Source organism: Clinocottus analis, unplaced genomic scaffold (genome assembly GCF_023055335.1).
Source record: "Clinocottus analis isolate CAN_PGR_092001 unplaced genomic scaffold, fCliAna1.0.p SCAF_22, whole genome shotgun sequence".
Taxonomy (NCBI): domain Eukaryota; kingdom Metazoa; phylum Chordata; class Actinopteri; order Perciformes; family Cottidae; genus Clinocottus; species Clinocottus analis.
This window is the reverse complement of record NW_027175954.1, coordinates 2,437,485-2,507,003: the sequence shown is the minus strand read 5'-3', so window position 1 is coordinate 2,507,003 and position 69,519 is coordinate 2,437,485. Positions and strand designations below refer to the sequence as shown.

At 43.4% G+C, this 69,519-nt stretch overlaps 3 protein-coding genes across 6 annotated transcripts; all 3 read left to right on the top strand.

The window, feature by feature from the left end:
- The first annotated feature begins 10,409 nt into the window (after positions 1-10,409).
- fhdc1 (FH2 domain containing 1) lies at positions 10,410-23,900 on the top strand. Its single transcript, XM_068588498.1, has 11 exons — positions 10,410-10,889; positions 12,378-12,439; positions 14,382-14,484; positions 14,641-14,726; positions 15,556-15,656; positions 16,697-16,767; positions 17,306-17,413; positions 18,151-18,221; positions 18,722-18,839; positions 19,002-19,166; positions 20,104-23,900. The coding sequence occupies exons 1-11, from the start codon at positions 10,410-10,412 to the stop codon at positions 22,354-22,356; spliced, it is 3,618 nt and encodes a 1,205-aa protein (XP_068444599.1). The 3' UTR covers positions 22,357-23,900.
- Positions 23,901-30,393: 6,493 nt separating this feature from the next.
- trim2a (tripartite motif containing 2a) lies at positions 30,394-55,950 on the top strand. Of its 4 annotated transcripts, none has more exons than XM_068588907.1 (12): positions 30,394-30,508; positions 45,786-45,964; positions 47,330-47,567; positions 48,289-48,440; positions 48,591-48,771; positions 49,979-50,702; positions 51,212-51,315; positions 51,524-51,691; positions 52,503-52,683; positions 53,032-53,102; positions 53,226-53,366; positions 54,435-55,950. In XM_068588907.1, the coding sequence occupies exons 2-12, from the start codon at positions 45,831-45,833 to the stop codon at positions 54,585-54,587; spliced, it is 2,247 nt and encodes a 748-aa protein (XP_068445008.1). In that variant the 5' UTR covers positions 30,394-30,508; positions 45,786-45,830; the 3' UTR covers positions 54,588-55,950. The 4 variants fall into 4 exon arrangements, with proteins under 4 accessions (XP_068445008.1, XP_068445007.1, XP_068445006.1 ...); XM_068588906.1 differs by lacking the exon at positions 30,394-30,508 and adding an exon at positions 36,816-36,968; XM_068588905.1 differs by lacking the exon at positions 30,394-30,508 and adding an exon at positions 42,112-42,621.
- Positions 55,951-56,657: 707 nt separating this feature from the next.
- On the top strand, positions 56,658-68,789 carry mnd1 (meiotic nuclear divisions 1 homolog (S. cerevisiae)). The gene is made up of 8 exons (XM_068589444.1): positions 56,658-56,803; positions 57,428-57,493; positions 57,894-57,951; positions 60,150-60,298; positions 61,483-61,557; positions 61,662-61,776; positions 65,435-65,479; positions 68,014-68,789. Exons 1-8 carry the CDS (start codon positions 56,801-56,803, stop codon positions 68,118-68,120), a joined length of 618 nt encoding a protein of 205 aa, XP_068445545.1. The 5' UTR covers positions 56,658-56,800; the 3' UTR covers positions 68,121-68,789.
- Positions 68,790-69,519: the final 730 nt, after the last annotated feature.

Below are 69,519 nucleotides of genomic sequence, written 5' to 3'. Positions count from 1 at the left end.
CACCTGTTACCTCCCAGGTCTGATAAAGAAAGTCCAAAATAAAACTGAAGAAAAGTTTGAAAACAAGGGTGCTAAAGTAAAAAAAATCAAATGCAAAATTACAATATCTGTCTTGATACATATTGTTTTGGAGATTTCTGAACATTGCTCAGTGGCGTTGGTGTTTCAGGAGCGTCTGCAATGTGACCCGTGTGCCTGTAAGGAGGGTTTCGCAGGTATTACGCTGTATTCTAATGAAGCCTGCCGTGTCTCTGGGCCCTTGGGCAAACACTTTTCCCCACCGCCATGTAAACATGTTTGCATTCCCTCCGTGTTTCCCTGCCGTTGTCTCCATGGTGAGCTGAACACCTGCTTTTATTCGTCACGTATCTATCGTACTAACCTCACTCGGGATCTGTTGCTCTCACCCACATTCGAACCAAACCAATCGGCCACGCGTGTCATCCTGCTCCGAACGTAAACTCTGTAATCCTCCGTGGCCGACGTCGGTTTAGTGGCGCACGAGACTGTGAAAGCCAAGAGGTGTACGGAGAGATTTGCCTGAAGCTGATCTCGGCAGCGTGGCTCAGATTGCCGGAGCAACAATCGCAGAGCCAGAGGTGCAGCGGTGTGCTGCAGGCCGGACACCGATCACCTGTGAACAAAAGAACAAACGGAAGAAGAGTCAAAGCTCTGTTTTTGATCCGTGGCTTCGCAGATGGTGTACTTTGTCCCGTCTCTTCCCTCCTCCCCGCCATTTCCTCGCCTGAGTGGGTTTTGTTTCACCTGGTTTGGTTTTTCTGTGGGTGAGTAATGCCTTTTGTATTTTTTATTTGGAGGTTCAGTGTTTGTTTAACTAAGATCTGAAGCGTAACGTGTTCTGGAAAGCTTCTGTGTCATGTATGCGGCAGTGTTGAAGTGGGTCATATGGATTCATTCCTCTGTGTTATAAAGTATAAAGTAAAGTTCAGAAAACACAAAATTGTTGTAAACCTGACAAGTTTTAGTACTAAGGTACAAAACATAGAAGACATGCTCTCTCCTCAAAGCCACCAGACTCAAATCATAGAAACATTTTAACTCACTTCATTCATTCATTCATTCATTCATTCATTATGGTTAGTCTCACTCTTTGAGAGTTTGAAAGAGAGACTGAATATGTAAAAAAAAGAAGTTGCATTGTAACTGTTACAATGTTAATTGCTTCTTCGTCTGTCCATTAAACACCAGTAAACAATAAACAGATAGTAATGTAATATTCAGTAATAGTAATGTAATATTCAAATAAATTCAAATTCAAATAAATGAGTGGAGAATGTATTTTAACACCTGTCAGTATTACCCAGGTGTACCTAATAAAGTGGCAACTGAGTTTAGATACTACGGTGTCGAAAAAATGTCTGAAAATTGACACATTTTGGCTGTCCTGTGTTATATATCATCATGCCCAACAATAGTCATTCATTAGTTAACCTGCATATTATTGTTTTAATCTTGGATTGATTGTTTAGTTTATAAAGTCTGAGGAAGTTTACGGCAATGGGAAAAAAAAAAAGAGAAAAGCAGCAAATCCTCACATTTGAGAAAGCCGAAACCATTTTTGCCGAATAAATGATGAATCAATCGAAACATGTCAATCAACTACAGTGAAAGAGTCCACTCCTCACTCCAGCAGTGTTAGAAATGCTCTCCGAAGTAAGTTTAAAGATCGATGCGTGTCATTAAAACAAGTCATTACTTTGTATTGTGTGGGATATTATCATCCTGAGCCCGACATACACGCGCAAAGTTCTGAACTATCAGCGGTTCACCATCAAAACTGCAATGAGTGAGACGTGTTTCTGCCTGCTCAGTCGTTAAGAGGATAAGACTCCTTGTTTGTTTGTGTCGGGTTTAGAAAGGTTTAACCGCTGGGTTGTATGATTAGATGAATTCCCTCCTCAGTTACAGGTTAGCCGGCTGTAACCGGTGTTACGGGTGAGATAGTCCTTCATATTAGTCTTAGCAGAACCCGTCTGAAGCTGTTTAAACAGTCATTGCCGGCGCGGCATCGCGTGCTTCTGCAAACTCGCAGCTTTAATCTTCAAAATCTGAGAACCTCGTTTCAGACGCGGGCTGTTATTACCAGATTTGTGCTAAGCTCGGGGGATACGTTGCGTTGGGGGCGACAGCGTCTGCACACAGTCTTTACGAGAACCCTTCCTTCTCCGGCCCTGCAGGTGTTGGCGCAGCAGGACGAGGCAGAGGGACGGCACGCTTGTTTTTCGTTTTGCAGTGGAGGGTTTTCCTTTTGCCGCTATGCATCTCTGTTAGATTGTTCCTCAGCATGCAAGAACAGCATCGATTACGTGTTGCTATGCGGAGCTGATGTGATATAGGATATGATTTGTGACAGTGTTGGCCCTCTTTGTGTTTCGGCCGATCTCCAGCTTTTAATTCCAATAGATCTCATATTATTAATAAGATCTTCACTTGTTGAGGCTCCTATAAGACCTGCAGTCTACAGGCTGCACACTGTAACAAAGAGTTTGATGTGCTGGGAGTCTTCATGTGTTAATAATTATGGAGGGAAGTTCCTCCATTAACTGTTGGTAAAGTAAATAACTCAACTTGTTATCTTTTTTTTTTTTTTAGCACCTTTCATACAATCATGCAGCACAAAGTTCTTTACAGGCCAAGATTAAAACAGCATGAACAAATACAATAAATTAACGACAATTACAACAATAACATATTAAGATAGATTAAAAAAGTCACTAGAATAGGATCAAGAGATAGAAATACAATAAAATCAGTGATTAAGACTTAAACTAAGGCAGGAACTGACGAGGCACCTTAAGATTAATCTAAATAAACAAAACATTGGCGCATATCAAACTTTTATAGCTTGAAGTCTCAAATTGATGTCAGATAAACTTTTGAAACCTTTTTTTTGTGGTTTTTATTCTTTTATCACTTGCATTAAATCACATTGGAGGTTTTCTTAATCTGACAATCAAATCTTAAAACTAAACCGATGGTGCTGCTCCATCAAACACTACAGTAGCACCAGAGAAACGACCGTTAAATACATATTACGGTGCCAGTTTTATGACGTATCAGTTTATAGGTCACGGGCATTCTTCTAAAACTGAGATCTCCGTCATTCCTAATGAAGAGAAGCTCAGTCAGGAGATGATGCGGTCGCACTTCATGACTCATTAAACAGGACTCGGTGCAGCAGCAGAACTGGATGCCATAATAACCCGACGTGATCATTAATCAGAATATAAGAGCCCGAATAGCCCACGAAGTGTACTTTGCAGACCGCACTACGTAAGCCAGAAACCCACATCGCCGCCGTAACAACTCATGGATAAAACTCTGTTGTTGAAGTTTCAAACGACTCGACTAGAAGATATTCGCCGTCGTCCAATTGTCCTCAACGATGAAACTAAATACCCGCAGAGTCATTTGTTTCAATCCTCAAGCGTCAACAATTCCATAATTGACGTTCAGAGGTTCATAATCAAGCTGCGAACCAAACTTTATGAATTAAACCGGCAGCCCTGTCACATGCAGCTGACAGCCTTCCTCCCACTCTGAATGGGACTTTGACGCAGGGAGCGATGGAAGAGAGATTGAGGACTATTTATAGTACCGCTCGTGAATTGTGTGCCAATTTTGAGACGGGAGCAGAGGAACATCAAGGACAGTTTTAAGGCCATTTTAATTGAGCTGAATATCAAGCAGGACCTGTATTTTAAAAAAAAAAAAAAAAAAATGTAGAGGCCAGCGCGCCGCAGACGTTTAAAAGAAGCTGTTTGTAGAAGACGTCTCACTTTTTAAGGAGCATTGTTTTTTCCCCCATATCTCTTGCCTCTTCACGTCCTTCAGGTCGAATGATTATTGCTGACAGACAGAGATCTTCCTCTGCTGACATTTATCAGATGAAGCTGTGACGCAGAGGTCCACTTTCTTTTAATAAAGCAGGTTTAGTTTCACATGGCATGAAGTGCTAAGTACTGTACCTTGGCCTCCTCACTCGAGACACATAACAGCCATGTAATAATCCCCTTAACGCCAGTTTTTGCAGATTTGAGGGTGAAGAAACTGTTCAGTGTTGCTAATCCCCCCTGCAGAGCCGACTGTATCGTTGTTTTGGAGGTTGTTGGCCTTCAGCGAAGCAGTCAGCCTGAATTCTTGATGGAGCCCGACTCTTTCTGCTAAGTTATGTTGAAGTTTCACGTCACATGCTGCAGCTTTAATCAGAGTCCCCCCGCCCTCTTCACCTCTGGTACCACATAATGACTTCCGGCTTTTATCATGGATTAAATTAGGGATGGTTTAGGAAACAAAGAGCCGGGTAGCAGCCGGGACTTGAACTCTGAGGTTTGAACAAAAAGCTGAAAGCTAAGCAGACTGGTTGCAGTGAGTAGAGGAAATGAAGGAGACTCCCTTGATGGGGATTATCTGATCGGAGAGTTCGGAGACAGAGAACTGACACGTTCATTGATGTTTTCGCTCAAAAAGTACAAATCTGGATTGCTTCGTGCCAAGGGAGTCAGCGCTGGAAGTGTTTTAACTCAGTCGTCCCTTTAAAAGGTGACTTTGAGCTAATTTAGCCCTTAAATATTCACCCACGCACAGCATTTATAAGACTGATACAGCATTGATTTTCAGTCATGTTGGTGTTGAGATGTTTTTGTATGTAATCTGAGAAAAGATCTGTCGTATGTTGACCTTGGATTCATTAGTTATTTTTTCAACTGCATGGTTTATCCATTCATCTATTTTTCTGGTGCTAAAACAGGCCCCGGGCGATTTTATAATACTGGGAAGCACAGACACATAATGTGATATGAATATCAATGAATCCATGCACTTAGTAAATCACATCAAAAAGTCTTCAATTTCAGGTCTTGAACGGCGCAGAGACCCCGACACAGCCCCAAACGTGTCCATTTTCCTCGAGATAAGACCCAGAGGTTGAATGCATTTCACCCTTCAACAGCATGTTGCGTCCTGCTTCATGAATCTTACACCGAGCCATGAAAGCACACAGGTGACTCGCTCCTGGCTCAGCACCGCGGAGTGCGTCTCCGCTCAGGAGAGCAGCGGCCGGGTCTGAAGAGGATGGTCGCGTTATTCACGGTGACATGAATCATTTACTCCGTCAGCTTCTGCCAGGGTTCACTCAGGAAAACACCGGCACAACGGTACCAAGCGCTCAATCGCTCAAAATATTTGACAAATCCAGGATTTCCTGAATAAAAGGGCCCCCTTGTCCACAGCGCTGCCCGATTAGACGACTGGTTCTGCTGTGTTTTTGTTCTGGCGTCGTGGCGCATTACACAACCAGGGGCACGGGGTACTGCATGACCCGCAGGTCACCAGATGTCTGACGTTTGGTGCGCCACTTCGGTGCATTTTGTCCGATTGTGTGACGCGGAGGCAATGCACACTTTATTTAAACCGAGAGCTACATTGGGTCTGAGGCCGGGAGCCTTTTGGTACTTCATGGCAGACCAGATGTATTTGCTGTGAATACATTAGTCCGTCGCCTCTCTGCTGTTGCCTAGAACCGCTCTGCTGTAAACGTTTGGCTCTGTTTGCCGCACGCACCTAAAAGGTGTCATTTCATTTCCTCTGAGCGTTTTCGGCAACACGGTCCTTTTGTCTTTGGTATCCAGGCAGTCATGGCCGTTTGTGTGTGTGTGTGTGCGTGTGTGTGTGTGTGTGTGTGTGTGTGTGTGTGTTTTGTTGCTGATAATATGCTCCGCTCTCTCTCTCTCTATTGTGTCCTCTATTGTAAACACGACATGGAAATCAGAGATAAGCCGGCGCTGTGAAGAAGAGCCGCGACGATTCGTCGATTTGTTGTCAAGTCTTGAATTTATCGCCCGCTGTTTTGATAGTTGAGTAACTTTACCAAAGAAAAAGAAAATAATATTGTAGAGTATATTTTTAAACTTAATATCTTTTAATTGTGGACAAAAAAAGACATTTGATTTTTTTTTCACCATTTTATGAACAACCAATTTATTGAAAGACAAATAAAGTAGTGGACATGAAGTCCCAGAAAACATCTGCATGTGTATTTAGTTTTTTATAATTATAATTAACGTACCTATAGGTTCAGTCATATTAAAGTAAATTCAATGATTTAATCTGTTTATCTGACAAGAGAGACACAAAACAAACAAATCCCCAGTGTAATAGTAAAGTCAGAAGGATTGTTTCCGGCTAAAACTTGTGCTAAAAGTCAATGACAGTTGTGATAATTGTTCAACTATTTTTAAGCTACCAGACAAAGGGCGACTCTGTGATGATGTGTGTCCTTCCCCCCTCCCGCCTCCTCACCACCGTTTGGACAGGCGGAGATCAAAAACAAACATGTCCGACAGCGACGTCCCACTGAGCCGACACAAAGCGTCTCTCTGCTAACGAGCGTCGCCAAGGTAATGATGAAGGAGCACGGCTGGGCAAATTCCTCCTGAACGCACCTCTTTGCCCCGACGGTGTCAGTGAAAGACCTCCGCTCTGCGGGGCGTTCACTGACCCTCAGGAAGCTGAGGTGGAAGTTAGCAACGCGGGGATTATCATAGCGGCCGGTGGCGCCTTGACCTCCAGCATCGCAAAGTAGTGAGTGAGAGATTTTATTTGTTTTGGAGCCGGTGGCTCCCTGCAAGCTTGTTGACAGCTACCTCCGGTTCAAATCCCGCTTCAGTTTTTTTTCTTTTTTTTCCCAGAATGTTTGAAAAAAGGAAAATAATCCGTCAGCAGTCAGAGGTCTCTGTGCGTCACGTTTAGTTTATTATGAAACTAAACAAGTCTCTTCACGCTATTCTTCTAAAAGATGTTTGCTCCCCAAATCTCACATGAGTGGATCAATATCGTGACTGCAAACAATTCACCTCATTTCCATACTCACCGGCCTCTTCATGAGCTGACAGTCAGATTATTAAACTGAAACCAATTTTGAATTATTTGATAAGCCAGAATGAATTGGTTTCAACCTCTATTATGACTGTAAACTAGACATCCTTGGGTTTTAGACAATTACACAGTCACAATCGCAATTTGTTGGGACTTTTTAGACCATTAATTCATTGACTGCTCAAGAAAAACATCGACAGTTAAGGAGTTGCAGTCCTAACTGACGCACAAACGCAAGACAAACGACAATAAAGAAGGGCCACTACGCAGACACAATAAGTGTGAGTATTATTTTGGGTTTGGGGCTCAGTGAGTGTCCTCCGTCTGAACCTCCACCTCGGATGTGTCTTATATTCCCTTGAGACCGCTGCCGTACATACGTATATGCATTCATGTTAACGTTGCCCTGCTGATCTGGTCTGTGTTACCTGTCAAAGACTAATGAAGTGGGATACCTCCTGTCACGAATGGAGACCGATAGGGAACGCCTCGGGGGCGACTGCAGGTGGGCCTCCATCCCCACGACCCTGTGTTCATTCATGGCAGCAGGTGGAGGATGTGGGCAATCCGGACCCACCGACTGCGTTTCTGCCCCTCAGGGCTTCTCCGTGTCGGGTTACTGACAGGTGTGCTTCCTCTGGGAATCATTTCAGGCAAAGGAGCAGTTAGGCGTCGACGCCTCGTGGGCTGGCCGAAATATAATTAAATGAATGTGAAATACCAGAAATCAATCACTGTCACAGAGCTGATTTCTTTAGAGAGGCAGGATTAATGTACCTGGAGCCTAAAACCCGGGAAAATGAGCTCCCTCTGGTTCCCTTTCTCAACGGCGAGGGGTTTTCTGAATTAGTTTATTTGAAAGTGGCCTGAAATGAGGTCTGTGGTTAACTGGAGCTGAAGATAGTTTAACATTTTGCTCTACGACGTTAAAACACGCGTTTGAAAGGGTGGTTGCTAACAAGTAGCCAAGTGGGACTTCTAAACATCATCACAATGAACACTGTTCTGACTTAAACTTCATGGTGGTAACGTGAAGTCATGCGACTGTGGCTTATTACGTCTGCCGATCCCATTTACGCTTCAAAGATCACGAAAGTGGTGTTCATTTGTGATCCTCCCGTTAGCTAGCGTAGCGTAGCCTGAGGTAAAAAGTTTCATAAATCTGCGTTGCAGCACCGCTGAAGCTCATTAAATGACACATGACGTTGTGTTTTGTTTGTTTAATTCATAGAAAAACTGGAAATAGTTTAAGATTGAATTGGATACCACCCTCATGCATCAAAAATAAAGCTATGTTGCTAATTGGCAATCACGAGGCTATGCAGGCGATTAGCTTAGCACAGCATGAAACTCAGTGGGAGTTAGCGTTTGTGCTTTTTGAAGGACCTCAAAAAGGCTTTTTTGGACCCTGCAAGTTTAAAAATCACTATTTGTTGTTTAATGGTTTGGTGCTGGACTATTTATCGCCCAGGCGCAGTGACTTTGGCGTCTCAGGGCTTTAAATTATTGCACTGATCATTTTGAAGCATGCTTCATGAATTCAATATACATTGTTTAAACTGCTTCACATTGTTTCTAGTATGCTAAATTAAATTAATCTCAGGAAACCACCTGCTAGCCGTAGCTTACAGACATCAGAGCTCTCTGCAAAACCACCAAATACATGTAAATCTCAAAATAGCAAACTATTCCCTTTTTAAAGCAGCTGAGATGACCAGAGTAATGAGAGAAAAGGTAACGAGAGAGACGGACAGTTTAACTGTTTTGTTCCTTAGTTCTCCGTCGCGTCTGTTATGTGTAGCCACGTTTTTAACACCACAGAAGAAGATGACTCGGCGTGAGGTCAGCTGTTCTCACAGAGTCTTGTGAATTAGACATGAGCGACGGTGAGGTCCAGTATGAGGACGGCTCAATGCGCAGGCTGATGTTGGCAACATGAGGCCATCTGTGACGTCTGCTTCATTCATAATTCACACTCCCTGTGTATCAGGTGGAAAAGGCTGATAACTAATCGGAGGGGCTTAATAAGATATTAAGTTGTATAAGGCGAGCGTTGATTCGAGGAACCACAAAGTGGCCATTAATGCAGTATTTTGTCCCAATTTATTATTATTTATATCATAACGCATCCCAAAGATAGAAAATTAACAAATTGCTGACAACAATTATCTCTCCCACCCACCACTACACCTTTTAATTTATTTTATTTTTTTGTCAGAAGCGCCACTCGTCTCTTTGTTCAGGCCAAGAAGAGTATCAGATCACTGCAGCCACGTCCAGTGAGTGATGCGTTGTCCTGAAACAGAATCAGTTTCCCTCCAACAGAGAGAGAGAGAGAGAGAGAGAGAGAGAGAGAGAGAGGGAGAGGGAGAGGGAGAGGGAGAGAGAGAGGTTCTCCTGTCGTCATTTATCACTTTATCGATGACAATTAAATAAATTATCCTGTGGTGTTTTTTCTGGTGCCCAGTTGTTTGTTATTAGTGTTTTTTTAGCGGCTCCAACGGCAACTGATGACGTTGGAGCGACTACGTAAGAGACCGCTGGTTGTTCCCCATAAAACGACAGTCAGTCCTGGATGCTGATTGGCCAACAGGATCTTCTTTGATTTGAATCAGGAAATCTTGAGTTGAGTTTTTAGTCGTTGAATTTCACTTGGTTACACTTGTACTGAAATAAGTTAATTGAAATAATTAGATTAACATCAAAGAGTCAACAGCCATAAATGATTGAACCGACACATTTTATGGAGAATTTATTCACATTTTATTTGTTTGTTTTACAAATTCACTGATGTGGCGGTCTGATGCAAAATTTACATTTTAAAACGAGACTTCTTGTTTTTTAACCTGCAATAACTTTGCATCTCTCTTAGTGTTTCCGCTACAGGAGAACTCCTGAAGCAGGAAAATGATACCAAACTGTGTAACAGAAGCTAAGCTGTGGGTGTAATGTCTCTCGACCATCACACACTCCAGAGCCCGACTTCAAAGCCTTTCAACAATAGAAAAAAAATAGGATTTGCCATTTCCCTCGTCGTGAGCCCCTTTGACCGGGGACCCCTTCTCTTTTGATCTGTCGCACACCTTAATTTCTCCTAATTTCAGATTGTCCACTACAACCTCGCATGACTACCTCCTGTATAATCCTGTCCGATGCTGTTTCTTTTTCTCTTTTTTTCCCGCTCTCGTAGCCTCATGGCCGTCGCCGCCGCCCGCCCTCTCCCCCTGGGAGGTAACCTTCAAAGGCTCCGCTCAGCGCGATGGACGACCAGCCGAGTGATGGAGACGGACGCAATCAAAGGACGCGCTCCCTTCATTGTGACCAGATGAAGGGACGTCGACCTTCCTCCGGCAGCGAGGGGACGCACACTGCTGCATTTTGATGTTCTTCAGAGCAAATTGACGCACGCCCTTCGGAAATGATAAAAGAAAGGAGGGGAAATATATAGAGATACATCCATTGTGTGCACTACTTCAGCATAGCAGCTCACATGCTGACTGCTCGTCCCCGTGATGCTCGTCATGAGTTGTCCGTCCGCAACCGATGAGCCGGAGAGCTGCAGCAGCGAGGGAAGCAGCCGCACCGCTTCCTCCGTCACCACCTCCGACCCGTCCCCCATGTCCGGAGACACTCGCGCCGCCCTGCCTCCCGTCGGCGATGCCCCTCACGCCTCGAAGCACCAAGCCCCCCCGCCTCCTCCCCTGCCGCCCCCGCCCCCGGCGACCCCCTCCGCCAACCACAACGCGCGGAAGAAGCGCCGCGTCCGCAGCTTCTTCTGGAAGCCCATACCGGAGGAGAAGGTGCGCGGGAAGCCCAACATCTGGACGATGGCGGTGCGGCAGCAGCAGTATCAGATCGACGTCCGGTCGGTGGAGGAGCTGTTCGGGCAGCAGGAGGACGCGGCGGCGGGCGCACGCGGGGGGGCGCCGGCCTCCGGGACCTCAACCCGTCTCTCCAGGACTCGCTCCTTCAAGGAGAGCAGCAAGGATGAGGTGAGTCTGCTGACGCCAGCAACGCGGGGACATCTTTGACTCAAGCAGAGACGACAGGTGCCGATGGAGTTAAGAGCGCTGACACAGCGGTTATACGTCGATCCTCTTAGAATTGAAGTGGCCCACGTCTGGTAAATAATTCCCCGGGTTTACTTTCGACCAATAAGATTACGAGAAAAGTGCCCTTATTTGTGCTTAAGTTTTCTTTACTTGCTGAACTTTTCTTCTCATTTGAGGAAGAAAATGAAAATCTAAAATAAGTTTTGCACACCTGTAAGTGTTATTCTCTCTTGAAAACAGAAATCGGTCACAGTCTGACCTGAATCTTATCAAATGAAATGCTCTAAAGCTCGTAATGGACAATATTAGATTATTGCAATGATGTTTCAGTCCCTAACGCTGTCATTACATATCTCAGCTTCAGTAAACACACAAGCTTTATTCGTAAAAGCATGAAGTCCTAATGCCTCCAAACTCTTACGTCCACTGCCATTGTTTTTGCGAACATGTGCATAACGTGCCGGCTTACCTCTGGTCCTGAACGCACCGCTGACAGGATCAGGAAGGCCCAGATTCACAACCATACAATGCTGCAGTACACAACTCTGCCCTGCTCCCACTGTATTAAGACATCAGGGCCAAGTTGTTGGCTGCAGTGCTCAGTTACATCTTTCCTGTGAGTGTAAGAAATGATTTGTGTTCATAAACATAACAAAAGCATGCGTGCGCCATATTGGACTCCTGGACAGTAACACGTGAACTGTAACTCAATACGAGATTCATGTCACAGGATAACTGTGTCCTCACAATGAGCTGGCTGCAGCTGGTCAACCCTCAAAGTGAGCAGTCTGCAGGGATCAATTGTTCCTAAACACTCCTTTGGGAGTTTGAGATCATGCACAAAGAAGCATAGTGTGTCTCCAGTCGCTTTGTGTGTGAGACAGGAAGTATATTGTCCCAATCCTTACATTGCTGTGACGGTCACAGAGGGAAGAAGATCTGCAGAATATTCATCATATTAGGGCTGCAGTCAAAAAGTCCAGTTTATATTGTCGGCAATTGATACACTGTCAATCAACTGCTAATATATCATCTCTATATTACATATCTTCAGGTATGTTTGCAGGTAGTTCTTCTTCTTTACTTGTCTTCCTCCTGCTCACCTGTACTTAGCATCTCTCATTCAAACCGCAAAAGTGTGAAATTGCTATTTTTAAATCCCTAATTGGGTCTTGTGAGGGAGCCTTTTTTTTGAAGCATGTCCTGTACATAGTGTACCGTCGCCTGTTGCCATTGTTGTCGAAGGAGGCGACAACCACTTGGGGCCCGGTGGAGTTTCAGTGTCCCATAGTGACGATGGGAGCGGGAGATGTACTGCAGGCAGCCCGAGCAACAACAAGGAGGAGTGGTTATGCGATGGGAGGGGTGTGTGTGTGTGTGTGTGTTTCATTGTGTGTTTGACCAGAACTTTCTCTCATGTGTTTTCAGATCAGCATCCTTGACTCCAAGAGGGGGATGAATGTTGGCATTTTCCTGAAGCAGTTTAAGAAGTAAGTCTTCCACTTGCTTCACTGTAAATACTAAGTAGTGTTTACAGATTTTGGACCAAATAAAATAAAAACCAGCCTGAAACGTCTCAGAAAGCCTCCAGAACTTTGATGCTCCTTGTTATAGATTCTCTCTGGAGTCGAATAAGATAGTTATTTCCTGGCTGGTGTTTTAATGACGGTAGCAGCGATTGCTTTCCGTAGGCTGCTCGTGTGTGTGACGTCCCGCACGTCAGTTGATGACCATACCACACAGCGAATGCGTCACACACACACAGAAAACGTAGTCATGGTACAGTTGCCGGAAGAGCAAATATGATCCGATTGCTTTTGATCTTTATGAGTCAACGCATCGACGATTGGAAATAATGCTCCCGAAGTCGTACACGGGCAGACGTGTCGGATGACAAACTCTGACCGTGAAGGAGATAAAACATCCGGCACACCCTGTCGATCACTCGTCCGCATTTTATTCATTCATTCATTTTACCCGGTGAAGGTCTGAGCACTGGAATTTGAGTGCATTTTTATCAATTTGATGGGACATGCCACTGTTTTGTTTCCCCCGTAAGTCAAGTCAATGGTATTTGTACAGCCCAATATCTCAAATCTGAAATTGGCCTGCGTCGGCTTTACAATCTGTACCTCATACGACACCTTAACCTCGCTTAGGATAAGAAGAAACATTAAAGCTAACACTTTTTTTTGTCATCTTTGCTTAAATCTGTGACTAAATCCAGACAGCATTACATGAGACTGATAATCTGTGGAAAACTCGGGTTCGTCTGCCTCCTGTAGGTGCTTCAACGCCCCCGAAGAAAACCAACCAATCAGAGTGGTCGAGTCTCTAAAGCAGCTGTCAATCACTGTTTGTGAACTCCGACCAAACTGTCAAACAGCTTGGCTAACTGTCCTCACGAGTACTGAGGAGAGAGATGTTCGAGGAGGGCAGTGAGGTGATGGGAAACTCAGGAGGAATATTTCTATTTTTTTTTTGTTCATCCTATTCAACGAACCACATTATTATCTTCTCACTTCTCAATCGTTAACAGTTAAATGGTTCTTGACATCTCAAGATGTGTTGGGCATCCGTCTGTCGTGAGGAGAACAAAAAGTGTGTCGGGCGTCTTTGTTTGCATGCTGCTGTATTTGCATGGCTCCCCACTGTATTTAAATGACATTTGAATGTCAGCCATACTGCACAGAGTTAAGCCCTCATCACTGGGAGGGTTTTCTGCTCTAATGTGAATGTATCTTCTGTTCTATATATATTCTATTAATGCAATTGAGGCTTTCAGCTGTTCAGCAGTGTGTTGGTAAAGGGTTATTCATTGGCATAAATGGAATACAATGCCCATGCTAATGTTTTCATGAGCATGCAGCCGCCTTATAAATGGACATTAATATCTTATCCTCTATTATATGTGTTTTTGTACGGAGTCAATCATGTAACAATCCCTTGATTCACGCTAAAACATAACACACAGCATGTGAGTAACAAAAGAGTGTTCGTGCTGAGCCAGTGTGCAAATCCATAGTGTCAAAAATGACGGTCCTACTGTTACGACGGTGAATGTTGATCCAACTGTGGCCTGAAGAGGTGGACCAACATGTTCCTGATATAACAAAGGTTGAATATCTCAAGCCTCGAAGGTTATCGCAGAGCTATACTGCATTGGGTTACATGTTGTGTGTGTGTGAGTCTCAGCTCACTGGATATTGTCAATGAAGGTTTTATTGTTGACAGCAGTGATGTAATTGGGTTTATGTTGCGGCACCAGTGACTCGGGTGTGTCTTAGATCAATGTCGCCACAAATAATAAGAAGATACATGGGGATTTGTTTAGTGAAACACTTTGGGAGGAAGCTTTAAAAAAAAGAGCACCTGTGCTGTTCATCCATTGAGTTTAACTTAAATAAACGTGAATGTGTTGTTTTTTTTTAGGTCCAACCGCTCCATTGTTGAAGACATCCGACAGGGAGACGGGAAGATGTACGGAGCGGAGCTGCTGAGGGACCTGCTGAAGCTCCTGCCCGACGCAGAGGAGGTCCGTGTCCATGCACGTCGATGTGGCTTTCAGAAAGAACATCCTGAATAGTGTCAAGATTTTGAATCGCAAAGACCAAACCCGATGATAACAGACTGTGAATGCAGACAGAAGACAATGCGCTGAGCTTCCTCTCTCTTTATTTCCCCTCAACAGATCAAGAAACTCCAGGCGTTTAAAGGAGACCCGGACAAGCTGACACTGGTGGATTCCTTTATGTTCCTCTTGATCCAGGTGCCTCGGTGAGTGGATTTCACTGCTGTGTGTGTGTGTGTGTGTGTGTGTACATAGCGTCGTTTTCAGTCAAAGGGAGAGTTGCAGCGTGCACACTTGCAGCGTGCATTTTGTGAGTCGGGATTTGCATCTCGTGGGAACCTCCCAACGAACTTCCTCATTCACACGTGTTCGGACAAAAGTGTCACATCCGTCTGGACGCATTTATTTAGCCGTGCATTTCTAATGTCATGCTCCAGAATTAGTAAAGATATTTGTAATCTCAAATGACCCAAAGTCATTGAATGCACCTCCTGAGTATCATGTGATTCTGAATTATATGATATGACATATTTTATTATAGAGTTGGCTTGTAGCCAGTTTATTCAACCGTAGTTGAGGTTTATTTTTTCGTTCTTTGTTTTTTACTGTTTTAACCGTTTATTATTTATATTGCTTTTACTTTGTCTCTTGTGTTCATTACTAATAAATGAATGTCTTAACTTATAGAAAATCAAACGATGTAGAAACGTTTCAGCCGCCTCTGTACACAGGTAGTTTCTTTTTGATTTATTTATTGGCAATAACTGGGTCCTTTTACAGTTTGCATTAACATAAACTTAGAGTGGTTGATGTCAATAAAAAAAAAAGGTATTTAAATCCACTGACAACTCGTATCGTTCACCATCTACACGTACATGAGGGTCACTCGTAGATAATGTTCCACTAACATTCCCTCCTGTTTCCGCATCCATCATCCTGAACATGGATCAGTGGAAATGCTGTCTCGGCTTCTCTGACCTCCAGATCCTCCTCAGGTCGCTGCTTTTTAAAGGCTCTCTGCTTCGCCTCCGACAGGTTCGATGTTCGGATCGAGGCCATTGTCCTCCGCGAAGAGTTCTGCCCTTCCTGCGCCGTGATGAGCCGCGAGATCGATGTCGTCCGCGTCGCCACTCAAGGTAATAACACACGACGCTGCTGCTTTCACATCGTAAGACACACACACACACACACACACACACAGTCAAAGGTGCTCAGACAGGTGACCCGGTTATTTGAGATGTCAGCGGTGCTGCTTCACAAGAAGGAAGAATGAGTCACCTGAGATACGGGGATGTGGGGACAGAAACAGAGACAAGGCTGTGTCATCTTTGTACTGTTGATTTATTTTTATATGTATAAATGACACTTTCTGTCTGATTGTTGTCTTTTTTTACTGTTCACATATGTATTATATATTTACTGTTTGAATACTAAATTAATATACTTTTGTTTTTTTACTGATGTCTCTTGTTGTTGCGCTGTAGTACTAAAGATCCCTCCGCTGTGGGACTAAAAAAGGATTATCTCATCTTATACAATATTTAAATTATGAATATTAACCAAGAGAGTTTGCCAATTATTGTTTAATATAAGTAGACACCTGCGTGATACCTCAGTCTTTATCAACCGTATTGCTAATGTTGTCCTGGAACAAAAATAATCCTGCAAAAAATGACACACAGAACACACACACACACACACACACACACACACACACACACACACACACACACACACACACCTGTGTCTGTATCTCCAAACACATGCTGTGTGTTTATAAAGTGACCTAGAAACTGTGAGGAAAAAATACTCCCCAGTGGCCCGTTTTCTTTTCTTCACTTTCATTTTAGCTGAGTCACACCGTCCTGCCGCTCTGTGGCTTATTGGATTTTTCTTAAACCCTTCTACAGTACCGTGACCTTTTCACTGCAATGCAGAGCCATCCGCTAACCGCCGCAAGGGACAAATTTAAGTTGAACTTTTGTGATGCCGTTTAATTAAAACTCTTTCTGTTTGTGCTAAACGGGCAAAAATATGTCGACTTTCTTTGAGTGGGAGTCATTCTTCCTGCCGACGGTCGCTCTGTGCGGCGCTGCGGAGGTGAAGAAGTGTGTAATGGGCCCTGACATCTGCTCTGGACCCTTTTAAGTGAGTTTCTATTGATCTGGTCATACAGAGCTGATGAGCTGCGAGGAGCTTCACGCCATCCTGCATCTGGTGCTGCAGGCTGGAAACATCATGAACGCCGTGAGTCCAGCAGTTATGTTCACTTCATTCATGAACATCATCCTCCTCTGTCCGATTTAAAGGATTAAGACGGCATATTTTACAAATATTTCACTTTTTTTTATAAAAAAAAATGTCCTCAATCAGCCGGGCACTGTAGTTTTTGTTAATTATTTCTCAAACGGGAGTAAATTGTTCATTTGGTAGGGATGTTTAGCTGAGCTTAGCATTAAGTCCACACTCTGAAGGTAAGGAATCACTTATTTTAAAGCTCACTAACATGTCATCTCTAGTTTGTTTTATTGTGTTAAGAAATATTGAATTTTAGACGATGACGGGGTCTTTTTTCTCCAGTTTTCATGCTAAGCTAATTGGTATCGACAAAGAAAACATTTGTATGTTCTTATTTAACTCCGGAGAATAAAAGCAAATAAACATATTTCTCAAAATGTCAACATGTTCGTTAAATCTTTAAAGGCCATAAATCCAGAATATCACCATCCGTAACCTTCAGCGTCTTCCTCTGTCTCTCTCTGATTGGTCCTCCTGTGCCTCTCAGGGCGGCTACGCAGGCAACGCCGTGGGCTTCAAGCTGTCGTCCCTCCTCTCGTTGGCCGACACCAAGGCCAACAAGCCGGGGATGAACCTGCTGCACTTTGTCGCCATGGTTAGTGAAGGCTCCAGGGAAACAATATGACGCACGCAATACCTTTTAAGAGCTGCACTATCTTCTGTAACCGGACACGGCTAAGTGCGGCGTCAGAAAATTACCATGTCGACACTTCTCTGGCAAAATGTCAACATGAAATGTAATGTTGAAAGCTTCCAGTGCTATTGATTGTTGCAGGTTCACTTAGCGGGACGCGTCAAGTCAAACCCTCTATTCTATATACTTTACTAGATAGAATATTATGCATTTTATTGTGTTTCTGAAGCCATTGTTGTGTATATTTAAAGTGAAGAATGCATACTTTATCTATGAGTTACTCATAATAGTCAATTTAAGTGCACTGTACTATAGAAACTCCTTCGGAGACTCTGAGAGAACGCACCATTGATTTCATCCTATTAATATTTCATAGTAGTCCATCCTGAACACTTTACTTTAACTTCACACACAATTGTGTGAAGTTAAAGTAAAGCGAGACGCAGATTGTAGTCCAATAGTCACACAACATAAATGTTCCTCGGCAGTGGTAGATGAGGACTGCAGGAGGGCAGCAGGTGGTGACAGGAAACAGAAAAGAGTCGAGAGAACGCCGTCCGGCCACTTACACAACCAAACACGATGCTGCTGAGTCATCACGCTCAGCAACAAATCAGTTTGGATGTACACCGTGTGATCTCTCTCTTTCTCTCTCTCTCTCTCTCTCTCTCTCTCTTTCCCCTCACCCCCCCACGCAGGAGGCAAAGAAAAAAGACGAGAAGCTGCTCAAGTTTCCAGAGAAACTTCAGGATGTCCAGAGCGCATCCAGGTAAAATTTAAACTAATATTTAATGTCACTCCAACACTTACTTTTATTCTCCATAATAGTCTCTCCTTAATGTTTTTACATGCAGCGACATGCATTTTTAAGTTCCCAGTTCTTTGATGTTTTATTTCTGTCTTCTATAATGATCTAATTTAATTAGATTTTTTTGAAAAACGCAGGTTTAACATTTGTGTTTATTTGACAACAATATCCGGCCTCTTGAAACACTTTGAGTCCTGGAGATCAGAAGGCAGTGTGATGGTGGCTGTCCGGCTGCATCAGCTTCACAAGGCCTCCTCCCTCCCTCTCTCCTTCCCTTCCTCCCTCCCTCTCTCCTTCCCTCCCTCCCTCACTCAGGATATGTGAATGTTTTTCTCACAGTGGTCACATCTTCCCCTCAAACCGATGACAGTCTGTCAAACAAGATCATGCTCAGCAGTATTATCAGGACAACGTGAACATTTTCCTGACTTGAATGTTCCCGCTGTTATGTCTTCACGCAGAATCTCCGTGGAAAACATCGAGATGGAGTTTTCCTCCTTATATGTTCGGATTAAAACCCTGGAGGAGAAGGTTCAAGGAGACCAGGAGCTTCTGCAGCAGCTGGAGCCCTTCCTGCAGGTGAAGCAGCAGTCATGAAATGCTTCATACACACAGGCACACTTACAGAAACTTGGATCCAGCCCACCACCGTACATTTCTGGCACTGCTGACTCAAGTGCTGGAGATAACGACACCCATAAAAGTGTAATGTTGAAAAATGCATGTGCCCCGATGTCTCAGAGTTCAGCGCGGACGCTGCAGGACCTGAAGAGACGCCGGCTGGATCTGCGAAAAGAGGGCAACGCTCTCATCGACTTCTTCTGCGAAGACAAGGACACCTTTAAGCTGGACGAGTGCTTCCGCATCTTCCAGGACTTCTGCATCAAGTTCAAGAAAGCTGTGAAGGTCAGCGTTAGTGACATGACGATTCTGGTTTAGTTCACAACTTTTTGTCGAGCCGTGCCTCATTCCAGCGGGTAGCAATAGTCTCACAGCCAGGTGACACAGAATCAGTAGGCTAGATACTGGCTAAAGTGTTGGTTATCTACCAGCTGACTATTTAGACTTTGACATCATTCAAACACTAAATGTTTGGGCTTCTTTCGTTAAAAGAAAGCCAATTTTTACACAGCAAAAACTTTAATTAAGATAAGATGAGATAATCCTTTAATAGTCCCTCAGTGGGGAAATTACAGGATTACAGCAGCACTGCTCACAGTAATAAGATTTTTAAAAAAGTAATCAATTAATATAAATAAACAGTAGAACGGTAATAAAAACAGATTACATTTTTTTTTAAATTGCAGTAAAAAAGAATATTAATTTACAGATGGATTAAAATATACAGATGGAATAAAATTATACAGATTGAAAATAAAAATATGGACAGGACAGATGGAATAAAGAATTTGTACAAAAAGTACTTAAACATACTTAGAGTGAATATACTATGATGTAAATGATGAATATAATCTAACATGCCATCTTTTTCCTTCAAAATGTACGCCCTTTTATGACAAAGCAGATTTTTCTACTTTTTCCACTACTATGAATATACTCTTGAAGAAGTTGACGGTATTTCCAGCAGCCGACTGTGTGACCTTTTGGGGGTCGTTGATGCCCTTTGCCTTGTTGGATTATTTCATTAATCATGAGAACCGAGCTTTTTTCCGGTTCTGTCCTATTCTGTCAACCAAAGCGCTGTGCCGTGCTAAATCACGGCTAATTTGATTGCAAGTAAAAAGATGCTTGGAATGCTGAATTCTAAAAGTCCTATTTGATATTAAGATGTATATGTTTGTCCCTGTCTTCCTGCTGTCCTGTGAACATTTCTCTCTCTCAGGACAACGCGGACCGTGAGTTGAAGGAAGCGGCCAGACAGCGTCGCCTGCGAGAGCTGGAGGAGAAGCGCTTCGCTTGGTCGGCCGCGGACCAGAGCGCCGGGTTCGGTCGGAGCAGCAGCGAGAACGACGTGGAGATGCTCACCAAGGAGGGCCTGCTGGACTTCTTCCAGCAGAGGTCTCAGAGTCCGCACAGTCCGCTGGGGCGCTCCGCCAGCGCCCGCCGCCACCGCCACACCATGACCTCCATCGCGGACCGAGATCTCCAAGGGTACCTGGAGCTGCTCGGCGGCACCGGGAGTCCCGCCGACTATTCCAAGTACAACAGCCTACCTCGGTCGAGCCGCGCCGCGCAGCGGAGGACGACGCCCTGGATCTCGGACCAGGACGACAACCGCGAGCTGGGCTGCGACAGGCAGGTGACGTCCCCGCGTGCAGACACCGAGCCCGTCAGCCCGCTGGCCAGGTTCTCCTCCTCCGGGCTGAATGATAACCAACCGCACGGCCACAACAACAACTACTCGTCCGTGTCGGAGAGCAGCGCTCTGCCCCGTCCCTTTTGTGTCTTTCAGAAATCCTCCCAGCTCCCCAACCCGGCGGTCGGCAGCCACATGACCGTGAGTGTCGAGACGCACACGTTGGTTCGAGGCCCTCAGGCTTTTGACCTCCCGAGTCCGAACAATAACAGTAATCCTATGCACTTCGCGGTCAACCAGGGGGACGTCGTGGTGACTGATTTGGAAAAGGACAGACGGTCACTTTCTGTGAATCTGGACATCCTTCTGCTGGATAACGGTTTAGAAAGAGAAGCGGGTCCCAAGGTGGCCTGGGGAGAGAAAATGGATCCTCCCACGCCGGCTGGCGTCTCTCCTGAGAGAGAAGAAGAGGACAACAGCACAGTTTCATCAACAACCTGCGATACACCTCTCCCACTAGATCCGCCTGTATCCAATAAGAAATCAACGGTTTATATAGTAGACTGCACAGAAGCGGACTGCTCCGTCACCTCCGATTACTCTGAGGTTGAAAGCTCGTCTCTAACGAAAGAGGGACTTCATATCAGGACGACCGGCCGCAGGAGATCCGACCAGGAGAGCAAGCGAGAGCCGACCCTTCTGTCCTCTAATTTGGAGTCCACGTCCCCCAAGGACCAGTCCGTCCCAACCAATGAGCTTTCGGCGGCCAAGTCTGTGGACGCGGCGTCCATGACCCCGGTGTCTGCTGCCGCAGAGGAGTGGGACACGGAGAGCTGTGACACGGCCGAGGGGAAACAAGGCGCGGAGAAAGATGCTCAGAGAAGCGGCAGGAAACCAGCAGCGCATACAAAGAGCAAAGCCAAAGCAGCCAAGAGCAGCGGCGGTGGCGGCGGCGGTGGCGGCGGCGGTCGTGGTGTGAGAACGCTGACCAGCAGCGAGAGCCAGGGCATGAGGAAAGTGGTGCCCATCAGCAAGATCACAAGGACGGGTGGCAGCAAGGCAGCGGAGAGGCCGGCGGCGCTCGGCGGCGGAGAGTCGCTCCGGCCCCTCCGTGACCAAAGCACCCCGGCGAGAGGAAGGAGCGAGAGGACCGCGAGACCTCCCCGACACTCCAGTCTGCCTCCCGAAGAGTCCAAGGACCAGAGGGGAGGCGTCACGGGCGGCGTCTCGAGGTGGGCGCGCGACTCGACTCCGAGGAAGGCCTCCATCAGCAAGCCGAGCGCCAAACCGCTGAGGAACATCCCCAAGCCGGCGCCCGAGGAGAAGATGTGCCGCTCCACCATGAGAGCGCTGGCTCAGGCTCAGGCCCAGGCTCAGGCTCAGGCCCAGGCTCAGGGTGGCGCTTCCTCCGAGCACAGCAGCTGCAACACGCTCGGCGCAAAGAACGCCTCCGATGTCCCCGGCTTCCTCCGCAACACCGTGGCTTCGACCTCCAGAACCAAGAAGGAGCTGGCCGTGCTGGCCGTCCCCTCCGTCCCCTCCGCCCCGTCCGTGCCCTCCACCCCGTCTCGCAGCCCCTCGCTTCAAGGTCGACAAAGCCCGGCGAGGCAGAGCAAGTTGGCGCCCGCGGTCCACGCCGGCGAGGAACGCCCACAAGGGACAACAAACCTGCGACGGGTGCAGAGCGTAAAAGCGACCAGTCGCACCGCCTACCGCAGCGGGACCCCGCCGCCGCCCGCGGCGCGGGAAGACGTCCGCAAGGCTAGCGTGTCTGAAAAGTCCTTCCACTCCAGAGACCTGGTGACGGCCAGCAGAGGCGCTAAACCGAGCTGGAAGTAAAGCTAACGTGGCGGGAAACGGAAGAAAGAGACACGTTGATGTAAACTTTTTAATTCCGCTCTTCTTCACTTCTTCTTCTCCAAGGCAGACGAAATGCAGAAGACAGGAATTTAACAAGTTGTAATTCCCAAACTCACGGTTCCTGCAGTCGCTGATTCTGTATCGATTGCTACGAGCAAGATGCAATGAACTGCTCCACGTGCTCCTGTTTTGTTGCCGTTACATTCACTAAACTGACAAATGGCAAGTTGTTCTTCATACCCAGGAGCCTCTTTGCCTGCTTAGCCGTCTAGCCACTGTATACGCTCGTGTCTGTGATGATGTCATCGTTGGACACCACTGACCGTATGATGCTGCTAATTAGCTCTGACAATTTCAGGCCGAGTGTCGTTGTCCGTTCCATTCAGGGTTTCAGGATTTGTTGAGCCTTATCTCGCTGCTGTTACGATGTCGTTTAGTTTCCTCCCGTGGAGAATCGCCTCCGTTCGCTTTTTGCTTCCTTTTGCTTGATACCTCATAAAGATCTCAGTGGCCTTGTACCAGCAGAACACTTAAGAGTTTGTTTCATTTGGCTCTGCATGATGAAGATGTAGGTCTGATAAACTGCAATGTCACTTTTTACAAATCCCCGGTATGTTAATATTACTACAATATATAAAATCACAGATTATAAAACAGTGTATACCGACTGCGGTACTTGTTGTACCTTGTGTGTGTCAGTAGTGTGTAAATGTGTTAGGACTCCTCCATAATCTCGTGGAGTAGACGTGCACGTAGGAACTGTTTCCTGTATACTGGAGGCTCATACACGAGAGAGAAAAGCATCGAACACGCCTGAAACGACACGGAAATGATCATCGGTCATGTGATTATGTTGACGGTCGTCATATCAAATGTTCTCCGGGTTAAAACAGTAACTGGTCATGATTCAGCGTAGCCCCAGTTTTTGTCTCTCATGTCTCTGCATTACATACGAGCCGCAGAGCAAATGTTAATCTGAAAGATGTTGGACAACATTTACTGCTGGTTTTGAAGGTATTTCCAGAATCGCTAATCTATTTGTCAAAAACAAGTTCAGACTTCATTTCTATCGCAGGTAGCTGGAAAATACAAATTGTGTATGACACAAGAGTAACACTAGCAGGTTATTTTGTATGAAAAATAATACTTAATATAATAACGGTTAAAGATTTTTGTACATATTGGGCATGAACGCATACTTTTTGCGTAAATGTTTCCCAAGCCAAAGATGGTAGTCGGAACCAAATTTAATGTATTTATTATCAGTTGTATTTGTGCATATTGAAGTTACATTGTATTGTTTTATACTTTTCATACAAAATAACTGGTTTACGTCTGTCGCAATAACTAGTTTTGTTTGACGGTATATTGTGCCAGAAATATTTGCAATAAACGATTTTATTGTCATTTTATGACACTGATATAAAGATATTACACCCTGTGAAAGAGCAATTAATTCTTGAAAAAATTTGAATTTAAAGAAAGAGTCATTAGAATATTCTAAATATAAAGTAAATCAAATAAAACAAAAACTAAATAAAATCAACTGTGTAGTGCTAACACAAATGATCAAAGTTCACAAGTCTGGTAATGGTGAAATAAAAACCTTGTAGTTTATTCTGGCATCCTGTTGGCAAAAATAGATTTCTTTTTATATTGTTCAGCTTCTTTACTCGTACGTTGAGGCTTGACATGAGATTCACAAACTGCAGCTCCAGCTCAGCCATGTTTACCATTTCACACCACTTGCCTTTCAAACTGCATTGTGCCATTGCCCTGATGGCAGCAGCGCTCACCACAGTGCATTGCCTTAAAGCTTAATGTAGCCGACACGTCACCAGTAGAAACTTCTCCATTGCAAAAGGATTCCGCTGGTTAGTGATACACCTTGTACATAATGTAAAGACATAGTATTTTTCTGACTATCCGTATGTTTACATGGCATTAAAACAATGAAGGGTAAACGAGTGAAACGTGTGTATGTGTGTGAGCGCACAGAGCTTTTAAAATGTTTTTTTTTTTAAAGCACCCGTATCCTGTATCAGTGTGTTGACAGGCGGCCGGTGTCTTCCTGTTCCTTGTGATGCAAATGAAGGTGATGAGCCGATGAAACAAAAGGCCCAGTGTGACGCGCCGCTGTGTGTGTGTGGCCTTAAAGGTCCATCAATATGACGAATACTTCTGCGTCGGGTCCGTAAAAAAGTCTAAAAATGAAACAGTGAAAAATGCCCGTCACAGAATAACATCTTGAAGACCGAGTAGACATTTTCTAAATGCTTATTTTATAAAAAACAAAAACAAAGGTATTCACGTTTACAATGATGGAAGGAATTTGATGGTTTTCAAAGCACATTTGAGAAGCTGTTATGAGATAATATCTTTAAATGATTTTTATTATGATACATCTTTAATTTGAGCATGAACCTTGGAAAACCACGATTAAGAGCTCTGGAGGGAAGAAAGCTGAAGTAAAGACTTTAAAAAAAACATTCAAAATGTTTCAAAAGGTGTGTCTTGAAAATACTCTTCTCTTTTAACAGTCTTAGAATCTACAACTTCAAACCAAGTGGGGAAAAAAAGTATTTTAAGCATAAATAACTCATAAATAACATTTGTTTTATTGACACTTGGAACATTTGCATCAGACTGTTCGACAAAGAGGACACACAACTTGTAACACAACTGTTGCTGATGCTGTTCCTCCGCCCTGGACACAACTCTGGTCCTTTGTGGATCCCACAATGCCCCCTGCTGCCTCCTCCTCCACAGCCCCCGAGCGTTACAATGGCTGCCCTTTTACTTTCCTCTACCGACCGGCCCGCAGCGGTTTAGAGCTGCTGAGGAATTTGAATACGTACTCGCCCTTTTCGCCACGACTTCCTTGTTACGGCGACGGTTGCCGCGGTAACAGTCGAAGCACCAATCACCATCGCTCACTCTGTAAACCCAAAAGGTCAATGGCGTCCGCAAACTTTCGTCACGTGACATTGTTTTCCCGCCGGTCTGCCCGAAGCTGCTCTCAATGTGTGACTTTCTGTTCTTTAGAGTGAATATTTGTTCGTTATTACCTGCAGAGTTTCTGATTTTCTAGTTGTATAAACATGTATTCCCTCCATGTATCCATCAGCAAATGATTAAATGTGTCTTTTGTTGGCATTCATTCACCCCCAAGGAGGTCTTTTGTACACTGAAAAGGAATGAGTAGTTTTTTTGTACTCTGTGATGATAATAGTTGTCGTGTCCGCTGTAGTTTTCACACCTGAGGAAAAACATGGCGGCGCTCCACCGCTCGGCTCCGCCCTTTACGACCTGAAGTCTCACCACGACACAGAAAACACTTCAATAGACCGCACCGGTGCAAATTGTGACGTTGCTTCTCTCTGTTTCTGATGTTGACGTCAAATAAATTAATAAAAATCACATCTTGCTGTGTAAACATAAACCTGTTTGTTTGTTTTACCTTATCCTAAAGTTGTCCCACTACTTTATATCTATCTATCAATAGATAGATTAGATAGATAGATAGATAGATATACATCAATTTTTTTAATTAATTTTCTAGACAAATACAATTTATTTTAGTGTGAAGTTTTGAAGTGTCATCCAAATTATTATCAACTAAGATGTATTGTTAACACGACAATATATTTGGAAAATATTTAAAGAAAGTAACCTGTGTACATGCACGCACACACACACACACACACAAAGAGACACACAGACACACAACAACAACAAAACCTCTTTATTGTTGAGCCTCGGCCTCTGAACCACCAGAGTGCAGCAGAGTATCTCGTGTGTCAGCCATCCTAAGACTCTCATCCAGTTCTCTCATTTGTTTTTAGCTTTTTAAAATGTAGTTTCAGCAGCTCCATACTTTACTATAATACAGCATTTTGTAGTTTTTTGGGTCAGTGTTTGACAGAAGGACCACATTTCAGCATCATGTTGCACTGAGTAAATGGAGAGATGTGACAACAGCTGAATTTTAAAGGTTTGACCTGGACTTTTGCACCCATTTACATTTATATTGCAGGACATTGTCTTGCATTCTCTCTTGAGCTTGTTCATTCCACCATGTCGAGTCCAATCGCTTCAATTTTACATTCACAAAATCTTGTGAGATTTTTCCTTTCAGAAGAAGAACTGAAGTTTCCAGACAGCACTAGACAACAGAGGCTGAGAAAAAAAGAGGAAGAGAGAAGAGAGTAAATCACATCTTATAATGGTTTTGTGATCCGATCAGCAGATTTGAGATCATTTGAGAGATCGTAAACTACAACCAGAGCGGAACCTCAAGGATCACGTGTGCTTTCTTAATAACTATTATAAATGAATGACTACCATAATTGACAAAAAGCTAGAATACCAAACATACTGTTGTATGATATTCATGATATATATGAACTGTGAGCGGCTGCTGTGACATCATGTCAAGATCGTACTTAATATTTGTAACAATGCATAGTGCACTGTATACACTCAGTGAAACTGTGCAATACTGTTCTCATATATGTGTGCCTTATTTTATATATTTTTCTTATAGTATTAGCTATTATAGACCTTTTTATAGATCTTTTCTTTCTTAATTCCCAATTCCAATTTTTTTTTAATAACTTTTCATTGTACAGGGTAGCTCTAATATGACAATAAAAACATCTATCTATATGTCTACTATTGTATTATGCATGTTAGCAGCATGGACCAGCATGCAATGTACAGCATAAGATGAACTCATGACTGGAGTCAATGGTCTCGTGACTTGGCCCGTTTACCTGCATGTGTGAGGGATTATATGCTCCTCTCAATCCCTCCTTATCCTGCAGCTCAACCTGACACCTGAGGGAGCAGGATCTTTACTTTCACAGGCCTTCTCCTTTTTACGTCATCCACAACATACATCTCCTCGTTTTTGTTTTTTTTAATGGATAAAAGAGCAGCTCCAGCGTGTTCTCCTGCTCGTCGAGTACGTCCCGAAGCAGACGAGTGGGATCAGACGGCGGCGAGGACCGGAGGGAGGCCTCAGCAGCAGCATTCCTAGAGAGAGTGAGTCTGTTTTTATGAGCAACTTTCACCACAGCGCTCGTCTCCGTGGGTTCAGGAAACACAAAGCGCATCTTGGTTCTGGTCACTTCCTCAAATCCCCCTGCTCTGAGCGCTTTTGTGTTTGCAACAAAATACTACATTGGAAAATGAGAACGTGACCTTTTGCTTCATGTGTTTTAATCTTGAGTTCACGTGAGTTCACGCTGAAGAGATGGTCGGTTTTGTAACATCAGGAGACATTCTCTTCAGCGTTTTACCGCAGTGTCAGGTTGATGACCTTTTAACTCCCTGCCGCTTCAAAGGACTCATCAAATCTCTCTGACCTTTAACAAATACACGATAGATAAATACATGTCAACACGTTGGGATTTCATACTCCTGCTACTACAGCTTCAGGGGATTATCAGCGTGAGATCCACAAAAGACCACGGAGATTAGCAGCCAATGTAAATACAACGGCCTCGAGGACTGTCCAGACTGTACATTTAAAAAGGAACATCCAATACAAATACTTTCAAAATACTCGTCGTGGTCTTCTTCCTTCTGTCTTCAGATCTACACGCTGTGAGAGTCAGCGAGAGGAAACTGGAGGAAGGAGACATGGGGTGAGACACACACACACACACACACACACACACACACACACAGTTTAACAGTTCATGTGATAAACTATAACCTTCATGCAGGACATGTTGTCTCCTTCTTTAGTTCAGTAACAATAAGTATTGCAACTATTAAACTATTTCGACATTTGTTTCCATCAGTTTTCAAAGCAAAGATGCCAAATATTTTGTGGCTTGAGAAATGTGATGTGCCACATTTTTGGGTTTTGAATTAAGAACGTGAAGATACTTGTTTCATTTTTTACACAATAAAATATATACACCTTATGACAACCAGAGTAATTGTTGGCTGCACCTCTGATATTGACATTTACAATCAAATGATTGTCGGTTCTGTCCACACAATATCACCGCCTGCAATTTAAATGAAATATTAAAGTGCCACTAACTGCATCACAAGTTGTTTCTGAACGCACGTAGGAGCCAGTACACGGTGTGAAGACGCGATATATTTCATACCTGCATTTTTAAAAGCTTCTTAGACACGACAATCATTCTTAAAAGTTAAAAAGCCTCTTCAATTTTCTACTAAGTTCCATGTACAGCACGAGGGTTGTGTTAAATAAAGGTTCCTGTTCTTCTTGCTGATTCTGCTGTCAGAACATCACATCAAATGTAAATTAAGAGAAGCGCTAGTTCAAATAAATTGCCTATTTTCTGTTCTTCCATGGTTACAGTCTCTTCATTGAGGTGCTAAAGTACACTCTCATTCGCGTTACCGCATCACGCTTTTTACTGTGATTCGGTTGTCGACATGTGTTCAATCAAAACGGAATGAATGACACAATTGACGGTGCTCAATTATTCAGCAGGACTTTTCTCTGCTAATCCCGCCACGCTCAACTGGACTAATGACAGCAGCAGCTGCAGGCGAGCTGCAACCAGAGCAGCAGGAAACGACAGTCAAATCATGGCCTGAATGCTCTGGTTTTGCCTTTAAACTCTGCAGCAGGTCGTATCTGGGTTTACTGGATCAGCATGCAGCTGTGACACATGAGGGGCAGGAGTGTCTGACTGTTTACATCTTATTTCTTTGATGCTATAACTTCTTCATCCAACTCTCTCAAGGCTAAATGCATCGCTGGTTTGTTTCCCATTTGAAGTTTAAAGCATGAGTATTGCATCTCCACGGCTTCATTTATTGTGTTTCATTCTCAAAACTAAAGCAAACCGCAGTTGTGGATCTAAACTCTTTGAATGGAGTCTAGGTCTGAGTTTTAGAGCAGCTAGTGTACCTGCTGTTGAAGTTATTTAAAGAAAAAAAGCCTGTGTTTGTGCACTGCATGCTAAGCAGGTGTCCTTTGACTGTGACACACACACACACACACACAAATAGTTGTGAGGCCTTCAGATGCGTCTCGATCACGCCTCCCCCACACATCCAAACAATAAACCTTGCCGCCTTTTTTTTTTCCATCGCAGAAAACTTGTAATGGAAAAGGAATGCAAATAACTTGTCTTTCATTTCTTTTCTTCTCTTTTCTTTCTTTTTTTAATCTGAAAAGAGTCTTTCATGGACTGCTGCATAATCTGGGGTTGTCATGGCAACATCCTCCCTCATAAAAAAGGGAGGGGCTCGACTGGAAACCACAGTTACTATACTGGTGCCGGGATGTCCCGTCAGGAGGAGAGAGCTTCACCAAATTGGTCATTTAAAACTTTTTTTTTTAAAATATAATTTGTTCTTGTTAATAAGAAATTATCTTGCAAAATAGAGAAATTCACCAGACATTAACAGAAAGCAGCAATGAAAATACAGTACAAACACTTCAGTCAAGCTTTATTATTTGCTTAACACAGTGCAAGGATTTCCCAAAAAATGACGTCATCAGTCAACTCCCACTCAGCTGCAGACATGTTTAAACCATTTGTTTAGTGGGCAATACTTTAAAAAAAAAAAGAAGAGACAAAACCATTAAAATAAATCTATGATCTACATTCTTAAATATGACTTTAAAAGTAGTAGTATGTATTTAGGTTGTAGGATACCCTTTAACTAGTAACCATCATGCAGTAGTTTCCTAACATGCCATGACGCAATCGGCCTGTATAACCACTGAAGAGGAAACCAGAAATAATTTACGACGTCTATTTTTACGCGCAAATATAATATTGATGAGTTGTTTAGTTTTTTTCGTGGCTGGATTAGCTCGAACTGCATCCGGCCTGCGGGTGCCTTTCCCTTTTACTGTCGGCGGGTCGGATCCCTTTAATAAGTGAGGTGGAAGTGAGTGAAGCGGCTCTCGGTGCGCGTGTGTGTGTGCGTGTGTGTGTGTGCGCGTGTGTGTGCGTGTGTGAGCAGAGCAGCAGGCAGGACGGCGGCGGCGGAGGAAGAGGAAGAGGAAGAGAGACGACCACAGCAGTTAAACTGGGAAAAGTCCAGAAAAGATCACCGCCCGTCATCTGATACATCCGCGTGCGTCACTGTAGTTTTCTCACCCGGCAGATGAAATAACACATAGGTGAGTGAACCGCAGCGTGATGCGCGTCTTCCATCAGAAAACGTGAGTTAAGATTAAATAAACGCACACTTGATTCTATGTCAGACTTTTGGATAAATGCACGAGCCAGAAGGGGCTTTTATAAAAAAAAAAAAAAATAATAATAATTCCGGATTAACGTTGAATATGCATCCAATCGTACAAAGTGCTACTCTTTCTGCGTTGTGCATGATAAACAGCAGTCTCTCTTGTGTGTGTCAGCATCTTAAACCAGTAGAAACTTGAATGGACCTCTGTACTGACGCACCTCCTGACTTCTGAGTCCAATTGGATCTCATGCATCACATGGCTTTGCCGTGTTATGATTGATGTGCAAACTCTCTGTATCAATACTTATTTCTATTTTTCTGTTAAAAAAGGAGACTTTGGCTATAAAGCTACTGTGAAGTAGAGCAATTGTGTGTTTTCTTGCATTTTAAAGAAGGGATATTTAATGTTCAGTGATCACTATAAGTGCAGTTAGATCTGATGTTAAAGTTGAATACATCTTTACACACAAGTGGAATAATTAGTGCATTTCAGCTGCCATGAATGGTTTAGTCACTATGAATATTGTTTGATGCACATGTGATTTGTTTGCGTCAATAAACATGCAGAAAATCCATACCTTGCTTTTGACTTAATGATCAATATACATGAGCAGAGTTTCTGTTGCACACCAGAAACATTCCTCAAAAGAAACATGCAGCTGAAGTTCTGGATGATGTTGAGTCGATCAGTGTCAACTTTTTATTAGTTTCTGCATCACTGTTTTGGTATTGTTATGGCTGAGGGAGTCGGGTGAGAAAGCTTGAGGAACCAGTGCTTCAAAAAGCTGTCGACAGGAAGTAGTAGACATGTTGGATGATACTGACTAGAAGAAGCTTACTAGCACCTCTAAAGCGCCCCACAGTTTTTGGACTCTAGTGCCAAATATTAATCGTATTATTATTATTAATCCTGTGAATTTCTCCACAGCGGGAAAAATAAAGGAATATCTGATCTATTCTGCTAAAGTTGGCTAATCAACTCCTGGTTCTTGCTTCGTAGGTAAATGTGGAAGTGGTGCCTTCTCATCGAACTTTCAGCAAGTAAGCCGAGAGAAACATTTCCCATAATGCAGAACTGTGAAGTGAAAACATAAAAGATGATATTTAGACCGGCTAATGATTCCACAAACATGATTAATTGATAGGAACAATGTTTTATGCATTACACAATAGAGACGATGTTTAGTTGCAGTACTGACATCACTTCGGTCCACCAGCAGCACATGACCGAGCCCGTATTCACACAATTAGATGGCTCCATTCATCCTCCGAGATGCACTTAAAGTGGATTAACGTCTCGTTGCATTTGGCTGCTTCCTCCTCTGCCTCTATCTCTGTGTCCTTCCCTCCTTTTGATGTCTGATCCCTCGTTTTCCTACCGCAGCTGTTTTTCTTTTAAGCCTTCGTGACATTGGAGGTGCTCGAGTGGTTCTGGGAACAGGAAGTGGAGGTGATTCAGAAAAAGGCTGCAGAACTCTCTCGCCACTGCAGTACGCTGTGCTGCAGATGCAGCGCTGCAACTGAGCGACTATTCGCCTGCTAATCTAGGAAGCCGCCCAGATGACGCTGTGCACTTAGTGATGCAACGTGTAAGTTTAATCTCACTGTTGCACACCAGGGTTGTCTGGTTAGTCACAATGCATGCAGTGTCCTACGTGAAGGCTGCTCAGGTTCTTTAATTAAACACGTGCGCTCTTATGTAACACCTCTTTAGTGAGTACTCCAGTCCAACAATCATCACAGACTGTGTCTGGTCGGAGATTTCTCTGGCATATTGCCAACAAATACTTAACATTACAGACTTGACGAAGGTCAGATGTGTCACAGTTTCAAGTATCAAAAGCTGGCACCGAATGAACCCTACGATTTATCTTCTTTACATCTTATTGAAACTATTTTGAAAAGTCCTTTTTGTGTGTGTGTGAGAATCCTTTTTTACAATAGGGTTAGGGTTATTGAATGGATATCAGCAAAACAACAAAACGCACGTGTTATCTCGCACCAGTGTTGCAATACTCGGTAGGATTTCTTTCAGGGCTGATGACTGAGTGAACGCCGTAAAATCTGACAAGTTGATCTTATTAAAGAAAATCTGGGAAACCGATCACCTTGAAAAAGATAATTAAATGTAACTATTAGTCTTAAGTTATAGGTACTTAATATCTTCTTACGTTTACTTTCATTTAGTTCTGTTTATGTATCTTTGAAGTTCAGCCAAGTTAAAAATGGCACTTTGGTCATGAACCGTTTCTTTCTAAGTGTGTGAAGATTTGTGACCGTCGTGTGTTACCGTCTCTCCTGCAGTAACGTTTTTGTTTGCATAGTAAGTAAAGTGACGGTGCGCATTTGGTCTCCCAGTTAAAGAAGCGCGTCTGTTTCCGTTGCAAACGTGCTCGAGTGTTATTGATGTTTTCATTCAGCTTGTCCAGTGCCTGGAGGCCGTGACCCTTTAACCTCTCAGGATCAATGGGCTCGGTGCTGTGAGCGCTACGTCGACGTAGCTCTGGTTCAAGCTAATTGATCAGCGCTGGTCATCAGCCAGTTTAGCGCGTCGGGACTGAATAGTAGCTCAGAGTGTCTGACTGTGAAGGATTTGGAGACGCCACAGTGTGCTTGTGTGTTCAGGGTCTTAACAGTTCCTGCTAGACGCAATAGGAACTTCAGGCCTTGACACTCTTTCACTCACACAGCTGTTTAGTCGGTGGACGCTGCACTAACGGGAGCAAAGCTCACAAGTCTGCTTCAAACACCTGAGTGCCACGGAGCATATGGTGTTAATCTGGTTAGCGCTGGCATTGTAAACACAATGTTAGGGGTTATTTCCTTGTTTTTACTTTTTGTCTTTATTGCTGTTTTCAGCGATTGCCTGTCGATACCAACATGCATACAATGCAATGACATTAACGCTGCAACTCTAACTATTATTAATAAATCAAGTCAGTAAGTCTCTTGTTTAAATATGTAAGGTGTAGTCACCTGCTCCAAACTAATGGGCGATGCCATCGGTTATGAAAAAAAAGAGTGTCGTTCTATAATTTATCGATAACTTGCGTTCTGTCTCTCGGAGGCGCCGCCCACCCTCATCCCACCAAAGTAGTCTCCTGGTGGCCTATTTCTTGGTAAATTGTGGCAGTGACTAGGTGGGCTGACAGAGACAAGAGGATGTTCCTCTACAAATATTTAAGGCACATGACTCCCCGAACAACATAAAATGTTGGCGCATTAGTTTCTGGATTGATTGGATGAAACAAGGTGCATAAAAGTTGGTATTATTAGGAACGCTGGAGACAGCCTGGCTAGCTCTTTCCCTCTGTTTCCAGTCATTATGCTAAGCTAAGCTAACGTCATGTAGAGTGCACGTCGTGCTCCAGCCAGCAGGGGATATCAGCGTTGCACAAAAGGAGCCCGGCCCACCCAAAGAATGACCATAAGGACCGACCAAGCTTCTAAAAAACTCAGATTTAGATTTTTTATTTTTATTTTTTCGATACAAAGAAAAGGCAGGTTGTTGACAGCAGCCAGCGCTGGTGTGCACAAGAGTGTTTGTGTCCAGGCTGACCTCTGTTTGTCTTTCAGACCGACTGTTTGCATTTCAGTCTTTTTCGCATCAAGGTCGAGCAACTCGTCTTTGTGTTCTTTGCTCAAGGGAACGAGTGAAAAAGTCGTCATAACAACATTGAGAAATCCACAAGTGGTGTTCTTGTTATACCGGTTGTCTAATTTTCCACTCACGGGGCTCCAGTTAGTTCCTCAAACTATCTCCTGCTGGTTCATGTCGTCGAAAACACCACGAGCCATATCACGTTTATTGGGCACCGTAAAAACATTTCTGTTCATTTTTCTGTCGTTTGTCTGCTTTTTGGTTTGTTTTCTTATTTTTTGATCACCTCTTTATGCTTTAAGCCAAAGGATCAAAGGGGTGTGTGTGTGTGTGTGTGTGTGTGTGTGTGTGTACGTGTGTCAGTCAGTCATTTAGTTGGTTTTCCTTGACTTGATCACATCACATGAAGCTAAATGGATTCACAGTACGCCTGTGTCCACATTGTCATGTTCTGTGCCGCAAGTAATCCAGTGAAGTGAGAGTGGACGCAGAGAGGGTTAACGGATGCATTCGGGTAATTACTTCAAACATGGTTTGTGGCCTGCCAATAAGATTAAAGCTCTCAAGAAACGGGGAAACTATCGAGTGGCATACGTCTGTGTTTCGTAATGTTTGTGTGTGTGTGTGTGTGTGTGTGTGTGTGTGTGATCGTGTTCAACCTTAAAAGACAGACTGACTGATTTTGTTATTGTTTCTCTGCCAAGATGGAAGTATGAAAAATGTGGTAATGAGGGGCGGGCTTGCTCTCTCGGCAGCAGGTGTCTGAACCCGATGCTCCTTTTGCCATCATGTGTTGAGATATTTCAACTGTTATGTCTCCAAACATTCAGTAATGATACACTAATATTAACACTATTGTGAATACTGCAAAAAGGCCCAAACTTCAACTCTGTTTTTGTACTCAATGATTTGATGGTTCTTGAGGTTAATAAACAGCCAGTTGTGAAAAGCTGCTTTGGAGTTTTTGATCATTTCACATCATTTCCCTCAACACACTGTTTGCTCAGTTGTTGTGGAATAGTTCTGATCACTTTAGTGCTCAGATAAAATCCCCATTGGACTCTGATTAAAATCACTTGGACCAACTGCTGTTTTACCAGGTCGAGAACACACTTTAACACACTTTACACACCTTTTTATATTGTGAAGACAAAGATCTGGCGTGACTACCTTTCTGGAATACAATTAACATTGTTTTAAATCAAAACATGACTATCAGTCGGCAAGATGCCCGCTCAAAGCACAGCTGTGCCTCACTCACTTCAGCGAGCAATGCTGATGTTAAGCAAGGTTTAGTGTGTTGTTAGCGTCCTAACGTTTGCTTATTCGCAACTAAATCTGACGTACAGCTGACGCAATAAAAGTTCTGCAAGTATTTGGTTATAAACAAAAATATCACGCCGAAAAACACACCAGATGAGCAGCGAGGTGCCGTGTGTCCGCTCTGAACTCGGCAAACTGCGGCCTCTTTGAATTTTTGCCGGCCAAAGTAAAAGTTGGGGATAGTTTAACTTTTAGCAGCAAAATGTGGCCAGAGAGAACGTGCAGACAGTCGGTGTACAGGATCCTGTGAGATGTTGAGCTTCAAAGAATGTCTTCCCGCCTGAAACACAAGAACACGCCTCCCAGCTGCAGAAAAATGTAATAATTGCAACTTGGGTCGCTGCCCGGTGTGTTTTTCGGCATTCGGAGCTGAATGAAGAGTCAAAGGAATCACCAAAGTCATGAGCTATCGTCCTCTGAGGACACTGAGAGTCTGTGCAGAGATTCTGGGTTATCCGTTGAATAGTCGTTGAGATTTTTAAGTCTGGACTGATGTTTTTAAATGTAAAAAAAAAAAGGGTTGTTTTGGTTCATCCTGGTGATTTCTGGGTAAAGTAGTCAAAGAGTCTTTAGTTCTGCTGAGTCATCGCTGTCTTGTTTACCAGCTTTGCTTCAGTGCAGCGAGTCCCCCGGGGCGAACGGGACAGACAGTAACACGCTTGCTTGTTTGAATCTTTGAACTCTCGCGTTGCGTTTATGACTCATAATTCAGAGGATTGTTATGGTTGTTGTGGCTTTCACAGGGGGGACCATCTTGATTCAATTTCTGGGACTTTGGCCGACTCCTAAATTCTCCCGGCAACTTCTCAGGAATGGACGTGTTAGCACAGTTTGTTTTTGCACTCTGCAGTGGATTGTGCAAATGTTCAACTCTTCAGGGACGTTGTTGTGCTTTAGCTTTGACAAGTCGGCCCTCTGCCTTTTTTCTTTTTGGCATAAAAAATGACGTCATTGCAGTTCACTGCCGGAAAAAGCTCATGTGCACTTGGAGTCTTGCTTAAAAAAATGCAGATACAATTGTGTTCATGACGTCCTCGTTCTGAAGTCTTCACCTGAAGTTTTACAAAAAGACAAATGAAACGTCTCATACGAGGGCCGATGCCTAGAAAGTTTCTCTTCCCCTTCTGTGTGATCCTCCGTCACTCCTTATCTGTTTCTCCTCTTTGTGCCTCTGGGACTCTTGCCCTCGCTGGCCCCGCCTCCTCTAGCCTCACGAGGCCCTCTGATTGGTCCGAGCGTCCCCTCTTCATCCCTCGTGGGGCCTCCTCCCTCCCCTCTCTGTCTCCGTCCACCCAGTGGCTCCCTGTCAGCCTGTTTGGATTATTGTAACAGCTCAGGCCTCTCACATGCACTGCCCACTGCACACAGGACACAGCTCATCAGAGATGAGGAGGCTTAGGTGACCGGGAGCAGCGTTTGTTTTCACCCCGGAGGAGAAGGAGGAGAGGGGAGCAGCCATGAAGCTGAGGTGAGTGCTTGCAATGTAAAGATGGAGAGGAGGATTGGAAAGAGTGGGTGATGGATGGAAAGAGAAAATGAAAGGTGGTTGGAGGAAGAGAGAAACTGTTAATATGTTGTTTGGGGAAAGTCCCTTATTTAGTGTTATTTAGTTCAGTCTGTAACAGGAAAGGATTCCTCTCAAAAGATGTTTCCGATACTCTAGGTTAGTACCCTGGAAGTCTTGTGAGCTAGAAATACAGGTTTGTTGACATGGTTTCAGGCGGTTACATGCTGAAGGTTTACTCTGTGCAGATGTGCTGTACGTGTGCAGGTGTATACTTTACTGTGCGCTCGCCACAACATATTTGCTTTGCTCTCATTTCCTGTTACTGTTTGTTATGCCCAGTGGCCTCCGCTGGTCTTGGAACCAAGAAGGTGCTGAGAAAACAAGTCCTGCTCATTATGTAACCCATGGACTCTCCTCCAAGGGTTTTAAAAGGTGTACGACATGCCGTAATAGACCTTCTGTGTGCGTTATGGCAGCTATCTGATCCGTTGCGTGTCATTCAAAGTGCTAGTTTTTTTTTTTTTATGAGTGTGAAGTAGAATATACGGCAATAAATTGCTGATGATGATCGTGCTGATGAAATATGACTGATAGCTACATTATTAAACAGTCAAGGTGATACGCATTGACTTATTTATCATATTGTAACGCTGGTATCCTTTTCATCACTTCCTGCTTTACAGCTGTTTTTAGGATTCAGGTTTAAAATACAAACTTTTTCACTGAAACTTTAATGACCAAGAAAGTTAGGACACAACATTTTAAACACAGAGTTAGTGAATTGAAAGACTCTGTCCACACTCTAAATGGATTTTAATCATATTTTTAACTTTCTTTTCTGCTAATATGAGTGTAAGTGCCATGCAGGAGGTTTAAAAATCCACTAATTTAAAAACGAAAACCATCGATGGTGCATTTTGTCTGAAGGTTGAGTCTCTGAGTTTTTGCTTTATTGACAGAAAGCTCCACGCCGGCACCGCTGCCGGCCTGAATTAGAAGTCAGTAGTTAACGTGCATGCGCTAACACACTCGGACACCCAGACAGGACGCCGCCTTATCTTGTGTCACCAGAATGCACGGCTGACAGATATATAGCCCAGTGACGCAGTGACATTTGTCATATTCACTCTGAGAACAGCCTTTTTCTCTGGAACATAAAACTTTAAAGAATGGGAGGGAATTCAGTTTTTCAACAGGAATAGCACAGAACATGTCTTTCTTTCTTTCTTTCTTTTTTTTGTACATGTATAGAGTTGTTTTTTAATCCCAAAAATCTCTTTAAAGCTGCCCAAACCAAATGGCTACAACAGTACTCACTAAATTGCTTTTTGAGGCCCGACCCCCGACTGTACCAGGACTCTTTCCTCTGTGGTTTGCAAAGATGCTGCAGCTGAAGGCTCGCTCTGCTGCTGTAATCTCTCATCATCCTGTCCACAGTGGATGCTTCAGATTAGCATGAGACTGTTCTTATAATTCAGGAGAGAGGGGGGGTTATGTCGCCCTCTCTCCTGAATTGAAGGCACACGAAAGCGCTGGATATACACTCCACTGTTTTTAAAGGCTGGCTTTTAATTATTTAGCTGTAACTTATTGGAGCTGCTTAATACGTACAACATCTGGAGAATGGACGACTCAGGATTCAAGTATTTTGTTATGAAACAGGTTCAGCGCTGATGGAAATGTGCGATTACCGGGGTCACCATGGACATAAGCCTTGTAGACGCACCATCTGGCTTTAGGTGCTGAGAGGATTTAAAATGCAATAACTGCTGAAAACAAACTGCAGCAGTTGTTTTATTACATCGTGTGTTTCTGCGGCCTTCAGTGTCAACGCAGTCAGTGTGGCGTTCAGTTCATGTCGTCCTCTCCTGATCACGAGGGCTTTATGCGGATCTGACTGTTTCCTGATCGGAAAAGTCTGTATGTCATGCATGTGGTTTAAGTTTGAGGTAGCTAGCGTAGCCTAGCTTAGCATAACAAACCCCTGAACCCACAGATTACAGCCATGACAGCAGAGTTTTGTGAAAATGACCGTAAAATCTTGACGTGAAATTGCTGATTTTAAAAAACTAAGCGGTTGCGTGAGAAGCGCAGCCATGAACGGCCAACTTAAAAACATGGCAGTGAACCTGCATGTGACCGGACTCTCGGACGTCTGACCCGACACAAACTACTGAGTCCTCCATCATGAAACATCAGCAGACCGATCGAACTGGACGGTGTCATTGTGCTGCGGGGCCACGTGGCAATATGTGTGTTTTCGAAACGGAGAGATGGCGAAAACCGCTGACGTCAGGGCTCTGGAAAGATGGACGGACACCAGAGGGAGACCCAGAGTAGCAAACGAGCAACGGCAGCCACAATGTAAACCAGATTATGACCCAAAACATGCATAAAAGAAAGGTTTGAAAACTGAAATAAGATGGTTGAAAAGTTGCAGCTGGCCCTGGATTCTCTACTTTCTGCACTTGAAGTTCGATGTTGGTTAACGTTGCGTTTCCTCTGCTGGAAGAGGAGTTGGGAGCGCCGTTTGTTTTTGTTCTATTACAGCGACTAAGTCGGTTGGAAATTCTGTTTTCGCTGCAGTCTTTGAAGTGTCCTGATGCATCAGTGATGATGTGGGTGTGAACAGCGAAGCAACAAACAGGTTAAGTGACGCGTTTACTCTTCTGTGTGTGTGTGTGTGTGTGAGTGTGTGTGTGTGTGTGTGTGTGTGTGTGTGTGTGTGTGTCTCATGCAGGCCTTCTAGTGATGGTCCTGCTGGCTACTGGGAAAGTAAGGGACTTAAATTATTGAGGTAGGCAATATATTTTTTTGCATTCCTGGGCAAAAATACAATACAACTCTTCAGCATATTTCCATTAGATCTTTAAATGAGAGAAAAGTTAACTTCTGCACCTTCTGTTTTCCAGCTTTACACCAACTCTAAAGCACCAAACATGATCTTTTTAGCCATGCGGGTATCTAAGAATGACAATGTCGATCCTGACTAAAACAACTCAACAACTATTCAACAGCTTGCCATAGACGTCCGTGGAAACATTCATGGTCCCTGATGGATGAATCCCACTGACTTTTTCCTTTCGTTGACATTTATGGTTTTGATGGAAATATCTCCACAACTACTGGATGGATTAAAATGTGTTGTATAATAGTTTAGTTTATGACCAAACACCTACAAAACTGACATGCTAAACTGAGATCATGAACATTATTAACGTTATAGGCGACTATAATGACCTTTCAGCTTTGTTTAAGTATATACAAAGTCGAAGCAGCAGTTTACTGAATCAGCAATTTGTGTCTTGACCGACTGTAACTCGTAAACAAATTATATTTTGTAAACACTGACGAAATAAAACCTTCAACGGCATCAGCAAACACTAATATCTGTGATTTAGCTGCTACGGATGTTATCATTGACCATCAGTTTGGAAGTCAGAGCAGCTTCCAGTCCTGTGATTTGATATCTTTCCGTGGAATTTAGTTCCCATTCAGATTTCAGCCAAATCAGAAACAAAGTGATGAAGAAGTGTGTTGTTTGTCGTAGAAGCTGGCGCCTCTGCTGTTTGCATAATCCAAATTGAAGGCCGCTGATGAAACCCTTCATTAAAGGTCCTGTGGCGCATCATGTGGGCTTTGAAGCAATGTGGTTGTTCGTAAGAGCACCTTCAGAGCAAGGCAAGCATATTAGTACAGCACATTTCAACAACAAGGCGACTCAAAGTGCTTCACATGAAACCATTAAAAGCAGCAGAACATAATGCATAAGAAAACAAGATTCAATGATATGTTAAATGTTTCTGACTGATCACGAATCCCATGAAAAGACCAAAACCCACAATGTGGTGGTCCGTCTCTGGATGTATTCGTCCATGTTGATGTCGACGCTTCCTGTTGTTTTGCGTCGCTCTCCTCTGACCGACTGAGTTTGGCAGACGTCGACTTGAGCTCACTGGACCAGCCTCCAAGCTGCCAGGCGTCAGGAAATGTCTGGAACAACTCTGTCAAGAGCAACCGAGGTTGTGTTTTAATTTTTTTTTAGCAATGGGAAAAAGTGGAAACGCTGCATTATAAGAAGAACTTCTTCGATGTTATCCGCTGATGGATGGAGCGGAGCCTTTACTCCGCATATGAAAAGATAAGATCATCATTTTTTTTTCTCATACTATTGAAGCCATTCGTGTCTGAAATGGAGTCCCCCCATCGAGGGTGAACATCTTCACTATTTAATGTTCTTGAAAGCAAAACAATGAAGACAATTCACCCTGATAATCCTATTAAATCGAGATGTTTGTTACACTCCGTACATTCACACTGACAATATTTTCAAGACGCGAACACCGGTCTCCTGCGTTGGTTGGACCCGTCCAACTCCCCTCCCCCACCCGTCATTATGCTCCGTCATCACACTCCCGGATTATTTTCTCTGATCGCGTAAAAACAACATGGATGGGTTTGCGTTGTAGTTCCTTTCAAGTCTCATGGGCCGTGTGTGTTGGTGTCAGATGCAGAATTTGATGCTATGGGAATGAGAACAGGCTGGATTTTTCTTTTGTTTTGCAAACGGGACACTTGTAAGCATTCAGTTTGTTGACTATCCTCCACCACACACAGCTCACAGTGTGCTGGGATGATCCAAAAATATACACACGATTGGCTTCAAGCCGAACGTCAATGTTCTCTATAGTTTAAAGCTTTTGTTTCATGGTTAAGGTGATCTATCCTCGTAAATGTAGAACACTTGACAGTATTCACTTCATGACGCAGTCGGCGATGTGATGATTAAGAGCCTTCATCTTTATCTTTTCATAAAAACCAAAAGAGTTTCTCATCTTTCATAGTCCGCCTCTGGCTTATGCTTTTCGGTGTTGTTTTTATTGCTCCGTCACTGCAAGTACAGTGAGTCAGCAGCATGCGTGCACACACACACACACACACACGCACACACACACACACACACACACACACACACACACACACAGAAAGAAAGATCACTTTGGCTTTAACTATATTGGTCGTGGCGGGGACCCATAACTGCTGTCTCTCTTTTTTCATGTTTTTTTTTTCCTCCCTCTTCTCTGTCCTTCCATTTGTTAGCTCACCATCCGTCAGCCAGCCCACGCTCGCACACTCCTGATGCTGCACATGCTCGCTGCGCTGCAGTGAGCCAGCATTTATTTCAGACAGAGAGAGAGAGAGAGAGAGAGAGAGAGAGAGATGAATAGATGAGAGGAGATGGACTGAACCACGAACGCAAGTGATGGCAGAGCAAAATAGGGAGAGGTTGGAAAGGATGATGTAAAAACTGAAATTCAATCTGGCTAAATCTCCCCCCGCAACTTCTCTTGTGTGTGTGTGTGTGTGTGTGTGTGTGTGTGTGTGTGTGTCCTCACACATGAACACGCAGAGGAACCGTCTCTCTCATACGCATCCCGTTGCCTCCCATCTGGCTCGTTGCTGCTACCGGAGTGGAGCATCCTTTCCCGTCAGAGCTGACATGGAGGCGGCTTCAGAGGAATTTTTAGTGCCCGTTTCAGTCACATGGCACCAGTGTATCGGTCAGTGTACTGGAGTGGATGACGCCTGTTGATCGGCCTCTAGATGCAGCACTGTAAGTCCTCATTAATACCGTTGTACGAGCCAAACATTTGGAATATCTGCTGTTGTTTTTAAGCTAACATTCTTGCACAGTTATAACTTCATTTCTCTGGCAGTCTCTACATGCTAAAAGGGTAAAAAATCACAGTCATTATTTGCTTTTTACTCTGCTGCGTGTTAGATGACCGCTCCATCCAGCAGAAATCCCTCCGCTGAGCTCAATCTGATTATGTAAGAGCAGGTCGCTGTGAGGCTGCTGCAGCCCTCTGCACTGTCGGCACTGGGCTGCTTCTGTTGTGGCTGTCGGCAGGATTTATTCATTTCACTTTAATAATCTGTGTCGTAGTTGATGCTTTTGTTAATCTGCGTAATCTGGCCGTGTGGAGCCAGGGAGCTGAGCTGGTGTGTTTGTGGCGTACCGCTATACCTTGTCATTTCAATCTCTCCTTCTTGACACATTTATGAAAGTGGTGTTTTGAACTTTGTGCTGCTCAAATGTGCGTGTGTGTGATTGTTGAGCTTTCGTTGAAGCCATGACTCCGCTTCTTGAAGTCACTTGTTTCTGTTTCACCAGCTTTGTGAAGCTGACCTGAGCTGCTCAACACATAACTATCTGGCAGCAAACGCATCACATACCAGCCACGTGACATGTTGGAATCGTTGGTAATGACCCGCTGACGGCATCACCGCTTCATTATGACTGTCATTTTATCCACCGCTCTAATTGCAGGCTCACCAAATCACAACATTGGAGTTGGAGCTTCTCTTAGCCGAGCCCAGAGAGGACGAAAGAGAGGATGCTTGTATAAGAGAGATTAAGAAAAGGGAGAAGAGGAGAATGAGAGCATGCACCATGGAAAGAAGTTCAGTCCCTGAGGGGCTTTCCTTTCAGCAGCAGAGGTGGCCCGTTTCTGTGCCTGTCTTGAATGCAAAGAGACAATAGAAGCACTGACACACTTTCTGTGTCTTAAGTTAGCTGCCAGAGAATGTTACCGAGAAGTCCAACATGAAAACACTGGAGCCAGTAAATGGACGTTTTGGATAAAACTGGAGACCAAGCCATGAAAAATCTGTGTACACATCCTTTAAGGGTGGTATTCAAGTGTTTTTTTGTTTTTGTAGGTTCAGTGTTTCCGTCTCTCGCCGATGAGTGCTGAGCACAGGGTGCCATGCGTTCACTTTATAATCAAATATTTATCACTCAAAGTGCCTTTTTATGAGGATCCTCCAGCCACAGCTGCAGCTTTGATTTACTCTGACTGTCTGCCACTGGCCTGGTTCGGTTCCCGACATCGGGGTCGAGAGCCAAGCAAGATAAATTCTGCCCTGTTTTATACTCTCAAATTTTCCTCCTATCGGGTCGGATGGTTTCACCTGGAAAGCAGCTTAGACTGTTTCTCAATGTTCCCGCCGGTCCGCCGGCGGGTCATACAACTGGACATCCGAGGACTTTCTTTTATCAAAGACACACAATTACGTCCATAAATATCCACAAACTGGTGTTGCATCATTTCAAATCAGCCGGCAGATATAACAAAAATAGTCCTGCATTTTCCCTCGTAATAGCCGGTTCTCATGTTCTCACTGACGAAAGCTCGCTATCAAAATTACCTTAAGTTTCCGATTGACACCCCCTTGAGCCAATAAAAGCGGCATATCCTCTTTCAAGGGCCTACATTAGCCAACGAGAATCCGCGTTGAAGGAAAGTGCCCGCCCCTCTTTTTCGCGGGTAGACCAGGTTCTGCCGGCGGGACACCAAGAGACAGAGGCCGTGGGGGGAGGGGGAGAAGCGGGTCGTCAGCCGGCAGCCCCGAAGAAAGATGGAGCGATATTCACGTTCAAGACATAACCCCACCGCAGCCCACCTTCAGACCCACCCACTCACCAGAACCACGGCTTGATCGTACAGCTACATACACATTTCCTGCAGCTGTTCCAGCTGTTTTTCACCACAACCACATCACAAAACATAATTCGAAACACCAAATGAGTTTGGCTCAACTCGCCGCGCGACACCCTCCGCCCCGTGGATCCACGTGACATCAGAGGACACGTTTTCGTTCATGTCCTCGGTGGTCTACATGCTGTGAATTTACAGATTACTGGCGAAGGGATCGGCTGTACGCCTTGCAATTCCCACGAAAGGTCATGACCGAAAAGAAGTTCCTCGGGATCAGCCGGTCACTTCATTTCAGCGGCTCGGCGATGGACGCTGCCGAGGAGCAAAAGAGAGGCACGGCGGCCTTCGATCGACTCGGCAAAATCAAACCTGTCTATGAGGAGATAGGAGAAGCCCGCCAAGAAATTGCTATCGATGAGCGAATGGTTTCCTCCAAAGCCTGCATGGCTATCAAGCAAAAAAGCTTTGTTCTGGTGGACTCGAGCAATGGTTATACCTGGGATTTTTTTTATTCACGGGGGAAACTTCCAGGGAAAGGGTGACAAGGGACTGCGTTATGATTTGGTGATGAAGCTCGTTGACACACAGTTACTGGGCACTGGCTACAAGCTCTATGTGGACACTGTCTACACCTTTTCAACGACCTTTTGACCCTTATTATTAGTATAGATGTGAATGGTTTGCTGTGTTGTTGTATGTATATATATATATATATTTGGGCTGCATGTCTTTTCTTCCATTGGCGACGTCGTATCCAGCTCTCCTTATTGTCACAGTGGACGCTGACATCACCGTGAGGCAAGAAGTTTAGTAACAACTACTATCCCCTTTTTTAAAGAGCAGTCTGTCCCTTTTTTAAAAAGTGTTTGAGGAATGGAAAACCGTCTGATGGAAGATTGTGTGACGGCCACTTAAAAGACTTTGTGGTGAGATTATAGTTTCCAAACAGCAAGAATGGACTTTCACTCTCAAAGTGTGAGCTCAGAGGTTGGTTTTATTCCGGCTGCTGGTCCCACTGACTGATGAGAGTAAAATAGAATATGTAAATGAAACCCAGCAGTCTCTAACTTTGAATACTTCTATGTTCATGAGTTGGAGTTGAAGCCTCGAGCCACAGGCGCTCAGCGGTGTGTGTGTTTGTGCGTTTGGCGTTGCCTCTCAGTGAGGAAACGGAGGATTTTTGCTTCAAACCTTTTGATCTTTTCAACCGCACAGATTTCCAGCGCGCCGTGTCGTTTGTCGCCCGGTCTCATCCTCCCTCTGTTTCTCTCCGCAGGGTGCTGGGTAAGAGGAAGAGGGACTCCCATGTCAGAGTTTTAGGATGGCCACTGAAGGCTCCACTATTCCCAGCCCCGTGGTCCGCCAGATTGACAAGCAGTTCTTGATCTGCAGCATATGTCTGGACCGCTACGAAAACCCCAAAGTACTGCCCTGCCTTCACACCTTCTGTGAGAGGTGAGTGGAGTCACACGGTGTTTTTACGGTCCATGTTTAATCCTGTGATTTATGAGCAGTAACTGGGGATGTGTGTGTGTGTGTGTGAGAGAGTGTTGAGGTTTAAATGTGCAAACGTGAATCGATCCGGTCTCAAATTCAAAAGTAGGATCAGCATGTGTTCTGTGATGAATGTATGCTGCAGATGGGAGATGCAGCAAATAATACTCGATCGATAGTGTTGTGCTTTTGAGTATTGTTTCGCACGAGACGCACCGCTGAACTTGGGTGTGTTGGTGCCATCCTCTCTGACAACCGGCCTTTTGTTTCTGACACAAGAGAGAAACTGTGGACTGTCTGTTGCTTTGACTCCGGCTGCTTCTGGAGAGCCATGAAGCTGTCAGATTGAACGACACAGCAGTTTGTCTTCTGGTATATCCGTTTTTTTACGGATAGATTTCTGGACTGTAAATTACCTTTTCCGGAGTGGTGGGAGGAAAATGGTTCTATAAATGCCTCACATTGTAATTATTGGGATCGGAAGAAATCCCATTTGTAGTGAATTTGGATTCCAAATTTTATCTTTAAAAAATAAATCTGTCCTTGGCTTTACATTTTTTTTATCTGCCTTAAAAACAGCGAGCTAAAACCAATATATTTAACCATAATTTATAGTTATTGCAAAGGAGATTCTACACTCCTATGCAAGATCTACCTGAATGCATACAATGCAGTCTAACAGAAAGCAGAGAGGCATCATGACACTGACATGACGTTTCCGCTGCCATAAAGCGTTTCTGACCACAGCAAACAGGAAGCTCAGTGTGGTCTCTGCATTTCTGACCACACTGGTCACCGCTGTGATGTTGCTGCACATTGCCTTCATGAAGTGCACGTGTACAGCGACAGTACATTCTCCTTAACTCCTTAAAACTCAGTTTGTAGAAAGCGTCCGTTTATCACTTTGCGCATGTAAATACTTTAACCAGCAGGTGGCATCAAATGCAGCATTTTCACCTCCGTTCATCCATTTTACAGGTCAAATGAGCTGGTTGATTGTGTTTTTGTTCAACTATTTTCACGTTAGGTCAGTTGTGCAAATAGATGACATAAAATATTCTGCATTCTGACCAAGTATCTTGTTGAAAAAAAAAAAGGCTTCCTCGATCAAAAATGAATAAATTGACATGTAAAAACTTGCTTTGTGGGTAATAATTGCAAACCTACTGTACATCACCACTCACTTTGTCTTCTCAATGCAAAACACACACACACACACACACTACAGTACACCACCCACGTCTTTCTCCAGGCCGTTTATTTCCCATAACATGCAACAGAACGCTCCCACTCTTTAATAACCCCTCCCCGTTCTCCTCCTCCCAGGTGCCTGCAGAATTACATCCCGGCCCACAGCCTCACACTGTCGTGCCCCGTGTGCCGCCAGACCTCGATCCTGCCGGAGAAAGGTGTGGCGGCGTTGCAGAATAACTTCTTCATCACCAACCTGATGGACGTGCTGCAGCGGGCGCCGGACAGCTGCAGCCAGGAGGCCGCCGCTCTCAACAACATCACCGCTGTGGCGACAGGCCAACTGCTCTCCTGCCCCAACCATGGAGGCAACGTAAGACCCGTCGGCCTGTTACTGTTGCTTAGACTTGAACATGAAGGGACAAGGGGCAGCACTGGTGCTAGCACGCTAATATCTGCTAACACTGAAGAGAGTACAGCTGATGTTGATGGCAATGTCCCTTGTTTTGGAGTTATTTTGCCATAAACCAAAGTATTGGACGCGTTCAAAATTTGACCTGGAGATGGCGCTGGAAGAAAGGTCAAAGGATCACAAAAAATATTATTAATAATAATAATGTCCTTTATTAATCCCTTTGGGGAAATTGTTCTCTGCATTTGACTCATCTTTGATAAAGGAGCAGTGGGCGGCCCTGTGAGGCGCCCAGGGAGCAATTAGGGGTTGAATGCCTTGCTCAAGCACACTTCGATATGTGAACTATGGTGAGGCAAGGGGTCGGACTACCTTACTGTTACGGGACGACCACTAATCCCCCTGAACAGCTCATCTTGTGAGGAACATATGTGTGCGTACCAAATTTCGTGGCAAATCCACCCCATTGGTGTCCATCCCAAAAATGTCAGGGGATCATCTGTGGGCTTCACCCTCCGGGGAACATGAAAAGCTGTACAAAATATCATGGGTATCCGTTCAGTCTGGACCAAAGTGGGAGACCAACCGATGTTGCCATCAGCCGCGCTGCAACAAGGCTAAAAATATACCGAGCCTTTACCCCCTTATCTTAGTTTAATCTTTACTTTTTCCTGTTGCTTAGGTCATGGAATTTTACTGTCCGCCCTGTGAAACGGCCATGTGTCAGGAGTGCACGAGTGGCGAGCACGGAGAACACCCAACTGTGCCTCTTAAAGACGTCGTGGAACAGCACAAGGCCTCATTACAGGTCCAGCTCGACGCTGTCAAGAAGAGGTACGTCAGCAGTATGACGACTTACTTCACGTTACACCATCGTAGTTATCATCAAGAGAAACACCATCCTCTTTCATGTGCCCGCTCTGACATGTGACTGTCGACTCAGTCTGTGAAAAAGTGCGTCTTCATTCCTCGGGTTCCTCCCAGGTTGCCGGAGATCGACTCAGCCCTGAAGACGCTGTCAGAGATCCTGCAGCAGCTGACCAATCAGAAGAGCTCCATCGAGGCCGGCATCCACAGCACCTTTGACGAGTTGCAGAAGACCCTGAACGTCCGCAAGAGCGTTTTGCTGATGGAGCTGGAGGTCAACTACGGCCTCAAGCAGAAGGTGAGACCAAGTATTTTCGGCTGACACCTGCAGAGAGTTGTGTGTCCTGCCTTTTATGTTTTGTTTAGGCTCTGGTCCCAATAATAAGAGTGGAAATCACTTTGCGTTCGCTATTGACCTCTTAAAGGGTATTTATAAACTCTGAGGCTCTGATTTATTTTAATAAAGGGTTCTTTAAATGTCCAACAAAAGAAAATAAGACAGAAAGAAACAATATAAATGACCATTAACCTAATTATAATCCATTTTTGGAAAGCTTTTAACAAATTACAGGCCCCTCATCGGGCTGTTTTTGCTGATCCGTGTCTCCGGCAGTAGGATGGGTGGGAGGGTGTAAGCTGGTGCCCCGCCCCCATCCAAACAAACCAATCCCCCGGCCCGGCCAGGAGCCTGCTGCTCCATCACATGGGTTGCTAACGATTTCCAATTTACGGGCTGGTGAGCAGTCAAAACACTGGCGCCCGGGGGAGCGTTGTGGCTGGTAGCTAGATGGAGCCAGTGCGCCGTGCGCGCTCTCTGGGTGTGTCGCGTGCGGCGAGGAAACGGCACACAGCTCTGCTCTTCATGGACACGCTCTGGACTCCTCTTCCTCTGAAGCTTGACAGCGTCAAGACTGTGAATTAGTTTAAAGAGAAAAGTGGAGGGTGAAACGTTTGACTCCGGGCGTAATGGCCTCTCTTGTTGGAGAAGAAGAGGAGTTTGACGGCCAGATGAGGGTGAGTCTGTTTTGGTTCTCTGAAGAGGGCGTGGCGGCGTCCCAGTAATGAGGAGAATCTGCTGAAAAAGCACCGGCAACAAAGAACCTCTTTTAAAACACCCAAAGCATGGCCGACTGAGTGATTTCATGATCTAAATGTGACTTTGTAATAGCCGAGTGTTAACTCCAAGAACTTTCTCATGGATCATCAATGAATAAGTTACTTTGTAAACTGGTTGATGTGAACAAATCTCGACAAGTTAACACAGGATGGCACAACAATATCTGACAGATATAACATCTGTTGCTGTCAACACAGAAAGTTGTTGGTTTTGCAGAATTACACGAAGGTGTGTGTTCACGCCAACATAAACCCAACGGAGCCAAGAGCTCACCTTCTGTGATGGTGCCAGGTCCTGCAGTTTGCCTGGTTGTTGATCTGTTTTTTCGGAAGCGTCTCTAACCAGAAAGTAACCCTGCTGCCCCCTGGTGTGTGCATGTGCGTATTAGGTGCTCCAAGCCCAGCTGGACACTCTGATGCAGGGCCAGGAGGGCATCAACAGCAGCTGCAACTTCACGGAGCAGGCCCTGAGCCACGGCACCGAGGCCGAGGTGCTGCTGGTGAAGAAGCAGATGAGCGAGCGCCTGGTGGAGCTGGCCCGCCAGGAGCTCCCTCTGCAGCCGGGGGAGAACGACCAGCTGGACTTCATCGTGGAGACGGAGGGACTGAAGAAGTCCGTCCACAACCTGGGCACCATCTTAACCACCAACGCGGTGGCGTCTGAGACTGTGGCGACGGGCGAAGGGTTACGACACTGCGCGGTGGGCGTCCCCACCTCCATCACCATCACCACCAAGGACAAAGATGGGGAGCTGTGTAAAATGGGCAACGCGGTCATCACGGCGGAAATGTCCTCGACCGACGGGAGCAAAGGCGAAGGGGACATTCTGGACAACAAGAACGGGACTTACGAGTACCTGTTCACGGCTCCGAAAGAGGGGGCTTTTAATTTATCGCTGCGCTTGTATGACCAACATATCAAAGGAAGCCCCTTCAAGATAAAGGCCACCAAATCCATCGACGTGTCGCTGACCTCAGAGGGCGTCAAGAAGAGGCTGAAGTCTCCCGGCAGTGGACACGTCAAGCAGAAGGCCATCAAGAGGCCGGCCAGCATGTACAGCACAGGCAGGAGGAAAGAGAACCCCATCGAGGACGACCTCATCTTCAGAATCGGTACGAAATATTTAAGGTCAAATATGCACTTGTATACTGCATGTACGTCTTTTTAAGATCCTTAAAACCGTATCAAACCATACCCTTGTTATCCTTATATTAGTGTAAGATTATATGACTAAAAAAAATACGAATCAATAACTATTTTAAAGAAGCATGATGTCACCATGCAAGTAATTTAACTAAAACTATGTTTAGAATATAAGCTTGACATTTAGTTGAAATCCAACGAGTCACATCTTCAGTCCGATGGACGAATGAATAAACAAACAGAATAATTGGCCCGTAGATTAAACAGCTTACACATTAGAGAGTGTCAGAAGAGATGCCCAACAATTTAAATAACTGCAAACGTAGTCCCACATAAATCCCAATATAAAGACGACAAAGTTGACTATAATGAACAAATTCCCATCAGTTGACACATTGCACCTTAATGGGAATTATCATGAATATTATCTCGTCTGTGATTTACTGTAAGTCCACTCATATATTTCATGTTCTTCAAGGCACAAAAGGAAGAAACAAAGGAGAGTTCACTAACCTGCAGGGAGTGGCTGCCTCTTCTCTGGGGAAGGTGCTGATCGCAGACAGCAACAACCAGTGTGTCCAGGTACAGACACCCACCGTCTACAGACACACACAACACACGCAACACACGCGACGTGTCATTGCTCAGTTACCTGACAGTGCTTCCTATGCCCTCCACTGCATTCGACTGTCGTAGGCCTTTTTGTGGAACCTTGTTAGTTTTCATCAAAATGATGATCCCTTTTCAAATCTCGTCTTTTTTTTATTTCAACACCTTTCACATTTAACAGATTTTCTCCAATGACGGCCACTTCAAAAGTCGTTTTGGCGTGCGCGGCAGGACCCCGGGTCAACTGCAGCGGCCGACCGGCGTGGCCATCCACCCAAACGGTGACATCATCGTTGCGGACTACGACAACAAATGGGTCAGCATCTTTTCAAGCGATGGCAAGTTCAGGGTGAGTCAGGATTGAAGGTTTTATCTTTCATTTGGTACCGAGGCGCTCGATGGGACAAAGTGTTTTAATGCGATACACAGTTAGAAAAGCTAAAGAACAAAGAACTGTGTGTGCACCCCTCACCGACATGTTGTGTTTTACCAAAGGGACAATAACAATAACAATGGGGCATTACCACAGCGCTTACTGCCATAAATACTGATATTACATATTATATCCCCCCCTTCCTCTATTGAATAACATGTTTAGAATAATTAAAATGGTTGGAAAAAAAGATTCAGTACTTTACATGCTGAGCCCTGATTAACATCTGTGAATCATTTGCAGATTTCACACCCACGACACTTTTCACACTTTTCACACTTTTCACACTTTTCACACGTTTCACTTCCTCCATTCGTCCATTTCCTAAATGCGAAAGCTTCACTGAAGAAAGTGCATATTTAATAGTGAAAGTCAACAGTTCTAGCCGTGTGCATGTATAGACTCTTGGAAATTGTCTCATTTTCCTACTTTTAGTCACTGCCGGGCTGAAATAACAAAATATGAAACGCTGCCATCTTCCATTGAGCTCAGCCTGTGATTTATTAACTAAATGAAGCTGTTCTCTCAGCCTCTGTTCATCTCTCGTGTGTGTGTATTCATAGGATGTCTCATTTTGCACTCTGTTAAAGTATACACATGCAAACCTGGATGTTGTATGTTTATATAAACTCTTAACTACATCTTAGGTTAAAATACACACACACATTTTACTCTGAGCCTTTAAAAAAAAAGAAAAAAGAAACGTAAAATCTTGCGATTTCTCCAGAACAAGATCGGCTCGGGGAAGCTGATGGGCCCGAAAGGCGTGTCGGTGGACAGGAACGGCCACATCATCGTGGTGGACAACAAGGCCTGCTGCGTCTTCCTCTTCCAGCTCAACGGCAAGCTGGTCACCAAGTTCGGTAATCGAGGCAACGGCGACAGGCAGTTTGCAGGTACACTCAACGGTAAAACGTGCACTTCCCCCGAGACTCACTGCAACCAGCTCATACCTGCATGTGGAATGAAGACGAATGCCGAACCAGGAACCATAAAACCATAAAACCATACAGTTCCCGTTATCCTTTGACTTCTGAGTTTTCACTGTGCCTCACTGATATCACTTAAAAACATCCAATAGACTTTAATCTACTAATAAAAAGCATGTCGTATCGCTTATGGTAAAACAATGATCTCGTGAGGAAAAATCTTAAATGGGAAATAATGAATTTGCATGTGAAAAATGAAAATCCTCCCGTTGGTTCGGTTGTTTTGTAAACGTGTGGTTTGTGACTTTGCTGTCTGTTCTTTTTAAGGGCCTCACTTTGCTGCTGTCAACAACAGCAATGAAATCATTGTGACGGATTTCCACAACCACTCAGTGAAGGTGAGCGGTGGAAGTGTGTTAAAGTACGCAAAGATTTTCTCCTCTGATCAAATTATTATCAACACAATTCCTTCGTTAATGTATCACTATTTTTTGGGGGGGGGTTGGGAAACCAAAATGTAGGTGTTCAACACAGAGGGTGAATTCTTGCTGAAGTTCGGTTCGAACGGCGAGGGCAACGGCCAGTTCAACGCCCCCACCGGAGTGGCTGTGGACGTCAATGGGAACATCATCGTGGCAGACTGGGGCAACAGCAGGATTCAGGTCGGTACAAAGTCTCCCCTGAACCAGACCTTTACCCCCCTGCTGTTTACCAGAGGTCTGGACTTCAGCACGTGTCTTTGTGGCTGATTTCTACACTGTATTTCTACACATCACAAATGTAATGTGATGTCATACAAATGTGATTTAAATTGAGTTATTATTAAACTCTTTAAAACTTCAATTGCTCTGGTGTCCAAAAAGAACACAAATGTGTAAATGAAAAAACTGCCATGAATTTGTATATTATTATTTTCCTCTTTCACTTGTCAACCAACTTCAGTCCTGATCATAACTACCAAATAGGAATTTATTTACAACCAGTCTGGAGTTTGTTAATGACTGGCAACAACGTAAAATGTTATGTATTTCTATTTTGTGCAGTGTCACGTAAAAAACTGCTGTCAACGTCACAATATATATTAGTATTATTTTTCCACTACTGACTACATTTTTTTTTTTTTTACATCAGAGCTCATAACAACCTATGTTTACATCATGCCACTGTTATGAACAAAACACAGAATTTAAGATGTCATTGCTTTGGCACAACTTTGGTTTTGATGCATTGCACAAACTCATATTACAGCAGCAATGCCCCTGCTGGAAAGCAGGGCAATGACACGTACGTATTCACCCCCGAGGCCAAACTTGAGGAAATGGTTCAATCTGTTGTTAAATAGGTCGAACCAAGATTTTAAGGAAAACTCACACCCATGCCCACATGTACACCGTATGCTTTAACACAGCAAACATTATCTAAAAAAAAGGAAAAAGACACAAATGTTCCTCGTGGGCAGCAATGGCCAAAATAGTGCACTTCTAGTCATTATATTACATTTTACAACAAATGAGTGGTGCTGATGACTGCAATTATTTTTCAGTTCTCACCACACTACAATCAACGATGTAATTACTTTATTATTATTATTATAAACGGCTAATGAAATGGGAGGCAAAGCATCTGCTGGTGTCATTCCAAATGCAAAGAGAACACTGACTTAGTATTTCCCTCTCTCCTTCCCTCTCTCCTTCCCTCTCTCCTTCCCTCTCTCCTGCCCTCCCTTCCAGGTGTTTGATGGCAGCGGCTCCTTCCTGTCCTACATCAACACGTCAGCAGACCCTCTGTACGGCCCGCAGGGTCTGGCTCTCACCTCTGACGGACATGTCGTGGTTGCAGATTCTGGCAACCACTGCTTCAAAATCTACCGCTACTTGCAGTAGCCCTTCTCTCCCTCTCAGCGCACAAACTGTACAGTGTATAGACGCACATGCACGCATTAGTATGGAGCGACCGGAAGATTTGCACTCACCCACTCCCACGTTCACCCTTGAATCATGCCGCCGCCGCCGCCGTCGTGCCATCTGTGTGACCGTGGCGTCCTGTTGGAGAGAAGAAGCATTTGTGGTTTTGAATGAAGTGAGAGGATCCGTCATGTTCACAGATGGCTGCAGCTGATTGGTGCTTTAAGGGGTCGTTCATAACCTTGTTCACATTCCATCTTAATTACACTGATTTTAAAAACAAAGCTTGAGTATTGTACATATGTCAGACCTTTTTTATTTGCTGTGATGTGGCAGGAAAACTGGAAAAAAAAAAATAAAGTTATTGTGCTTGTTCTTTAAAAAACACTGGTTAGACACTTAAGTAAGATGAAAATTAAAGTAAAGACGTATCGAAGTGACCTGAAAATTAACGGGAATTCAAGTTCCAGTGACTGCAGCTTCCGGTTAAATGCTCTTAAGAGTCCTCACATTTTGCCTGTTTCACTATATAAGACCAATATTCCACCTACTGTAGATAGCAGGGTATCTTAGAGCATGATTAGGCATCCCTGTGCATGTTGTTTTTTTTTTTACTAATAAAGACCAGAAAAGCTGCTGTGCACAATATATGAATATGTTTTAAGCTGACAAAATCACTGAAGGAAACGTTGAATGGAAGAACTGTTTCAATTAGTCTATGAGAACATGACTGGTCAATGTAATTCGTCATTAATTTAAATTGATAAACGTGTGGTTGTTAAAGCAAGATAACTTTGTAAAAACCACATGGTGTGCGTTTGTGTGTGCAAGACAAGTGGGATTGTGTTGTGATCACTTAAGGTACCAAACAAAGGCTTCTTGATGTGTTGACCTAAAAATCTGGAGTGACAGATTTCAACTTCAGAAATGCTGAAATAGTCTGTACCAAGACACATCAGTGAAATGCTTTGTTCATCAGGCTGCACTGCAGGTTTAGTCCTTTATCAGTGGTCACCTTCACACCTTTCTATGTGCTTTTATGTCTTTCCAAAAAAAAAAACATCCGTAGAACTAACAAGTTGTATTTCAGTAAAACACACAAAAAAAGGGTCTGTCCTCAAAACATGCAATATGTAGTTCAACAATTGAGGTGTGTGCTGTAAAAGATGCACTTTGCTTTTGTTAGAACACCTCTGTCACATTGTGTTTATCCTCAAGCAGACAGTTTTCAGTCCTGAATTTGGTCATCCATTTTCTACACAATCCTGTTACATCATTTGTTTTCCATTGTCTTGTTTGTATTTGTAATGCCAAATGGAATTAAAGTGCCCACAGGAAAGAATATTGTGTTTGTAATTGATTTGTGTGGTGTACTTGCTGCAATTTGTAATAAGAAGCATTAAAAAAAACATTGCCTTGTGACGATATGAAGCATTTTTTGTTTGCTAGTCAAGTATCTGTTTGAATAACGACATTAATCATGTTGGTAATGCAATTTGCATGTTCGTGATTGTAAACATTTGTTAAGAATTAGATATTTCTCTTTGCAGTGATGATTATTCAGTATTTTCAATATAGTTGCAGAAAAAGAGTCGTCACACAACACTTCATGTCGTTGTCTCAGTAAAACAGCAGACTTACTGAAATGAATAAAGTTTGAACGAATACGATCCTAAGTCGTTTCATTAAATCTTGTCCCTATTTGAGTAATGTATTTTTTAGGCAGCAGAGGGCATTAGAAAATCACGAGGCGAACTCAAACAAAATCGCTCCTCCCCGTTAAAGTAATGCTGCCTTCATGGATAATCGGAAATTAGGGCTACTCGGTCTAACACGACAAACACGAACCAAAAGGTAGCTGTTTTACTGCGGTACACCCTGTCATGTAACTTTGCAGCACAACGAACCCACGTGCCGATTAGATATTACAATAAATATAACTTAGCATATTCACCGGGGAAAAACTTATGTTATAAAAGTGCATCACCATATTCAACACGAAAACGTAGACGTTTACAAGGATCAGTGAAGGCAGCAGAAGCCCCGTGACAGCCTTCCGCGGGAAATTTCAGTACTGGACGAATTATTTATTTCCTATTTGGATTGGAAACGTAAGAGCAGCGCTATAAAATATAATTTTTAATCAAACCATTAATGACAGTGGACGTTGCTGGTGCAGACAACGTAATAAAATGGTAAGCAGATGTTCACCTTTACCCGCTTTTGATGTGATAGTCCGAGTGAAACCGACGCGCATTATCAAGCTAGCTCCAAGCTAACGGTCGATAACGTCACCACGTTATACACTTAACTTCTTAATTAATCAATACTGACCGTAGTTCAGGATCCGTATCGATAACTTGTGATTCATTCATGTTATTGCCAACCTAGTGACGTTAATCAATCACTCAATTGCGTCCATTAATGGAGGTCAACTTCTTTTTGTACGAGAAAATGACTCCCGATGGAGTCATTTTCTCGTAGAAAGTTAATATTATGAAAAAGATGACGCACTCAAATGGTGTTTGGGTAAAGTGCATCAGCCTGCAGCATTAAAAAAATACAATATATGTCATAATATGTTCCTCTCTGAGTACATTGTTGTGGTGGCCGTAAGCTGTATTGCAATAACAATGAGGTCAAATCAAATGTTGGAAAAATCCATCCCTCATACAATGTTTACTGCCACTTGCATAGGCTTTATTGCTGTTTAATATAGACTTTATTTCTGTGGAATATAAACTTTATTGCTGTGTAATATAGTGGCATGGTGGTAGCTGAAATTGTCCAGGCCTTATGTTAATTTAAATGTGTTCCAGTCAAAGAAGAAAGGACTTAGTTTGGAGGAGAAGAGGACTCGCATGATGGAGATTTTCCTTGAAACGGTGATTTTTTTTGTCTTTTTTTTTCTTGTGCAGATTTAAAGTTATGATCAATATAATGTGAGGCCACCATGTCCCCTCTGTGCTGGGTCCTTAACCCATAATATAATTATTCTAATAAATATTCATATTTTTTTCAAGCTAAAAAAAAGACAGTATACGTCTGTGTTCAGGAATTCATTTTGAAATATACTAGTAATAAAACAAAAGGAGAAAAAATCTCTACTACATTTTGTAAAAATCAGGCAAAAATTCAAAAGAACAGGAATGTACTATTTTATTTTAGGAAGCCATTCCATAACAGACTTGCAGATATGATTTGACATCAATTGAATAGGTTATTTCTGTATGATGCTATGATAAAGACAAATATAAATATCATTTTAATTTCTTATCTTTGTAGAAAGATGTGTTTCAGCTGAAAGACATTGAGAAGATCGCACCGAAGACAAAGGGAATAAGTAAGTAATGATCGACAGTTTTAGTAAAACAAAACATCATTGTGACCATTTTAAATGTTCTGTTAACTTTTAAATGTTCAGGTTGATTGCCTGTTTCAGAAAACTATAGGCCTTTCTGTGTGTTTCTCCAACTGGCTTCTATTAAATAGATTCAATAAATCAAGAGGTTAGAAGAGACGTTGCTCTATTTTAAGAAAAGAAAAACATGAATGTGGGAGCTGAGTCTGAACAGAAGACACTCGAGGGATTTCTGAGGAAAAAAGCATAGAGCACTAAAGATTTAGCTTTCTTCCCATGTTTTTTTTCTGCTGGCAGTTTTATCCCACTTGCCACACTGGTCTCATGTCGTCAATCAGCAGATATCTCAGTTTGAGTGGTTATCGACGGTAAACATAGCCTTTTTTATTGTTTCTACACTTTAGTTGTTGAATAGGAACATGAAAGTCTGCCGTTCTACACCCTGAACTGTCAGCAACAACTGAAAGGAGCCGTGTTTAGGATGTCGAGGCATCCAGTGGTGAGGTGGCAGATTGTTTCCGACTGAATACCAGAACTACCGTGGCGTTCAGGAAACGCAGCGCCAGTGGGTTGTTTGTTTATTCTTTGCTACTGTTGAAACATTACGGGCTACATAATCCAGCGTGAAGAAAAGCATACAACAATGACTAATTGGCAAAATAAATCACACCAAAACAACCCATTAGTCAACTAATAGACTCGAATGCTGCGGTCAGACAAAATATGAACTCAATGAAAACATTTAGGACTAATAAACATAGGTATGAATGTCTGTGAGACCAGCAGATAAGTTAGTTAATGTTGTTACCTCAATACATGCAAAGATATGAAAAGTATGATTTGTTTTATGAAATGATTAATAGAACTGCAGTGTGTAAAACGTTGATAAAAACCAAATGGTCTTGTAAGTCAAATGTCATCTGTTCATTTCCAAAGACTGCTGTTGACGCTGACTATACAAGTCAGTGTCAACACTCTTGAAGCATTCATGAAAACCTCGTGGTGACATGCTTGCAACATGGCGATGGGCAACCTGGGCACGCCGTTACCATCTTAACTATATTTAGTCTGCATAAGCCGAACCAGACATATCAATGGCAGCAACCTCAACATGCGCAACAGTTGAAAGAAAACGCATTCCCTCGATGTCAACATGGAGCCCGACATTACGAGTATTGAGGGAACAATTATTTTAAAAAAATAAAGCTGAAAAGTGGCTTTTTAAGATCTGTAGAGGAACAAAGCTGTGTTGTGTGCACGTGAAGTGAGAGTGGGTTTTTAGTTTGAAAGTGGACAACACATTAATCTGGAGAAACTGGATCGTGTTGCTGTGATTAAAAGCACATGTTTTTGTCCCCCTTACTTGGGCATGATGTAGTTAGTGATGGGGGAAAGGGAGGGGGGACAAGGGTTCTGTGTTATGGGCACATTTTTCTGTTGAAGGGGAGAACATGTGAGAAAAAGGGGCCACGGGAGAGATCTCTGCTAAATTGAATAAAGAGTCGTAATAACACACTGGCAACCATTAGAAAGCCAAAGTTGAAAGAGGGCAAAAAGCTATTTCCATCCCGTGAAAAGACCAAAGTCAGGCACACACAGAGTTTGGTTGATCCATCCAGAGTGTTTTTCCATTTTCAACCCTTGTCTTTTTTCTTTTTTTTTTCTGCTGCTGTTCAACATCCTCTCAGGAGTCTGCACAGCTCAGCCCCTTAACGCAGCAGATAAGACTCTTTCAGTTTCACAGTGGACCGGCTGAGCAAAACGTGTGGGAGTATCACATTTCACCGCTGACACTGTTCAAGATGGAACTCCTGCTCCATTACATCCTCTCACGCAGCGTTCTCTCAGATAAGCATAAAAACGTCCAGATAGGCTGCAGATGTGTGGGTTCAGTTGTGTGAACGCTTTGAGTGGTTTACGCTCTGCCAGTAAAAACCTTTCGCTGACTTGTCATTTTTAAATCCTCGCTATAGTGCAATATTGCATCCAACACCAGATACATTTCACATCGCCTAAGCTTGTAACAATCATACCTCTGCTGTAAATCAGCCGTCCTCAAAATCAAATCAATAATCCACAAATGGCATCAACTGCTGGGAAGGCAGTGTAATAATAGAAACTGAAGGATTGTGGGTCTTTAATGTGGGAGGTGTGCTTTAAATCTCTCTGCTGCTTTTAAGCTCCCATGTCTGTGAAGGACGTGCTGCAGAGCCTGGTGGATGACAACATGGTGGACTGTGAAAGAGTGGGGACGTCTAACTACTACTGGGCTTTTCCCAGTAAGGCCCTGAACACTCGCAAGCACAAACTGGAGGAGCTGCAAAGCCAGGTGACACTCCGCTTCAGTCTGGAAACCACTCCTCTCTTAAAAACTGCACGTTTCCATGAAGACACAATCAATGCAGCGTGTCATGCTCTGAACAGTCAGTAATGTACAGTATCTCTCCAGTCCTGCGTGTGTGTGTGTGTGTGATGTTTATATTTGAGGAAAGACTGATTCAAATTGTTTTTTTTGTTTTAAGACACAGCTCACTGTAGTTTACAGTAAATGAGGTCAGCACATGATGAGCCCGGATCAGAATGTGCTTCTAGTAATAGATAGCGACGAGAACAATGTGAAGTGGTAGCGGTTAAATTATAGATGGATTTTCCCTTTTTAAAATTTTTTTTTTTATCGCGTGTCTTCATTTTGTTTTCACATTTTTAATATTTAAAATTCACAGAGAAATTCTCAACTCCCCCCCCCAAAAAAGAAGAATAATCACTATTTCTAACCTAAAAGCTGAGAATCTGTCGTAGTCGTCACGGAGAGAGAAACACCGCTCGCCCCTCGAGCTCCTCGGTGTCAGTTGTGTCCCACTTACTCCTCGCTCCCGCTGCACGGCAGACAGATGGCGTGAGGGCTGCGACTCCCCAGAGAATCACGGCCACCAGATTTCTGGGACAGAAGTTAGTTAGATCCGACGTGTGATAATGCCACGAGCATTATACAATATACCGGCACGGTTTACGAGCCGCAGCAGATGATCATTAGATGAACCGTAGACTCCTAACGAGGAATGTGACGGTTACAATTATATTATCTGTTAACCCAGCAATGTCAATTTGTACGCTTTGTTATTACTGTCGGTCTGTTGGCTCTATATAACACGTATGGAAGAAAAACAAATAACGCAGCTTCCTCTCTTTCTGCCATAATAATTATAGAGCATTTTTAACGGTACAATTTACAGCACTGCAACTCCAATTAATGTCAATAAACCATTGGCCTCGAATGCACTGGTGGGCAGACATGAGCGATATATATTTTACGGTTGTGTATAACAGTTATGAGCTTCTGCTGGCCGATGATGTGCGAACCAGTTCAGGAGGTTATTTGTTGAAACTGTTCCACCACTTTTACCCTCAAGCGTCGTATTCATTTTATGGCAGAATACAAAACAATATCTAGTGGCTACATATTTTTCCTTGGTAGAAGTTAAATATGACTGATGTAATTTTATCATTTCATAGATTTCTGATGCAAAGCAGCGGAAAAAGTCTGTTCAGAAAGCGGTCGAAAAGATGAAAGTGGGACGTCAAGATACAGTAAGAGTATTTTTCACATGCTTCCACACCGTGGACAGAAAAATGTGTATTTTTAATTGAACATTAAGTTATAAAACACATAAATGGTCGGTGTCTGTGTGTAGAAGGAGAGAAGCGCTCTGCTGAAGGAGTTGCAGGCTCTGAGAGAGGATCGAACTCAGCTGCAGGCCGAGTTGAACAAGTACAGAGAATGTGACCCGGAGGTCATCGAGGACATGAGTGAGTACATATCCTGATATACAGCACGGCCGTTTTTGTTTTTTGAGCTGCCGCATCGACCGAGTCGCCTGAGATCGCTGACCGAGGAAGTCTAGCTCTGACTTCTCGGAGCCGTTTCGTCTTGTGCAGATCTAACAAGGTGGAATCGATTGTTGCCGCTGGATGTACAAGCTGCTTCTGTAACAGCGGTTTCGTGCGAGGGTTTGACAATCGATAGACTCAGCTGACGGGGAGCTTGTAGTTCAGCACTGTGTGGATTTTGCACAAAAAAAGGAGAACATTTAAGAAAAAGATGGAGACCGGAGTCCAACATCAGGTGGCTCACGAAGGCAGATGGTGCTTTTTTCTTTTTTTTTTTTGCCTGCGGTGAGATTATCTCTTATTCAGAAGAGAGGCAGAGGAAAACGTTGGGTAACGGCCAAGAAACAAACATCTTGAGCGTGACTCAAACTACCTTCAAATAAGTGGTTTCACACCCGATCATGAATACAGAATTGTACATTAGGAGCTGGTCTATTTCAGTGAAGCCTCCCACAAACTGTCAAATATAGGCGTGATAAACATAAGACTTTGGCACAAGGCAGACATTACCATGTTTATTTTTTAATTAAAATATTCAGCGCATTAATCACACAACACTGACATGTACTCTCGGGACATTAATAAAAAAGGATACTAGAGAAAACCTCTTATAACCAGTGTAACAATGAACTTGGCCACCAATCAAAATCGCCTACTTATAGTGCTAAAAAAAACATGAGCAGGATGTGAAGGAAAAAAAAAAGAAAAAGTCCCCTCAAATTCCCTCCTCACATGTAATCGTGGATGTTGAGACGGCTCTAAATCAGGTGCATTAAAGAGATGCCTGGCATGCAATTGCTTTAGAACATGTGACTCCACACATTATGTAGTACCACATGAATGCAAATGTTTCTCTAACTGCATTATGGGGGCTGCACAGTCGACTTCAAAGTCTGTGTGTGTGTTTGGAAAAACAGTTCTCCCAAACATAGTGGAGTTTAGTTCATTTGCTCGCGTCGCGCAAGTCGCGGCACGATTCTGGCGATGATTCACGAGTCGTCGCCGTCGTCTCTAATCGGCCCGCCGAGAACAGACGTGTATTTTGTCTGCTCGGCCGCACAGTTTCTCATGGTTCAAATCGAACGGAGGAAGTGAAAACGTATCGCAAGCGGTCAGTCGAGATGCGTTTCAGTACACCGCCATGTCATTTCTTAACTGACTGCTTGAAAACCACAAACTGGTGACATGTAGATACATGGCGAGTGTGAATAGTGCAAGCTTTTCTGCTGACACGGAGACTTCTTCTTGTTTTTTGTTTTTTTTCCTTTTCTTTTTCTGGTCTGATCTTTAGCTTGCATGTCAGTTTTAATTGCGGGCTGAAAGTAACCGGGTCGCCTCTGACCTCTCAGCTTAAAGGGTTTTGAGTTTAAAGTTTATAAAAAGACGACAGCAAGGCCACTGGCCAACGCTTATTGACACACCTCTTCGTAAGTATGCGCACACAATCCACACACACACACACACACACACACACACAGCCGGGAGTGGTATTTCAAAAACGCCTGTACCGCCTGCAGTTCATGTGACAGCTGTACTAAAGAAAGGTGTGTTACTTTGTGTACACATGACATTTGTGTTGTCATAAAAAAAACGCACACCAGTTTTGGTCCAAAAAAGATTATTTTTACTTAAAATTAAGTTTAATTTCATGGCTCAGATAGGCTAAGTTAAGATAGGATGACTTTAGGAATGAATGTCCAGTATACTGAGCATTTGTCCCAGTACATCTATATTATTATGGCCACATTTCCTGCAGACTTTAGTCTTCAAACCTTTGATTTAGGTGTTAATGGAAAGTGAACTTAGATCACAGCAGAGCAACCCAGAAAATACTAGAGCTGCTGGTAACTAAATATTCGACAGCATGGTCGATAGGTGAAATAAAAAGTGTTATATTTTTTGGCTTTGTGTCAAAACACCAGAGAAATAACTGCATGAACACATTGTCAGAGCCTCTGCAGTAACTCTGGTGATAAACGTATTACCAAGCTTAATCACTGCAACAGCTGTTGGGTTTTTTTTTCTTCCCTCCCACTGCTATTCCAACCAAAATAACATTGATTTCCCTTCTTGAAATGTAGATAAAACATTTAAATGATAAATACATTTTTAATTAAAGGTGCTTTTCAAAGCATTCACAGACACCTTTACAGGCACAGTTAAAAACAAGCAGCAATGTCTCAAGCCATATCAAATCAAACAAAATTGTCAATATAAAATAATATGAGAACCAATAGCTGGGTAGAAAATCCTCGACCGTGCAAAACTCAGTGCGGTTGTAGCCATTGCAGACAGAATTGGTCGCTCATGCGCCAACCAGAGGAGAAACAACGCTTTGATTTATCAAAATGTTTGGCTATGGTTGCCACTTCCATCAACAACTATAAGCATGTGGAGTTAGAAAAAAAAAAAAACACACACAAAAGAAATCTCAGCCCAAGGCATGTGCATGGCAGGTATGACACACAGTTGAACATGAATCATGTCATATTTACAACCGTATTGAAAGGAACAGGACAATCTTTCCCTTCCTTCGTTGCTCATGCTTCCTCTACACGGTGGCATTATTTATTAGTCGACGAGTATGACAGTTTTTTTTTTTTTCGCACGATATTTATTCTGTTGTCTATATTGATTTTACAGGATTATGTAACGAGGTGCCGTTTCAACATCGGACGACAAATAATAAAGTTAGTCATCTTGGCTAATGCAGTCTATGAGTCACAAGTTATTTAACTCGGTCCTTCCCACTTGCAGCTGCTATTTATCTCTGTGATCATCATTGTGTGTCTTCGTTGTTTACAATTTCATTAAATGCTGAAATGACTGTTGCGGAGATTCAATGACATAATCCCTGATCATGCCTTTGGACCAGAACGCTCTGGTTTATTTCTAAAGTGACAAATTGGGGAGAAATCTGCCAGACCTGCGGCCTAGTCTTTGCTGCACGGCAGCCAAATAATCGTCCAATGGTAGTTAATGTGGAGTCAACAAAAGGTTATATCCTAAAGTGGTTGTTTCCAGGTGCAGAGCCACTTAACTTGTTCCCTGCTGTTGTTCTTCGATCTTGTCTCAAGCATCACTTAAAACTGGAGAGCGATCCAGTCTGAGCACATTGTTGAGGTTTCTGGAAGGGCTCTTGAATTTACTACTTAACAACTGTTGGTAACCAACCATCAGGTCTGCTGCAGACCTTCAGTTGTGTCCACTTTCCCAGTTTGTTGTCTGTCGTGTGTGTTGCGTTACGAGGGTCACTGAACATTCGCACGCTGTAGATACGAAACACAAAATGGACGTTGATGGTCTGAGTCTCTCATCTGGAACGTGCAACTGTTTTCAGTCTTTAAACTCAGCAGAATTGAGTGCAACTCATTTTACTGTTGATCTTTTGAAAGGGCGTTGCTGTCCAGTCGGTGTCTTCTAGGTTTTAACCACAGAACCTGTTTTCAGCAACACTGTAAAACTATATCTGATCAAATCTGTTGGTGTAAATAATATTTCACGCTTGCAAAGTTAAGACACACTTGGCAGACAGAATGTATAATGCATTATATTGATCATGCATTTTGTTTCGCAGGAAAGTCAAATGTTGTAGCAAAAGAAGCTGTTTCCAGGTGGACAGGTGAGTCCTTATCTTTTTTTTCAATGCATGCACTTTCAATAAGTCTGGAATCGAGCTGCAACAATAAGTTGAATGCAAAAAAAATGACAAACATTTGATGGTTTCAGCTTCTCAAATGTGAGAATTTGCTAGTTTTGTCTAATGGTAAATTTAAGAATTGGGGATTTTGGACTGTCGTAAAGACAGAAGAAGACATTTGATATTTTCAGTGTGTGTGTGTGTGTATATGTGTCTATCTATCTATCTATCTATCTATCTATCTATCTATCTATCTATCTATCTATCTATCTATCTATCTATCTATCTATCTATCTATCTATCTATCTATCTATCTAATCTTTTACTCTTATCTGATGTTTGGTAGACCAAACAGTTGATTAATCAAGAAAATATTCAGACAGATTAAACAATATTGAAACTAACCTGCAGATTATTTATTTGATAGATATTTCATTTATTATTACATATGACAAACAAACTCATCAAATCATCTCATTTATAAAACAAAAAGAGACCTAAAACAATGAATTTTCTGTCGATTGATTAATGAAGCTCTGATCAATATGATCATTTGTGACAGAAATGGCCTGAGAATCCCAGGCAGGTCTAATTGCATCGATTACTCTTTAAAGCGCTCGCGCTGTAAGGGCACTTTGTGTCCAAAATGTCACCTCCCTGCAACACTTCGGCGCTCTGTGTGCATTCATTGACCTGAGCGGTAACCTTGGAGACCGCTGACCTTTTCGGGGAGCATGGTAACCTGCCCGCCCGGTGGTGTTTAGACTCTTTCGGGGTCGACCTTGCCTCTAACCGCTCAACCGAGTGACGCTGTCAGCTTTTATGTTTTTAGAATTTGACTCATTTCAAGAAGCTATGAGTCATATCTGACTCTTCCCTCCTCTGGAGTGGAAGCGGCTCAACGAATACTTGGAGTGTTTCCTCGCAGCGCCGTGAGCAACAGCTGTCGCAGAACAAGTACAAAGTTTATTTCTTTCTACGAGAAGCCGTAACGTCCTCAGCTGTCTGTTGCCACTAAAAGCTCAATGTCATCACCCGCTGCGTCCGCCCGGTGCATCTCTAACGCGTTTGTCGCTCTGCTGCATTCTCGCCAGAATCAACACCTAATCTTCTGCGCTGCATCTTCGGATGCCTTTTCTCCATTTTTCAAAACCGTTTAAGATGCGCGGCTGCAATTGCTAGGTAGCTGGCGTAATTTTAGCTTCTGGCAACAGACACCCGAAGGTTTTAAGGAACAACCGCACTAAACGCGCTTGCTTTTAAAAATAAATAAATAAAAAAAGAAGTTGGGTTGCTTTAACCCGTGGCCTTGTTGCGCTGAGACACACCCACACAGAACGACACACACACAGAAGCACTGACGCACTTAATCACTTGCACTTGAACTGTGTTTTGTCATATCCAAACTGGATTACAGTGATCCAACAGGACTCAAGTGATAGGCAGTACTAATGGCATAATTTCGAGTTTATTGACATAAGATGTTGATAGGACTTGTGCTAATCTCCAGGAAGCTTTATGATGTATTCTTTAAACGGGGGACACAGCCACAGCTTTCAGTTCGTCTCCTGACTCTCCTCAACGGCGCTTTGATTCACCTTCAATGTAGAGGAACTCGCGTTGGACCGAAACTTATGAACTGCAATTGTAATTTCTGATTACAGCCACGATGAAGGTTATCTCGGCTACTTGTAGACTTGATAGACTGGTATGTGAATGAAGTAGAGTCAGATTGGTTATGTACTTAAAATACTGATAAGTTTTATGCGTGTATGACCTGACTACTATCAGATGCATAAAGACATTCTCACATTCGACCGTGGATGAAAATTCACCATCATACATCATCCAATTCAAGAAATATTGTACTCTGAATGATCGGCTTTGAAAACATTGCATACTTCGCACAGGTCATAAGGAAAGAGCTTTGGCAGATTATATGCACTAATATTCAAGGTTTGATTTGAATCAAAGAAATGGCAGATATTAGAGTGAAGTTAATAAATAGACATAGTCCAACTTGTGAAACTAAAGTTTATTATTGTCTACAAATGTTCCACCTCATCTTGGTGGTTGTGGGAAGGTTTTATAAATGCTAATTGAAAATAAATGAATGAATGAATAAATAAAGTCTGCACTGAGCAACACGTTTATGCAAACCCCTGTGGTCTTTGCTTTGGTATACAATGCCCCCGATCTCGTTAAAGCCTTTAACCAGATTCACCTCAATTGCTCAAATGATCTCTAAAATGGTCACTGGAGGGAAATGGTCCGTGCTCAGAAAGCAGAAATCCAATCTTCAGCCAAAATTATTCGTCTTTCACCAAATGAGAAAGATCTTTGGAGCCAAAGAGCCGATGATTTCTTCTTGGAACCGACCATCGTGCTCAAGTCCAAGAGTATCCTCGTCCCCGACCGACGGCTCTGTCTTTCATACTCAAACACGGGAGGGGCAAGTGCATCAGCGTAATATGGCTCATTAAAGAAATCATTTCATTTCTTTCTTTTGCTTTCAGATAACGTCTTTGCCATCAAGTCATGGACGAAGAAGAAGTTCTCCTTTGACGACAGCCGCATAGATAAAGCCTTCGGGATCCCGGAGGATTTTGACTACATGGACTAAAAGCTGCTTCTTCTTTTTTTTTTTACCTCATGGTCACAGTAAGCCAAATAAGTGTTGACGTTTGAAGCCGGTTTACCTGGTTTCAGCCGTTTTATGTTTTGTGTATTCGAGTGACATGACATGCACCAGGACCAGGCCTTCAATGGGCTGTGAATAGGGACGGATATCAGTCATTTTGCCGTGTGCAGACGGACTTCATCAGCCGATATGTTGCTTTGGTGCAACCGGAGATGAGCGGCACTGGGCATTAGTGGCTGTGAAGGGGGAGGGGCTTCTGGGATGAACACAACCCAGTAGCCTGACTTTTGGGACACCTGTTTGAATGAAAACTGAGAGGCCCTGCTTTGATGATGGAAAGTAATCAACACTTAACACATCTGTGTAGCCAATGGTCTCATTTAAATGGTTCAAACAGATGGTTTGGAATCAAATCCTTGTCCTCTTTTTTTTCTTCTTTTTTCTACCTTCTCTTTTTGTCTGGGAAGAAAACAGGAAAATCTCCTTTTTGATATCCAGTCCTTGTTTACAAAAAAGGGAAGTTAAATTACAGAGGATATGTTCAGGATATGTTATGTTTACAAATGCTGTAAATATTTAAAAGTACGTTTACTTTTTTTGCAGAACCTCTTATGGCGCTGCGAATAAATCTGCCCCCTTTGAGTTGAACAAGCTGTTTTCTGCAGTTGTTTTCATTTTAGTGTGCAGTTTACAAATGTATTTACACCAGGCCTCCTCTCTTTTGTGCTCTCAAGTCTTTAGAAATGACCCCTGAAACATGACAAAATGTGTCACAAATGCACATTCTTTTCAGAGCTATGCACTATGAACAAAAAAAAAAGGAAAACTGTTGTCATGACATGTCGAGAACGACGATCGCCCCACTTATTTCTCTCGCTCTTTTTCGCTCTCAACCCAGATGCAAAGCGGGTAGTTGTGTGTTCTGTGCATAGTGTTTACTCTGTGACCCAGTTGACAAGGCCAGCGTGTCTGGGTTTGTTGATTTACATTTCAAATGCACTCCTCTCATCTTACACACCAGTTAAGTTGTCTTTCCAGAAGACGGGTGACATGCAGACGTATTGTAAGTTCTCGGTTGAGTCATGTTTTTAATTATATTGTTGCTCAGTGCAAGTTATTATCTGCAGGCCATCAAAGAAGACCTTTGTATTAAGTGACAAATGTTCTGTGTCCTTGCAAACACAGTGCATGTAGTGTTTAAAGTGCTAGCAAGAGTAGTTCTATATCTTGATAAGGATAATCTACGAATAACACGTGTAGTGTTCTTACATGGTGTTTTTTTTTATTTTTTATCCTAACCTCCTCATTAGAAAATGTTCTGGGGGCTGATGCAACAATGATTCAGCCAAACAAAATAAAAATTGCCTAGCTGCAGTTTTCT

Coding starts and splice junctions, on each gene's coding strand:
- mnd1 (XM_068589444.1), top strand. Junction 57,494..57,893: donor TGGAGATTTTCCTTGAAACG/GTGATTTTTTTT, acceptor TTATCTTTGTAG/AAAGATGTGTTTCAGCTGAA. Junction 65,480..68,013: donor AGCTGTTTCCAGGTGGACAG/GTGAGTCCTTAT, acceptor TTTTGCTTTCAG/ATAACGTCTTTGCCATCAAG.
- fhdc1 (XM_068588498.1), top strand. CDS start 10,410: ATGCTCGTCATGAGTTGTCCGTCCGCAACCGATGAGCCGGAGAGCTGC. Junction 16,768..17,305: donor CTGGAAACATCATGAACGCC/GTGAGTCCAGCA, acceptor TGTGCCTCTCAG/GGCGGCTACGCAGGCAACGC. Junction 17,414..18,150: donor TGCTGCACTTTGTCGCCATG/GTTAGTGAAGGC, acceptor CCCCCCACGCAG/GAGGCAAAGAAAAAAGACGA.
- trim2a (XM_068588907.1), top strand. CDS start 45,831: ATGGCCACTGAAGGCTCCACTATTCCCAGCCCCGTGGTCCGCCAGATT. Junction 50,703..51,211: donor CGACCTCATCTTCAGAATCG/GTACGAAATATT, acceptor ATGTTCTTCAAG/GCACAAAAGGAAGAAACAAA. Junction 51,316..51,523: donor GCAACAACCAGTGTGTCCAG/GTACAGACACCC, acceptor CACATTTAACAG/ATTTTCTCCAATGACGGCCA.